Source organism: Talpa occidentalis, unplaced genomic scaffold (assembly GCF_014898055.3).
Source record: "Talpa occidentalis isolate TD23 unplaced genomic scaffold, MPIMG_talOcc4v2.1 talOcc4.10, whole genome shotgun sequence".
Classification (NCBI taxonomy): domain Eukaryota; kingdom Metazoa; phylum Chordata; class Mammalia; order Eulipotyphla; family Talpidae; genus Talpa; species Talpa occidentalis.
In genome coordinates, this window is record NW_023600993.1 from 63,828,449 (window position 1) to 63,900,537 (window position 72,089).

The following is a 72,089-nucleotide window of genomic DNA, read 5'->3' on the forward strand; positions in this document are numbered from 1 at the left end:
TATTTACTGAATTTCATTACAGTTTTGGAATCCAGTCATTTTATGAAGACATGTTGTTTACTTGTACAGAAAGATGATTCACTCATGATTATTACCTTTGATTTTGTGACATGTGGAATATTCTGTAAAGCCAGCACTACCAAGACATTAGCTTATATAATTTAGTGGAAAACAAGTTTCAAAAGCTTATTTTTATTTGATATGAGTGTCTTTATTTTGGATTCCTATTTTCTTCAGTTGAAATAGAGTTTTTCTGTTGATATTTTATTTTGATTCTATATTTAGAGGCTCTATAATATTTTTCTTTATTTCCCCAATTGCAAAAAATAATAATCCACACATGAAGTTACAGGTGAAAATTTTACTCAAACCCTATGCAGTTTTGAGTTTCTCAACAGAATGTGTCCAAAACCACATTAGGATGCTCCTCTAGTTGCAAATGCTGGAAAAGCTTGAGCAGTCAACTGCCCAGTAAGATTCCTGTGAAATGAAGAAGTGAAGTTTCTACCTCTGGAGCCAAAAGAATGCTCTCCCAATTTTCCTTAAATGGTTTTCTTTTAAAGGATATTTATAAATCAATTATCTAATTTTATGTGTTCTAATTATAAGGGGGGGGAAACTAAGGCCCAATTCAGGAAAGATTGATTATGAAAGTATAAGATGGAAAGTCATTCTGTCATGAGCCTGTAAGAGAGGAAGATGCACACATGCCCGAGTCCCCTGAGGGGAATTGGAAGATGAAGTCTATCATCACAGAACTGGTGCCTCTTCCTTTCCAGTTGAGCTCTTAGATGGATCAGTGGTTTTGAAAGCTTATGTAAAAGCTTGCAGACATCACAAGGGCATTGACATAAGCTAATTTTTAAAAAACAAAAAATGACCAAAATGTGACTCAAAGGACCAAAAATAATCAAAAAATGAGATCATGAGATTTTATTTTTTAAGCAATGGTTCATAAATAGGTATTTTTAAAAGATATTTACATTCATTGTTTTAGGATGAGGCACTAGTAATCATATTGGGGAGGGAGATATGTGCAAGAAATTCTCTCCTGTATTTGGATGCAGATTAGTTGTATTTGCTGATCAATGAATGCCCTCTAATCTTGTAGGACAATACAAGGTCTTACAAGACTTAGACAGTGTCTTATAAGACTTATTAAAAATAATGGAACTTGGTGTCAGAACTGTGTGATGCTCCAGATGTATTTACTTTTAATTAATTTTTCTTTTTATTTCTATTAATATAGAAATATTTTCTTTTTAATATGACACATATTCTAAAGGAGATAATGCAAATATGTTTACCAACACTATTTGCTATCCTTACATGATATATCAGATGTACAATATAATTATTTTAGTCTACACTGGCAAAACTGAAAATAACTTATCTATCAGGCACTTTTCATAAGAAAATGAATATTGTCTTTTTGCATCTTACCTTTCTTTTTCATTTCTGCTTTCCTATTTTCTTCTCCCTCTCTTCCTTTCCTTCCTTCAGACCCCCCTCCTTTCATTGTCCTTCCCTTCCTTTCCTTTTCTTTTGTTTCTTAAATACTTGTAACTATTTACTTTGATGGCTATCTGTCCTATACAAGCTTTCCTCACACTTTATATTTTCACAATTTTAAACTTATTTTACTTTTGTATTTATGTACTTCTGCAGTTACAGTAATCAAGTTTCCCATAAAAATAGCTAAAGTGCTTTGTTAAATTCATTCAGGAAGGATTCCCTTGTTTAAAGTGGATGCCCCTTTTCTTTATATTGGAAACTGTTCTACAGAAGATAATGTAGAAATCAGGTCATGTTCATGTTTATGTTAAATGTTTAAATAACTGAAATTTTGTGATAAATACTGAATATACCCTGCTAGGAACACAATTTAAAGGTGGAGTTGGCAACCTCTGAGGTTCTAACACCTCCAAAGTTTTGTTTTGTTTTGTTTTCCCAAATAATGTTGAGTATGGTGTAGGTGTATTAACTTGGATATGCTTGTGTATTCTGAATACAATCTGATGAGAGAATGTTTGGGCATAAAGACACGTATTTTCTTGAAATGACATACTTGGGAATCCTTTACTCAGTCCAAGAAAGATACAGTCCTGTTGTCCTAGACTTGAACAGATATAAATTATCCCTCATGATGTTCTCTGAATCTTATATTCTGTGTCTACCCAGAGTAAAAAATAAAAATATATTCAGAAAGTAAGTAATGTCGTGAATTTGTTGTATCTTATTTTTCTTTTTTTTAATGGTTCAAGTTACAGCTGCATTCAGCAGTAGAAATATAAATGCTTTAAAAATCCAACAACTATGTTAAGGTTTTTTTCTTTCTGGTCAGTGCAGTGAAGGAATTCGCCAACTACAAATTCTTATCAGTGAAGTGAAAATATACACTGCATTGGTTTCCTGACAGCACTGTTAAGACTGAGTCATATTTCCAAATAATTCTAAAGATTTGTGGTGTCATTGTACAGAAATAATAATGAGAATAAAATATCTGGTTCCCTACTCAGATGGATACTGATTTAATTTTGTCAAAAAGATTTTAATTTATTGACTAATAGTTGGGTTTTATAAGGACAGATTCTTTAATGTGATATATACTGTTTGTAGATTCTTAGTAAGAAATAGAATATACATCTCAAATTTTCTCCAGAGCAGATAACTATATTTGTTCCCAACTCAAAAACTTACTGGGCTTTTAGTTCATGAAACATTTTTTTCTTATACACATAATCCTAGAGAACATAAAATAATCACTGTTATGCAAAACAAAGGCAAATAAAACAAAACCCCATGAAATGTAGCCCTTAATGGTATTTGAAATCCCTCCCTCACTACAAAATAAAAGGGAGATGGAGGCAGGGACAGCAGAGAGTATGTGAATCTTAGAAACAAGTAAATGTAAACCTAGTCTGCTGTGCTGTTCTTCTGGAAAATTCTCTCAATATGTGACTTTTTGTACTTTTGTCTCTTCTGTTTGCCAGCTAAAGCGGTGTGTCGCCTGCATGAGCTGCTTCTCTCCTACTGGAGGCTGTTCAGCAATAAATTCGTGTGAAATAATAGCCTGTGCTCATTCTAGTTAGAGCAGTTAATAACTGGTTAAGCGACATTTCCTTCAAATGGCTGTTTTCTTCGCCCGAAAGCAGCCTCTCTCACCCATCCCCCTACCCCTTCTCCATCCAGGCCCCAACTTCCTCCTCCAATCTCCAGCCCGGAGCCCGGAGGACAGCGCCATCCTAGAGCAGTAGGGCCCTCTCAGCAACAGAGCTATCCCATCCGCTGAAAGAGAGAGATTCAGTCCATGGGGAGATAAAGCAAAATTGGGGGTGGGTTGGGGAGGGGGAAATAGACGTTCCATCTCTCTGGAGGGAGGACACAGTCGCCCAGTCCCGTGCCCTGGTGCTCACAGGGTTAAAGCGCCCTCGCTGCGGTCGGAGCAAAGTTGCGGCGGCGAGAGGGCTGAGCCCCCGGGCCCTCTGCCCACCCCACTGCCACCCCCATCCCCACGCGAGGCCGACTTGGCATGGGGGAGGCGAGCACGCAGCCGAGCGGCTGACGTGGACCAGCTGCAGGTACCGCGAGCGCGGCCGCGGAGACACTCCCCTCGCCGCAGCCGGGTCTGGACTCGACTAGCCGACTCGGAGCAGCTGTTCACCCTCCGCGTTCGCACCCACCCCGCCCCCACCTGCCCCCAGCTTGTCCGAGCTGAGAGCAGCTGGGTGAGTGCAGCGACGCGCCCTGGGCTCTGGACCGGCCTCTGATAGATAGATGTGCATCCCTTTCTTTTAGGATTTTTGGCTCTTGGCTACACTGATGTGACCCCCTCCCCACCCTTTTGGAATGATGGGGATCTTTTTGGCGTATGTTGGATTTGTTTTCTTTTCGATTTTATATGTACAGCAAGGGCTTTCTTCTCAAGGTAAGTCTTACTGGTTGCCAAATATACATTTGCTTGTGGTGTGTGTGTGTGTGTGTGTGTGTGTGTGTGTATGCGTGTTCTCTACAAAGAATGGCCAGACAGATGTCATGAGGCTCCTAGCAAGTAGCAGTGGTTTAGGTTGTGCAAATAGTGTTCTGTTTGGCTTTTTCTTCAAAGTTTATTAAACAGCAGGCAAGCTAAATTTGAGAGCAAATTTAGTTGGTACCTTATAATGAGGTAGCTTCCTTGGTGAACACAAACACAGTGTGTGCGTGTGTGTTTGTGTGTGCGTGTATGTGTGCGCACACGCACGCTCGCCTTCTCTGTGTGTGTGTGTGTGTGTGTGTGTGTGTGTGTGTGTGCGCGCGCGCGCGCGCGCACAGGGTAACCACTCATGCATACATAATCATCACACACACAAAAAAAACAAGAGCTGTGGATGGGGTCTCTCCATTACCAGTCCTCTCTGTGTAACAGAATGAGTTTAGAATTTCCCTTTTTGGGTCCTTGTGATTTCGTTTGCATTGTGTGTTTATCAAAGAACAGACTCCTCTGAGACCCATAAACAGACAGGACTTGCATACAAAAGGCAGCAGCCTGCCGAATCCAGTTGTTCCGGACCTCGCAGGCTGCAGCAATCATTTCAGCACCACGAACAGATCACATCGCTAATGCCGAACTGCAACATTTCTGCAAGAAATGCGTCCTCTTCCTTCCAGCAGGAAAAGTCCTTTTCGAAAGTCTTAACAGCTACCATCTTCTTGAAGTATAAAAGCAGAACCATTTCAATAGAGATCATTTGGGATTTCATAATATGTTGAAAAGAGACGCTGATGGTGTTTCTCTAAAAACTGTCTGGGGTGGGGGGGCAGTGTGTGGGGGGGGGCGGTGCGTGTTTGCATGCACCTTAAATCAGCCTTGCAGCCCCTTCGGTTGGTCTCCACACGTGTGCTTTGTAGCTGTGCACTTCCACCAGCCACTAATCTCTCCAAGGCTTGAGTGAATCATCGTTTACTTACAAAGTGTTCCTTAGTCAAGATAAGAACAACTATCCAAAGCATTCCATGTTAAAGAAATGCCTTTGGGAGAAAGGGAACACCTTGTTTTTGTAAGCTTCACCGTGATTCCATGATCCTGCAAACTAGCAGTGTCAAGATTTGTCATGAAAAAGCTGGGAAAAAAATCTCTCTGGTGACTTCAAAATATTGTTTATCTGAACTATATCAATTGGATTCTTAAATCCAATTGATATATGGTAACTTACAACACAGTAGTTTGATGGGAACAAATATGAATGTTAATTTGAAGAGAGAGAAATATTCCCAGCATTGGAGAGTATGCAACTTGTGCTATTGCCTTAGTCTCCAAATAGCAATTGCTAATAATAGCTTTGATATAATCAGGAATGTGCATTTGATAGGTAATCATGGCCCATTCTCTTTTACATGCAACAGTCATAGATTGTTTAGCAACTTGGAGGAAAAGGGTCCTCTCATATGTCAACTCTGCGACTTTGCTTAAATTTTACATCACTGAATCCCTTAAGTTTTGGGAAATACTGCAATCTGAAAAGGTGTTTGTATCTAACTGTGGACAGCGTGGCTAGCAGGAGAGTTATCAGCAAACTTACTGGTCTCTCCATTTTCTGGATTTATCAACAACAAAGTGATGTAGACATTATACCAAAAATAAGACAAGAAGGGGGTTTGGGGAGTCAGGTGAAGCCAGAAATATGATAAAGAGATTTTTGTTCCTGTTTCCTTATGTCCAAGAATAATGTAGCAAGATGTTCAAGGAAAGATGCTGACAAAAGTGGCGTGGATATTCCAAATGGATTCATTTCTGTTTTGCAGCAAAATTTACTGAGTTTCCGCGGAATGTGACTGCAACCGAAGGGCAGAACGTGGAGATGTCCTGTGCTTTCCAGAGCGGCTCTTCCTCGGTGTACTTGGAAATCCAGTGGTGGTTTCTGAGGGGGGCAGATGACTTGGAGCCTGGGGCTGAGGTGGCTGGCTCTCAGGTAGCTGAGATTCTTGGCTAACAATTCCCTGGGTCTGTGGGATCTAGCCCTAGTCCTCCAAAGTCTGTTGGGGGTGGGGAAAATGTGCTTGTGTGCCCTTGGGGATATGTCAACACTCTTGGCCAGAGAATTGCCCAGGGATGCTAGGGAGTGAACAGGACTTTGCAGTTGTGGTTACACTAGGTTAAAATCCTGGTTAAAATTGGGAACTTCTCATCCATTTAATCCTGGTTTCTACCAAAGCAATCCTTGATAGTGCTCCTGCAGTGATGCATCAGGGAAGGTGGGGTGAGGGAACATAATTCTTTCAGTACCCCTATACCTGCTACTCACCCTCTGTAGCTATTTCTTTTCATGTCTGCATTCGGCTGGGAAGAGATTGCTGTGGCGGTTGTGGGGGGTGGAGAGGGGGCTGGGAGAGAGGGCTGGCAGGGGAGGAGGAAAGCAGAAGGGGTAGAGAGAGGGAGGAGGGGAAGAGGTTGGGATGAAAGAGCTGGAGGGGAGGAGGAAAGAAGTGAAAAGGAAGAAAAAAGAGGGGAAGGGGGGAGTTAGGCAGAGTGGGAGCAGTGGGAAGGGTGACGGGAATAGGGAGTGAAGGGAGAGACCGGAGGCAACTTGAAAATAGATGAGAGAGGATGGAGAGGGGAGTAAAGCTGAGAGTGCTGGAGGGAGAGCAGAAGGGAGCACTGGAGAGGCTGGGAAAGGAGGGTTAGAAAAAAAGGGGGAGACCTAAGGGAGAGGATGTCAAGGGAAGACTGAAAAAAAGTTCAGCATGTCCTATTGAGAAAAGGAAAATCTGTTGCAGCAATCTAGGGCAAAGAGGCAGATTCTGGTACTCAGCGGACTTGCACCCACCTGGTACCTCGCCCTCCTTCACTTAGCCCTGGTGATGCACACCGAGCATCCCTGGGAAGCCCTCTTGGGCAGTCCCCAGCCCCCACTGAAATTTCACTCAGGCCTCTGAGTGCTGGGCTATGCAAGCAGCCGCACCCACCCTCTCTTAGTCTGCACCTTACCTAAGTCCCCATCCTTCAATCAGCCTCTACTTTCTCTGAGCCTCTAGCCTCTCTTGAGCCCCATCTGGGAACCGCGCATGCGGCCATCTCTGAGTTTTGGACAAACCTACCCTCACACCTTCGTACTCAGCCAGATGGAAGGCTGGGAAGAAGGTGGCCTCCTTCTGGCCTGAAAACCCCTAGCCAGTGTGGCCTCGACCCTCCCCTCCCACATCCACCACCCTCTGTTTCTGGTTTCTGAGTCACCCAACTGAACTATATAGAGGCTGGGGACACGAGGTGGGCTCAGTTAGTGTCGAACTCTAGCTGCTGCCCAGCGTGTGTCTACTTGTCACGCAGGTGGAGTTGGTGCCAGATCGCGACCCGGACAGCGAAGGGACTAAGATCAGCGTGAGTATCTCTGCAACAGCCACAGGGGTGGTGGCTCCTGCTAAGGCCAGGCAGGACCTGGGTGCAGAATGGTTCATTAATTTTGGTTTATAAAATATTTTAATTTACTGTTGCTGAAAGAGGCGATTTTACAAACGCAAGACTACTCCTGCCTAACTCATGGGGCACATAAAATTTGAAGCTGATTTAGAGCTGGTACAATGAAATTGTTTATTTTGATCATGCAATATTTAAACAATTACTTGAGCATCATTCTGCCATCCAAAGAGATGTGTGGCAATTTTTCCTTGCAATTTTTAACAGTTACGTAATTTTAAGTATTAAGGGCTGCAGTGTTATATATCCATTTGAAGTTACAGAAATTACATCTTTTAGTAGTATGTAAAATATTAGCATGCAGAAATCTTCGTAGGCAGAAAAATTTAAAACATCTGACAATACCTTGAAATTGTAATGAAAACAACTCAATTTTCAATATAATGCATACAATATATTTCTAATGCCGGTGCTCAAAATCATAAATATAAATATAGACATAAACATAAAGTCAAAATATATCTTTTTTGGCAAAATATTGATTTCAGGGAGTAGTTCTAGAGGTTGGATGGAGACTCCCTCCCAATAATGTTTATTGATGTAAAGTAGGTTTACATCTTTATATATGCTCCAAAGTTTATAGGTTCAAACCTCTATAAATGTACACTTGTATACCCTGCCCACCACCAGCGCTCTAATAATCTTCAACCATGTTTGAGAGGTTGCTTTAAATATTTCTGTCTAAACTTCTTTCTGTAAGGGTCTCTCTCAGGCAGCTCTAAGGCTGCATATCTCTTTTCAATGAAGGAAGCAAAGTGAACTTTATTTTCCCCTGGTAAACACCCTTTCTTCTCTCAACCTCCCTTGTCCTCATGCGCAATCTACTCAGTTACATTGTGTCTCCTCCACTTATATGAGAAGTATACATGTTATTATTAAACTTCTATACCCTGGTGCTTGTTTGATTGTCAGCCTAGATGAACCCAGAGGGGTTTTAGATTATTTCCTTTGCACCTTAACCATTGTTAATAAATTTCCATTACTAGAAATGAAATAGTTTCATAATAAAAAATAAATTTGTTAAATATGTGTTTGTATATATATATGTATATATATATGGAATCTAAAAAATGCCCAGCATTGTTTTTATGTTATGTTATTTATGCTTAAATTGCTTAAAAAATAAATTTATTATGAGGCCTTTACAATAGGCTGGTAAAAATTTGAGATACATCATTTCCATAGTCAAAAATATATTTTACTAATAGAATAAAATATGGTCAAAATGTATAATCTCAATTGGAAGAAAAAATCAAACAAAAATAAGATATAAGTAAAGAAACTCCAATATATATTTATAGTCACTGATCTTTTCAGAATGTTTTAATTAAATTATTATATTGCAGAAACTGTTGTTTTCCTATATTGGTAGAGAAACTATTGGTAAGATAAATTGTTTATTAATATTTTTTGTGAAACATTTTATTTTTCATACACATATAAATGGCTAAATGTTTTAACTTTATTTAACTATTTGTCTTTCACTCAAGTACATGTCCTACAAAGTATTAGTAATAAAAGTAGTCCCACACATCCTGACCTAGGTTAGTGTCCAATCAGGTGCATAATCACACTGTTACTCGTGCCAATAGTTCATAAAATCAATAGTTCATAAAGTTTTTAGAAAGTGAATTAGAAAGTTTTCTAAATACCAAATGAAGTAGAAAGTAGTTTGCCCTAGTCTACCCACTGTGTGAATTTGATCATATGTCCTATGTCAGCAGTTTTTATAATTCCTTTGATAACATACTGATACTAGTAAAGGTGTGCTCTTAGCCCTCTAAATCATGTGTAGTATTGTAAATCAATGTTACCTCCATAAAATATTGAAAATAGATATCAAAGCTCCTTAGGGGATAAAATAAACTGTTATGAGCTTTGTCACCTACAGATGCAGTTACTAGTTCTTCATTAATCAAACTGAAAGTGTTAAAGGGCAGGAAGAGGGGCAGCCCAAACCCCGCAAACCTGCCTGTTCTAAATGGGTTCTGCCATCCGCCGCATCAACACAAAACATATGAGACTTTAATGGGAAGGAACTTTAATACAATTAGGAAACAATACAGGAAAGGCAAATAATACAGTTTCTAAATCAAGTACCCAAAGTTACCCGTCCCCTCGTGGGTAAAACTCCATCCAAATGGGATTGGCCCAGAGCAAGGCCCCAAAGCCTGCCACAAATCTGAAGTACCTTTCAGTGGGGACCCACAGAAAAGGGTCAGAAACAACCAGACAGGTCAGAAAGGAAAAGAGCAAAATTAAAATCAAGATAAAAGCTGCCATTATTACCTCCCCACAGGTCTCACCCACATCTGTGTCACCCAGTCCACGACCAAAAGACAAGCGCAGTTTCTTCATGTGTCTCTAGGCTTCATCTTGCTTCCTTCCTCAGTCTCCTCTGCAGCTTCTCCTCTCCCTGCTCAGCTCCACCCTCCCTTGGGTGGGGCAGGGAAACTCCCCCCTTTCCTGGGGACCACCCTGTTACAAAAGTATTTTCTAAGAGCATCCTAGACGATTCTATTGAGCACTTATTAAGACTCACTCATTCAGGGCTTCCCTGGTGGTGCAAGGGATTAAGCAAAGCACTGTGAAGCTATCTGCAGCCTCTGCAGCATGAGTTCTATACCAGGCTGGCCAGGGAGTTACCCACATGGCTCAGCAGACCTCTCCCGTCTTGCCTGCTGCTCCCCTCAGCAGTGTATTTCAGTAGATCTGCCTGTTCTGCTCCCCATTCTGTTTCTGGTGAATTCTCTTATTCCTAGCACCTCTGGCCTGAACCCCAGTTCTTATATGCATAAATGAATACATCTTTAAAAAAAATCAGTCACCCAAACCTCTAAGCTTCAGTTTACTCTACTGTAAAATGGGATAATAAAATATATAAGTACTCTGAATACCTCAAACTTTATTAGGAAATAGCATAATATATTTTAATCTGTTAATATAAATTATATTTGTAGTATTAGTATATTTATTTTTTAAAGATTTATTTATTTATGCATACAAGAACTGAGGTACAGAACAGAGGTATGGGTGGTAAGGGGATTCAGCAGAGACAGAGTGGGGAGCAGAACAGGCAGATCTACTGAAATACACTGCTGAGGGGAGCAGCAGGCAAGACAGGAGAGGTCTGCTGCACAATGTGGGTCACCTCCTGCTGGGGAGGGGGGGCGGTCAACACTCTTGCTGCAGTAGCTGCTGCAGAGAGCTTCATAGTGCTGCGAAATAACCCCTTGCACCACCAGGGAAGCCCAGTAATATAATTTTGTATGTACATAAATATGTTCAAATATGTCAAATAGTTCAAATGTGATACTGTTTGTATAAACAGCTCTACATGTAAACACAAGTGAACAAGGACTTTGGGTGCTGTGGTTGTAGAAGAGCTACAGTGACCACACCTGAGGGGAGAAATCTTACATCATCAAAATACTTACAAACATTTAAAACAATGGTGTTTCGTCAGTAAAAAAAATAAATAAATAAATTTAAAAAGCAGATGTACACTTCCTAAAAGTTCTTAATTAGTTATGGTCATTTCAAAGTATAATGGCCAGTGGCAGTATATGTGCCTTCTTTACTTTTTTTGTCTCATTCAAAATAGCCAAGTCATTAAAGTCTAATCACCTTATGAAATCCATTATTCTTTTAGTCACTGATAATATACAACATATATTAAATCAAACTATTCTGATAAAAATGCTTATGGATATATATAATATTGTATATTATATAGAATTTTACTAATTACAAATACTCATAACTATATATAAAATTATATCAATATAATCTTACTATTAACCTAGCTTAAATTTATTAAGAGAAATAAGAGAGTTAATTTCAGTTTTTAAAATCATTCAAATGTATAATTAATGACATCTCAAGGTCCAGTCATTATAATGAGATGCTATAATGGCAAGGTGTATGTATTTAATGAGCCATAAGATTTCAGGTCATATTATTCTGCACCTTGATCCACGCTAACCCATGACTATGGGTTAGACTGCACCAAATATTTGAGAAGAAAATTCTTTAATAACCAAATCTACTTTATATCTTTAGTAGCCATCCCAGTGTGAGGATGACCTCACATTTTCACTTAAACTCATTATTGATCACATTGACCCACAAAATATTTTTGTCATCTTTCAGAGTTATAGCCTGCAGAGAAGAAAAGAAACATACAGACTAACTTGCCCTAACTAGGTTTGTGCCTAATTGAGCTTAGAATTAACAGTCAATCCATGATTAGAAAATGGCAAAGCAGCTACTGAAACCTGGGAAATAGTGACCACATGGCTAATGGAATTTGGCACTGGCTAGATTGAACTAATTATTCCATGAATTTGTGAAGCCAGTTGTTAGTGGATTAGGATAAATAAGACCTTCAGATTTGACTGCTGAGAAAATAAAAAGCTTTATGTCTATGGCCAGAAAGACCCTTTAATTTCCAACATTAGCAATCTCAGGACAAAGTATAAAAATGAAATCATTTGATGTAGCACTTCATTTTTTTCTTTTTACCTGCAATTTTTCAGACAGTGAAAGTCCAAGGCAATGACATCTCTCATAAGCTTCAAATTTCCAAAGTGAGGAAAAAGGATGAAGGTTTATATGAGTGCAGGGTGACGGATGCCAATTATGGAGAGCTGCAGGAACACAAGGCCCAGGCCTATTTGAAAGTCAACGCCAACAGTCATGCTCGCAGGATGCAGGCCTTCGAAGCCTCACCCATGTGGCTGCAAGACATGAAGCCCAGGAAGAATGTCTCTGCAGTAGCTCCCAGCAGCATCCACAGCTCTACCAACCAGCGAATTCACTCCACCTCCAGCCCGCAAGGGGTAGCCAAATTCCCCAAACAAAGTCCACAATCAGGTATGGAAACCCATTTTGAGCTGTCATTTACCACTCACCAGCCTTCCACAGGAAGATCGGTAAAGTATAGTAGACAGACTTACATATGATGGCTTTTAAGTTGGAGCCTAGTTCAGTTGAAGTAATGATACAATGGCAAGGGGAGCTCCAGGCTGGCCTTCACAGAGGATGCAAGTGGTCCCATTGGTCACTGGCAGTGTGTCATGTCCAAGGGCCCTAAGAGCTGGACTTTTGTTCTTCCTGTATTTACAGTTTATAAGAGCAATAAATCATGTCATGTTGGTTGCATTATAAATGCATGTTCATTTTCTCCACAGATTTATGTATCAATAATAACCCAAATTAAGAGACTTTCACTTAATCAAAATGTAAATGAAAGAGACACACCACATTTTCAGTGACCCATAGCTTTAAGCAGGACTATTCTCCAAGGGCTTTTGATAGTGAAGGAGAAACTGCCTGTGATGAAAGTGATGATGATAATAAGAGGAAGTGAAAGGCATTAAGTGGTGCAGAGATAAGGCAAGTCCTGTAAATGTGCCTTCCATGCCAATTTAGAAGCTTAGTCACACATTTCCTAAGTCAGCTGTGCAAGTTAAAGCTGTTCTGAATAGCATTAATTTATGCAATCATTCAGCCAATGGAAATATACTGATATTTTAACCTTGATGTGGGATAAAGACTTCTTGGAATGCACAGTACCCTACATGAACCTTTGGTATTTCTCTATTTTCCTCAAATACTTTAATATCCTATTACAGGCTGTAGAAATCATAACAATATTTATCATTTTGTAAGTTTTTATTTTTCATCATTAAATGAATATTAATAATACTATCAATAATAGAAAATCATATTGCTAACATTGAATTGGGACTCTCTCTCTATATATATATATTTAACATATATATTTAAATCATTGCTTATGAACAACTCTTAAAATAATGACTTCCAACTTAGGTTTCCTCCTTGTATTTCACAAGTTAATGGATATGGTTTGTAGGGAGCTTGACTTAGAGTCTCTGTGAGTTTTCACTGCCTTTCAGTGTAGTTTGAGTATTACCCCAGCATGCCTTGGTCATGGTCATTTATGTCAGTCTGATGAACAGGTGGCTTAGCTTCTCTGAAGTCAATTTGTGTGGCTTTGTCTTATTTGCCTCTTTATCATCTCTTTTGTTTCCCAAGTTATGTAACATTTATATATGTAACTATATCTACTAGGTGGTTCTAATTTTTGTGACCATTATTTGATAATATGATTGACAGGTTCTTGGAAACTGACTTTAGGGCCTCCCTGGTGGTGCAGGGGTTAAAGCCTCAGTGCTATAAAGCTATCTCTAGCCACTGCAGCATGAGTTCGATCCCCGCCTAGGGAGCTAACCCACATGGTCCAGCAAAATGCTCCTGTCTTACCCTCAGCAGTGTATTTCTGTAGATCTGCCTGTTCTGCTCCCCACTCTATTTCTGGTGAATCCTCTCACCACCACCACCCCCCACACCTCTGGCCTACACCCCAGTTTTTGTATGCATAAATAAAAATAAATCTTAATAAAAAACTGTGACTATGACTATAACCTATAAGGAAACTAGTTCCTCAAATAAAATCATTTTTTTAGTGTCAATCGGGATAGATTTTTTTCTCATTAATGTTATAATCAAATGACATTGAAAAAAATGATGTTATTCAAAAATCTGCTATATAAAATACAGTATCTGAGATGAATATCACATTTAATAATAATAATCAATGCTGATTTATTATTTTGCTTTATAGTTTCCCAGGTTATAGTCAAATAAAGCTGATTTCATACATATGCTTCAATTATTCACTCATGTGCTCATTCTCCATTCTTTCAAGAATGTATATGCCATGCACAATGGCATAAAAATGGAAGACATATTTGGTGTCTTGCAAGAGCTTATGTTTCACTTTGCTAGAAAACAAAATATTTGTAAATTCTATTTATCATGCACTTTTATTTTCTCATTATGTTTAAAGGCAATACATGATAAAGTCAACAACATTAAAATTTTGTTTTTTCAGGCCAAGAGCTTTATGTGCCTTATTTATTTCACTAGACACAAAGAGGTTGCTTCGCCCAGGGCGCAGATGACATTGGATGTCAGCCTATGTTACAAAGTACTGCTCTAGTTAACCTTTATTTTTATCACAGTTTATGGCTCAGTTGACTAGCTTATTTAGACTGAAATACTCAAATCTCAATCCATAGGTGTTCTATTGAATAAGTTTGTCTCCATAAAGGAAAAGTATTAGCTGGAAATAACATTCTACATATGTATATGCAATTCTTAAATTGTCATACAATTAATCAGTTTTTGTCTACAGCAGAGTTTACATGAAAAGAGGAGGTAGAAAAAGATAGTCTATTACTACCTACATACCTCAGAATAAAAGAATTAACTATCATTTCATGTAGTTTGTTCCATATTTTCTCAATTATTTTTCCGAAACATAATAAACACGTGACTGTTTTTTATCTTTGTGATATCTGCTTAAATTCTCTTAATTATACTTCTGTTTGATGATCAATAATTAGAACTGAAATGAAGAAATTGGTAAAGTAAACAAAACCTGACTTTTGTTTATTTTTTAAAAGATTTATCTATTTAGGCATACAAGAACTGGAATACAGGCCAGAGGTGTGGGGGGTTAGAGGATTCACCAGAGACAGTGGGGAGCAGAACAGGCAGACTGACTGAAATACACTGCTGAGGGGAGCAATGGGCAAGGCAGGAGAGGTCTGCTGCACCATGTGGGTAGCTCCCTGGCTGGGGATCGACCTTGTGCTGCAGTGGCTGCAGATGACTTCTTAGGTTGAGACTTAATCCCTTGTGCCATCAGGGAGGCCCCAAAACCTGACTTTTGTAATCACTTTCTCCTCTCCAATTCTTTTGCACCTTGTCCATTTTTGTATGCCCATAATGTTCACATCAAATCTCATCTTCCTCCAAATTTTTCTTTTCTTTTCTTTTCTTTTCTTTGCTCTATTATAAGAAACATAGAAAATGCTGGAAAATACTAATGAATTCTACATTTGCAGAAAATACATGGAGTTTGAAGTTGAGGGAATATCATAAAGATGTTCTGAGGATGAATTCCTGATTTTGACTGGTTGCATCAGAGAGGGTACCCTGGAAAAGGAACTTGAATATTGGAGAGTTTTAGAAACAAGCAAAACACAGAGAGTTTTCAGAGAAATGGAAGGTCATAAGTAGAGCTGCATGTGGGAAACCTCAGGCTCCTCAGAATGGTGTCCTATCTTCACAAAGCGCAGAGACAGACATCAGTTTTCCCCTCTTCCACCCCTTTATGCCACATCATTCTCTACTGGTTTCTTCCTGTCTCAAGTATTTTCACTGTTGTCAGCACATCTCCTTTCTACACCAATATCTCCATCCTTCCTTTGGTCCTCTGTCTTCATGCCTTTCAACTTGTCTCTTCCTTGTGCCCTTACAAACAAGCACACAAAACATTACACGCAAATAACTTCTCCTGTCTCTCCCAGTCTGGCAGCCAAGTCCCTGCAATGAGTGCACCTATTCTTAGCTTCTCACAGAGGGGATGCTCCACTTTCCCCTCTAATAATGCAGCCCCTGCCAGGATCTCTCCTTCTTTATCAGTCTTATTGGAAATCTCTCATACAGTATTCTAATTAAGAGCTTTCATGTCTGTCCTTGACCTCCTCAAGATAGCATGTGTACGTGGCTCCCCTGTTTGTTGACTTTTAACATCCCCCTTTCTCTTTGGTTGACTTCTCCCAAATTCCTCTTAAATGCAAAGCTTTTCTCATTCTCAACCTCTTGATCCTCATCCATTGTTTGACAGTTCATTTTTCAGTATAAAACTCACATTCACATTTCCAAAATCTGATTTTTTTTGAAGACCCACACAAAGGTTCACCAAGAATCTCCTAAACATTTCCACACTTCTGTCCCACAAGGACTGAGGTAGATCAAAGATGGTTGTACACTGTGCACTCCACCCATTAGAATGCAGGTCTCTTATCCCTCCCCTGGACCCTGGACTATCCTGTGACCATTGCTTTGACAATAGGTTCAAAGAAGTAATGGCATGCAATTAATGCTGTACCAATTGCAGACCTAGTCAGTAAGAGGACTGGCAGCTCTACAGGAACAGCCACCACATAGCAAGGAGAAGGCATAGTATTAAGTGTCATCTAAACCAGCCAGTCTTTAACTCCAGTTCCAACTGCTGTCACAGGCTTAGTGAGGGATTCCAGCATGTGTGCCCAGCTGAGCTCAGTCAGGGCACAGTCACAAAAAAGAACAGAAAAACGTATTTTCAAGAACTAGGTTGTAGGGTGATCTGCTTCACAGTAACAGATATCCAGTCCAAGCACCCAAACTCAAATATTTAAGACTAAATCTACTATCATTAGATTTCTCAACAAAAGGAATTGTTACTTCTTTGTTAACAAACTTTTTTAATATTGTTGTCACAATCACATGTCTTGTAGAAATCTTGCAACTGTTATCTCCTCCTCCTCTGTAAGTTGTCACCTATACTAATTCAGTCTTATGAATTGTTTCTTCAAAATATTCTTGAAAAACTGCATCTTTTCTGTACCACCAATTCTATCTTGGTTCTCAGCATCAGCCTCTCCACATCCCTCCATTATTCCAATGGCTCCTCTTAGTTTCTCTGTTTCAGTTCTAATATCAAGAGCAGATCACAGTAGAGCAAATATTAACTGATTATTATTTCCAAAGCAACATCAGGGTCTGATTTCTAGCCACATTTCTCCGGAGTTCCTAACTGTCACATGAATTTCCCTGAGTACTTTCAGATTCTTCCTTACTTCTGTGACTTCATAAATGCTGTTTTCTTTGCATGAGTCTTTGTTGAGTTCCTACTAGAATATGAGTTCCTTCATGAAGTTTTCTCCTCTTGTCTCAGTGAGTTGGTATTTCCTCACTCAGTTTTGTTTACTCCTGCCTGTGAGCTGTCATTGTGCCATGTTGTCTGGGCTTTTCCTCCCTTTAATGTGAAGTTCCATATTCTGGGAAACCTTTCATTTCAGGTAAAAACACGTGACTGGTCACCCCAATGACAATTATTGGCTGCAAAGATTACACTTGGATCTTCACTCCTCAAAGTGCACAGCACTAATGGAGCTCATGTTTGGGGAGAAAAAGAAAAGACAGAGAAACACTGTGTCTTTGTTTTTATCTTCTTTTTCTTAGGACTATATTTTCATAAATAGATACTCTCACCATGCCCCAAACTGAGCAAAATTCTTAAACTTTGTCAAAGTGTAGTTCAAACAACTTGCACCAGGTTCACAGGGAAACTTGTTAAAAAATCATAGTCTAGGACTTTACACAGAGCCTACTGAGTCGTAACCTTTGAGTCTAGAACTATGAATAGACATTTTTATGTGCAGCAAATTATGAGAAACAAGTGTTGTTCTGTGCAAAGGAAAACCTTTATCATTGCTATGAGATGTATGCATATGAGAGATACTACCCATTTCAAATCTGTTATTTTGCTGCTATTTTTTTCTTGTATTGGAATGGACTTTTGTGAAAGTGTTCTCTTCTTTCCTGTGATGAACAGCTGGTACTTCCTAGAAAACTGGCTGCATTTTTAAGGTGTATTTATGTTTCCACATGTGGAGTCTGTGGTCACTCAGCAGGAATGCTGGTTCTCTGGACTCCAAAATATGATTATTGTGGTTTTCCATGAAGTGAACCTGAGATTTCAGAGGCAGCTGCTGTGACAGCTGCTGGAAGCCAGGAGCTCACGGAAGTCCCTCTGCTGCTGATTAATGTGGCAATTTTCCAACATGGCCAGATGTAGCAGGAATGATATTAACAAAGAATTCAAAGCTGGGTGAAGTGCGATGCCGGCTTGAGGTCTTGCAAGAGGTGGTTTCCTGATTTGATATCTGAATAAATGGTGTTCTGTATCTGGGTAGATAGCCAATCATATAACTCAGCCCTTAATATTGATTTTGGTTTAAATGATCCAACTTGGCTGCTTATACAGGTTCAATTAATCTGAACATTGTAATTTTATCAGTTAAATAGCTTCTATGTAAATCAAGTGTGTATGAGTAAGATGAAAAATAGATTTAAGGCAATGCTTTGGCTAATGGGAGCCAAAAAATCTGCTGCAGCTATGCTTCACATGGAATTATGTGGATGAAGTCTTTACTGACTAAATTCTCCTATAAACCATGGTTAACTTATTTCACTGAAAATTTTTCACTAGTTAGATCTATCAGCAAAGGACTAGGTGTGCCTTGGAAGGTCTTTTTAAGGTATGACTGGTCATACTGGATTCACTTATAATTGCCAGGAGTCCCAAAACTAAGGAAACATGAAATAGAATGTGCCAGTGTCTAAGTTCTTATCTTTAATGATTTTACGATTCTTGAAAGATCTGGAAGCTACCATAGGAACAGCTTTCTGGATAAATGACCAAAGGAATAGAAGTTGCTAGAAGGATCTCACTCTGGTGGTCAAAGTAACATGTGTCCTAAAAGAGAAAAGAAGGACAAAGCCTCCTTCTCAGAAGGACAGCTTGCCTTCTGCAGCCTGATCCTGCCTTCATCTCAGCTGCAAAGGCCAGAAGTGAGCAAGATGATACCTGGAGTCACCAGTAGAACAGTAAGCACAGCAGTGAAAAAGCCAGACTGTAATATTTCCCCTCCATCACTCATTTTTTTGCATATCACAGGCTTCCCATTTACTAAAAGGAGATTATAGTATAGTCTTCACAGAGTGTTAAGGATTAGGTGAAATTATATACATATAGGGTTTAGCAATGACAAGCCTTCAGAAGTAGCTAGTTGTATTTTTTTATATTACTATTACTGCATGTGTTTAAATATCGTTATCATTAGCAGTAATTAAATGATGATAATAAATGGTCTCTACCAGCTCATACCCTTAAGGGAAATAACTTCCTCGCTGGGTTTGTGTATGTGATAAGTTAAAGTAGGAAGATTGGGTCTTCATTCCTCCTTTATGTTCTGTAATTTATAATTTCAGAGTTTTCTTTTTTTGTTGGTCACAATGCCATTAATTAATGATAAAAATTCCTCTCTATACCCATACCATATTAGTCATCAACTGTCTTGCTGAAGGTTATAACTAGATCCGTTTTGTAAAATATAATAAAATTCCAAAGGATTTTTAAAAATTTGAACTGTGTGACCTGAATAAAGAGCATGTATTTGGAAACTGCAATTATTCAAACTGGTTGCCCTCTTAATTAAGTTCAAACTTAAAAAAAAGGTGGAAATTTAAATATTAGGAAGTAATTATAGATATGTTGAAAACATAAACAAGTGAGAATATTATTAAAAGAGAAAAATAAAATCAGTTTAGAAGTGTTTAACAGAAGGGCATATTTTGTGGCAATAGAGAGATCCAGATTTGATTCCTTCTTCTACCAGTTTATTTGTTGAATGGGACTTGCATAGTCTCTAAACCTCTGAGTGCATATTTATAAAACTGAGGCAGTAACGCTAGACTGTACGGGTTATTTTTAGGATTAGAACACATAATTTATTTTAAATACTTACTAGAGTAAATCTGCACATAAATGAGCTCAGCAATTGTTAGTTCTCTTCCTCTTTACCTATAAAATATTAAAATATTTTATTAAATAACCATGACTTAAGAGTATAATAAAGAAACATAGATAAAAAACTAAGAAGATGCCTTAACAGCTCTAAAATTATGTAAAAATTATATCTGATGAACTAAAATATAATTAAGGAAAGAAATGACAAAAGGAAGCATCACAATTTATGATATATATCCAGATTATTCTAATTAATTAAAGAGGTAAGCAGAAGAGAAAATAAGATATAGGACGATTACCAAAAAGTCAGAGACCTGAGGCTTTTGAACTTTAAAATTATGAAATAGGGCCTCCCCGATGGCGCAGCGGTTGAGTGCTGGGTTGCGAAGCTGCCCGCGACCTCTGCGGCGCCGGTTCGATCCCCGGCTGCTCCCCGGCCACCGGAGGAGGGTCCTGCATGGCGCGCAGACCTCTCCTGCCGCCCGCTGCTCCCCTCAGCAGTGTACTTCAGTCCTTCTGCCTGCTCTGCTCCCGCTCTGGCTCTGGTGATGTACCCAGTGCATGTATAAACAAAACAAACAAACAAACAAATAAATAAATAAAACATGCCTCTATTAAAAAAAATAAAAATAAAATAAAAAAAAATAAAATTATGAAATATACAAAAACAAAAATAACATTTTACTATAAAAAATTTACAATGTTTGTTTAATTAAATCAAAGGTAACTAAAAAGTAAAATTACAAGGAAATGTGTATATCTAAAACTTAGTAGAATAATGAAAAAAAGTCAATTTTTAGATGCTATGATTACGTACTCTACTCCATGTGACTTAGAGATTTAAAAAATAAATTTGTAATGTGGATAAAGGCAAAATAGAGATATAAACAGATAAATTCTTACACTACAGCGATATCCAAAAAGAAAACATTTGGTGGGCCTCCCCTGTGGTGCAGCAGTTGAGCCCTGGGTTGGGAAGCTGCCCGCAGACTGTGTAGCACCGGTTCAATCCCCTGCTGCTCCCCAGCCACCTGAGGAGGGTACCACATGGTGTGCAGACCTCTCCTGCTGCCTGCTGCTCCCCTCAGCAGTGTACTTCGGTCCTTCTGCCTGTTCTGCTCCCCACTCTGGCTCTGGTGAGTTCTCTCACCCTCCTGCGCTTCTGACTGTACCCAGTGCTTGTATAAATAAATAAATAAATAAATAAATCTTTAAAAAATAAGAAAAAAAAAAGAAAAAGAAAACATTTGGTGCATAATATATAATCGCCAGTTGTAACAACAAGAAAAGGTGTAAAATATTTAAGCTTTTTAAAAAGACAATAACAAATAAATAGTATAAATATGAAGATCAGTAGAATGCTTTTTGAAAAGTGTTTCTGGCTGAATAAATGAATAAACATGCTCTACCTTTGGATGGACAATCTCAGTATTGTAAAAATGTCAGGTTTCTAAAAATATTTATAGACTTGATGCAGTCCTGATGTAAACCCTAATCATTTTATTAAATTTAATATGTAGAGTCTGAGTGAAGAGTTTTAAAATCAGACAAGTCAAGGTGACACTAATCAGACACTGCTGTATGATACTTAAGCTGTGAATTAGCACTTCTCTTCAGGAGGACAAGTCGGCAGAAACTTGAGTCACAGATTATGTGGCCCATTTGTCCCTGTAGTGATACTTATGAGAGGAAACTTTAAGGAAACTAGTAGTGAGGCAGACCCAGACCCATGAAAGAGATGCTTATCACAGTCTCCCTGTAATTGAAAAAAACTCAGTGACCAAGAATAGGGAAGTCATAAAATAAATGTGTCACAACTGGGCAATGAATATCAAGCAGCTTCTAGAATCATATTTTCAAAGAATGTTAAGTGACAGTAGAAAAGACTCACCACATATTATAAGGTGAAAAAAATAACAAGTTCAGAACTTTAAGGAAATCTGATATATGTGCATAGTAAAAATATCAAAAAGAAAATTTATTAAAAATATACATAAAAGTTAGGGCTTTCCTGGTGGTTCAAGGAGTTGAGTCTCAGCACTAACAAGATATTGCCAGCCACTGCAGCATGAGTTCAATCCCCAGCCAGGAAGCTGACCCACATGGTGCAGCAGACCTTTCCTGTCTTGCCTGCTGCTCCCCTCAGCAGTATATTTCAGTCAATCTGCTTGTTCTGCTCCCCACTCTGTCTCTGATGAATCCTCTCACCTCTGGCCTATAACCGAGCTCTTATATGCATAAATAAATAAAAATAAATCTTAAATATATATAAACCAAGAAAAGCCATAATTTTTAATTATTTGATTATTTTGCTATATCACTAATATTTCTATAAGGATTCTTTATTATTTTGGTTATATTAAAAAAAGTCATAATTTAAAAAGAGAGCAAACACTGGTTATGAAGTAGAAAATACATTAGCAAACATATAAAACATATTCAATAAATGAAACCAAAGTAAAATAATGGCGTTATATGATTGTGAAACTCATGATAAATTTCAAAATAGCTACACATTTCCATTCATGTGTGCACACACTTAAGTGCGTGCATGTTCACATGGCTGCATATGTAGAAAGTACTGTGTAAAGGTGGTATTCTTAAAATTGAATTTTGGAATGTTACATCTTATTTCCTAGAAGCTATGTGGACAATTTGGCTATCAAATCATTCCTTTGACTTTCCTAAATATGCTGGGTATGGTCTTGGTGAATTCATGTTGATTAAACAAATCAAGCACAATAATAAAATCCATTAAAAAAAAAGTCATGTAATCCCATTCCCCTTCATCAGTATAACTCAAATGGCCTCTGGTTCAGAGAAATATCAAAGTGATGAGTAAAATGAGTATAGTGTCAAGGAAATCCAATGTTTTGAAAGATTTATAGATGATACTTTTCTTTAATTTATTATGATTGCTTTTAAAAAGTCTGAGAGAATATTTCTGAATTCAGAATTCCATATGTGTAAATGAGACCAAATATAGGCTAAACATTTAGAAGTTGAATTAAACAAATTATAAAAGCTAGGAGTTGTTATTCCACATTCTATGAAGATTATATTTTATAAACTATTTTATAAATGATAGGGTCTATTATGGGACAGTTTATTAATCTTATATTTTAGAAACATGTCTTCTATTTTTAAATTATCTTAACAAATGTATTATCTATGAAAGAAAGTTTTTCTCTTCTCTTAGCATTGCAAATAGTAATTTGAAATATACTACATTTAGAGAGCAAAATAATATAACCACTAAATAGAAAAAAATCAAATTAAAAAAATTAAAAACTCATTCTATCCTGAATGTTATAAAAATATCACTTTAAGGATATGAACTCTGCATTGATAGTTTTGGTTTTATTGGAGCAACTATCTCTGTGCTTAACATGTAATTAGAAATAAATGTCAGGGGATTTAATATTATGTTTTAGTTTATGTATGCTACAAAACACTAACCAGGATAATACCACTGCTAAGAAGCCAGAGTGGGGAGCAGAACAGGCAGAAGGACCGAAGTACACTGCTGAGGGGAGCAGCAGGCGGCAGGAGAGGTCTGCGCACCATGTGGGACCCTCCTCAGGTGGCTGGGGAGCAGCCTGGGATAGAACCGGCGCTGCAGAGGCTTGGGGCAGCTTCGCAACCCAGCGCTCATCCTCTGCGCCACTGGGGAGGCCCTAAATAAATAAATCTTAAAAAAAAAAATAGAACTTGGGCCCATGGTAACAATAAGCATTTATATTGAATAAACAATTATGTCTGGGATGTCTGATGAACAGTCCCCAGTATCTACTTACTTGCATCATTTAATTTGCATGTCTTGATAACTAAAATATGGATAAACAACCTTGCTTCAGATAGCTTTGTTAATAACTTGATTGTGATAGTTACGAAGGTAATTTCAGTTATTGAGATAATTTATAAAACATTCTAATTCAGATAATTTTTAAAAAGCTGGATTAAAGAAAAGGGAAAACTATTGGCTCAAACTTGGAAAGTGTATGGGTAGGAGTGTAAGACACTTCTATTGAAACAAATGTTTTCTAAAGCTATATAACTGATGTTTTTATATATCTTGCTGGCACTGGGTCCCCTGATATTTTTTTTCTGAAAAGCAGACATTGCTGAACAATTAAAACAAATTTTTCAATTTAGGTGAATTACTGTATACAATACAGTGATATCTTTAATTTGTCATGCAGAAAGAGTGAGGGCAGGATAGATAGTCTTTATTTCACTGATCAGTGAGTGATTACTCAACTATGAAGCTGCATCTTTTTTATCTCTTCACTTTGTAGTCAACATGGTATCTGTGGTGCACTTTTCTCAGCTTCTTTTCCTAGGACAAGTTCTTGGAGCCTGTTCTGGGCTAGCACACTGGGAACCCAGTCTGCCACAACACTGTCCCACATTGATACAAAAGTCTTCATTTTCTTTTCTCTACTCTCCAACTGGACCATTTAAGCCCTGAGTTAAATCAGGCATTTTTTGACAGTGTTGTCAGTGCAAAAAACTACACATGTAAGCAATCCCTAATACGGAATTTGTGATCATTCCAACAAGGTATGAATATAAAATATACCTTTACAACATGAATAAAGAGTTTGGTAATTAAAAATGAAAACGAACACGCAGGAGGCATAGTTAAACACCACTAGTGAATAGTTTCAAACAATGTTAGCAGCAATTACTTATATACTGGTAAATGTAGTGCTAATTATAAATCATCTTTATGCATTATAGCCATTATTAAATATGTGTGGTATTAAAATTTTATTCTTTGATCATTTTATTTGTTTTCCTTTCATTTATATTGCTCTCTTCCAGTATTCAAAAACCACTGCTATTTCTATATTTTCAAATAAGCCAAATTGAGAAAGTTCTATATTTTCAAATAAGCCAAATTGAGAAAGTGTAGTGTTTTCAGGTATGAAGAATCACCAGGTGACATTATGAGGGAAATTAGGTTGTAGAGTCCAAAAGAACAGGTTTTGAGTTTCAGATATCCCACCTATTACCTGAGTAAACTTAAATATGCTGGCTAAATAACTTCCTCACTACATAATTTTGGAAAAAATGATTATGGTAACCTCATTAGATTATGGTCAGAGGTAAAAGGAATAATAAACGAATATGTTTTCAAAAGTATTAACTGCTGCTCTTGTAACCATCATCTCTAAACCAGTTCTTCCCTAGATGAGTGAATTACCAAGAAATGTACTTTTTCAGGAGCACGTTGGGCTTAATATGTAGGAGGACACTTTTATGTGTTCATGCTTTAGTCACCATAAAAGGAAAAGACTCTGAAGGCTGGTGGTGACTAGTTGAGAGACCAAGAATCTGGAACATGCCATTAGAATGAGGCATCATCTGAATGCCCTATTGCTCACATGTTGTTTGTTTGGGTAAGCCAGACTTTTACCCTCAGTTGCAATAAGAGCTCTCATGACTAGAATAGAGGTGTAGATTTGCTGACTATTGGAGAACTGAAAAAGAAGTTTAAGCAGCTGCTGCCAACATGTCTGGGCACAGTAAAACAGGCATTTTATGTATTAGGTCAAATGAAGCACATTTCTTTTTTAAAAAGGATTTCTGGTAGAAATTGGCACTATGCATAAGAATTCTAATAAAAAGACATTCTTTTAAAAAATATAGGATAAAATTGTCCTATTATTTGACCTCTCTCCTCAAATAGTGATTTAGAATTTGCAAGCCTGAATAAAAATGGCATTAAAAGATAGCCCGAATTTTCTCACACAGCTCTTTTCGTTTCAGAAGGCTGGTATCAACAATAAAAGAGAAGCATGTCAAAGGGAGCTCCATTCTGGAGCTGAAATGGACACTCCATTCTTTATAAGACTGATTTCTTCACGGATAAAAAAAGTTGTTTTACTGTTGCTTCTTTTATTATTGGAGAATTTCCATTTTTAGGTTTGTTCATATGATAAACATCATATGATATTTTCATTCACAAATTAAAAATTTTGGAATCAGACCATGGAGACACAACAAGAAAGAAATTGTTTGTTCTCTATTTTGTTTCTGTCTTTATTCTACTAGCTATTCAAACAAGGAAGGAAAGGAAAACTTATGTAGGATCACACCTGTATGCCCTGAATTGTGACTACTCCCCTTATCTGAACCAACTAAAAGTATCAGTCATCTAAGAAGTTACTCCAACAGAAAATACTCAAAGCCAAGAGAAAGTGGCTATTTGAAGCTGGTAAAGTTTATATGCATAGTTGCCTTAATGCGCCACTTAATCTTGAAATGAAATACCCAGATCTTCTTATCATCTTTCCAAGTAGTCAAGTGCTCTGTGCACTACTTTTCTTCAGAGAAAATACACTGATGTAATATGACTTAGAGAAAAATAAATATTTGATATAAAGCTTCCATTCTCAACTCTGAACTGATAAATATTGGATATGAAGACATCAGCCTCTCAGGTTTCCTAAACATTAATAAGTAACATTTCTCATGCACCACATAGTGTACCAAATACATTATGATATAACAACAAGCAACTATAAACCAGAGGCACACTGAAGGGTGGGCAGGAAGGGGGAGTAGGATCAAAACAAGGGGGGGTGGGAATTGTATGGGGGCTATAACCAAGATGAAAATGCATACATTGTGCAAAAATAAAAAATGATGTAAAAATATATAAAATAAAAAAGGAAAAGTAGTATACATTTGAACATCCTGATTTAATAAAAGTGGGGATGGGATATTTTGGAAGGCTTGCTGGATAAATAAGAGCATTGTTGTCCTAATGGTCTCACTGCATTGCCCTTCCTCATTTCTGTGCCTTCCATTTACCACCTGTCACTCATGTAACATGGGCCAGTTATTCCATGTCACTGGGATGCATTCTCCTGATCTGTATATCGACTGAGCAGGGTTATTGAAAGGATGACCTGGCAATGCATGCAATGTGTCTACTGAATACTCCTAGCACACCATAGACACTCAACACATTCCAGTCATTTTGGAGATTGACATGGACAAGGAGAGCCAGGTGGCATTGTGAAACTTGTCTTCCAGTCTCCCAATTGCAAGCACAGAGACAAAAGGACAATTAAAAATGGTTTTGAGAGGAGCCTAACTTCTTCTGTCAAGCATGCAGATTTGGGGCTGGGCTGACTATTCAATGGGAAGTTGTGCTCAGTTCAATAAGGCCAGGTGATGGGGACCCAGCTCTCTGTGGCTATGACTCTAATGATGTAGTGGTATACTAACACACCTCACCACCCGATCGCTGAACAAGCCAGGTCTTGGGCATGGTGATTTAATTTTTTTTTTTTTTTAGTTAAGATTTATTTTTAAAGATTGATTTATTTATACAAGAACCAGGGTACAGGCCAGATACGCGGGAAGGTGAGAGGATTCACCAGAGACAGAGTGGGGAACAGAACAGGCAGACAGAAGAAATACACTGCTGAGGGGAGCAGCAGGTGAGACAGGAGAGGTCTGCCGCGCCATATGGGTTTCTCTCCTGCTGGCCGGGATTGAATCTGCGCTGCAGAGGCTGCGGACAGCTTCACAGTGCAGCTCTCAACGGCCTGTGCCACCAGGGAGGCCCTGTTTTGTTTTTTTTATAGAAAAAAATGAATGTTTATGTTATTCTCTGAAATGATAACTATGGTGAAGAGAAAATATTTTAAGCATTTTTTTTTTATATTTCTCTTAGGTCAAACTCATTTAGAAATGTTTGCTTGTCCACATCTCAGTGAAAGTGAGATGACACTGACTATTACATGAGGTGTAAAAGGGCTGATCAATGGTAGCACAGTTTCTGCACTTAGACTTCTATGAAGATTTCTTAGACTTTTCCATTTGCAAAATGGAGAAAATACTGCCTCTGCCTTGCAAAGACATAGGCAATTACATCTGAGAGAGTACTATGGAATCCTTGAGGCATAAAAACAAATGAAAGCATCATTATTAAATGGAAGGAAAAGCCCATCACAAAATGGCTTTCTGAGTAAGAGAAATATCTATTAGGCTATTTTTCAACTAGGCCTGCTGCCTGTACTTTCTTTGAACTATTTAGATATAACATCTCTTTTCTTATTTACAGGATATTTCACTTTAGGGGCAAAGGAATTGTTAAGATACTGAGAGCAACTAAAAAATGCTGAAATTTTACATTTTTAATAAACTTTAGAATATAATCAGTGAGATATGAATGTAATGAATTACAAGTAAACATAGATCATATTGAGACCATAAGAGAAGCAACACCAAAATACTGCTGAAGGTTAGCGAAGAGAGCAATTACAACTAGCTGGTGTGATTGGACAAAGTGGGCAGCAGTTTATTCGAAGACAATGATTTTTCAATGAGTAGTTGTAAGAGGAGGATAACAGTTATCCTACTTGGGCTGAACATGGAGTAAAAGAAGCCAAATCAAACAAAACAGGTGATCTGATCCCAACACAAAGTTTTATACAATAATATGGGGAAAAAGAAGATAATACACCGACAGTCTGTATGCTTATTTGAGAAAACATAGGAGAAATGTGTCTTATTTGAGATCTCAGACATGCCTAGCTGAAAAGGAACTTAGAACTTAGGACTCTTGAATGCAATTCTGGATCTCACTGTCACAAATATAAAATTCTTTTATCTATAAAAATGACAATGAAACATGATTAGCCAAAGTTTGCTTTTTTGCAAAAAAAAAAACTGCTTTAACTTTCTAAAAATAAACCATAACAGATATTGTGAAAATGTAATGCTATAGTAGCAATAGACTACATCTGAAAATTATTATGATAGTTACATGGAAAATTATTGCAGCACAAATTACAGCATTTTAGATTCTCAGATTTCACTAAATCTTCAGGACAGCAAATGTAATGGCAAACATCTTTTTATTTATGATATAAATAAAACATAGAAAAAGGAAAAAATCAATGATTTGATGATGAAACAAGTTTACTTTAGAACTTACTGTACAGAAAAAATAAAATTGACTTAACAGAAATGAATTTTACTTACATAAAAATACAGAAGGGAATTCGCAAACCTAGAGTGGATGAATGACTATAATCTGAGAAAAAAAGTTCTGTATTTCAATGTTATATTGTATATTAAACAGTAGTTCAATATTGGTAACTTTAAAATATTCTTTATAACATAAAATTGGTTTTATTTCCAATTATTATGCTCATGTAAATTCTGTTTTAACTTGCACATGCTGGACATTGCACAATAGGAAATGTTGGGTCAAAGTGAAGCAGCTGTTCCCTAAGGAATGATGGGGTCAGGCACTGCCTATGAAGGATTGATTATTTGAGCAAGGGTCAGTTTCAGTAAGTTTGAGCCAATCTGCAGTGCACATGCTATAAAAGAGACAATTATTTCTTAAAAAATCTTTTTTGAAGAGGGAATCATTTTACTCAGTTTCATTGTCTTCGGCAATTTTTAAACTTGCATTCACAATCAGATATTTTATGTCAATTGCCATTGGCTATTTAAAGACCCATGTGATCACTTTTTTTTTTTTCATTAAATGAAACCCAAAGGATCTCTCTTCAAAAGATAACAAGAGCATGAATTCAATTTTGGGAAGCTCTGATGCTAGTGATTCTAAGAGAGTGCATACATTTTCTTTGCATGAACTTTTTGCTTAAAGCTGCATGTGCACTATCTATCACTGTTACATTTTGAGCTTTGCCATGCATCTTGATGAAGAACATCCTCCAGAGACCCAACACTACCTGCTGGGTCTTCAGTCATAGGTGAAGGAACATTGATTTTGTTAGCTATAGGTCTCTCTTACCAATAAGGCAAATCCATGACAACACTGAAGTAACTATACTGAATAACCACTTCAAAGCCCCAAAATTTATATTATAGTGACACTCTGAATGATTATATTTTTACTTCAATTTTTATCGCTGCCAGTACTGACCTGAGTGTAATTATTTGATATATTTAAAAGGCTGAATTCCCCTACCTTTTTTCTATTCAAACCTTTTTTTTTTTAATTTTTCTCCAATTAAAAAAAAAGCAAGAAATGCTTTGAGCCTTATCATACTTTTGTTTTTTCATTAATAAAGGTGTTTAATATGCATTTGTAGCTAGAAGCTTATTGGATAACATAGGAGGAAAATGTGAAAATATAATTTAATTTAGAGATCTCCTAAAACTGCCAATTCTTTTTTCTTTTAAGATTTTATTTATTCATGCTTACAAGAACTGGCGTACAGGCCAGATGTGCGGGATGGTGAGAGGATTCACCAGAGACAGAGTGGGGAACACAACAGGCAGACTGACGAAATACACTGCTGAGGGTAGCAGCAAGCAAAGCAGGAGAGGTCTGCTGGGCCATGTGGCCCAGCCAATCTCCCTGGCCGGCCGGGAATCGAACCGCGCTGCAGAGGCCGCGGACAGCTTCACAGCCTTGCACTCAACTGCCTGCACATCAGGGGTCCCTAAAACTATCAATTCTTGGCATCACTAACTTTTCCTATGATTTCAATGATAGAATGTTAAGAATGACGTACTCTAAAAGAAAATGCCCCAAAGCACTCATCCTACAAGTTGTCCTATCTTGGGGAAGCCTGCATTCTCAAAATTGGTTCTGCTTCCTATAAGTTAGTTCTTATGAGGGAGTGAAACAGGGGCTGTGTTATTAGCTACCAATATAGGAACAACCAATGACTTTAGGGACTGTCCTAAAAAACTTAGTTGAGGTGAAGTATCTAGATTTGTTCCTCTCAGTGGTCCAGACGGTAGGCTGGCATTGTTTAAAAACAGACAAATCAAACAAGACCGACTTCCTGGGACTGAAACACTCTGTATGTTGTTATTTGCAGTGCATGCCAAGACATTCATGAGCACCAGAGCCAAGCTGGCGAGCTAATTAAATATATATGTGTATGTGTTTAAAACAGCCTAATAAGGAGCATTGGAAATCTTCAAGATGAGCGAATATCTTATAACTTCTTCCGCAGGTGCGAGGATAGCTACAAGCCATGGACTTTCTGTCCTGCTTCTTGTTTGTGGCTTTGTGAAGGGTGCTTTGCTTTAATCTAAAGTGCTGACTTTTTTCCAATATCACTTTCTCTTCTTAAAGCAAAGAGCAAATCGCCTGTAAAATCTACGGAGCGGACAGCAAAGTTGACCCTAAACTCCAAGCACCATTCTTCACCCACTGTACTCTAGTTACCTACCCAAGGAGCACCTGCTTTCGGAAGCATAAATGAAGAGGCTATCACACGCTTTGTTCATATTACGTTCTTTAAATCACTGATCTTTCATTTCAAGACAATTAGTGTGAAAATGATAGGACATTTTCTAATAGCAAGATCTATTTCCCCCCTTCTTTTTGCTACTTAAAGCATCATCTCGCTGACCGTCAGGGGTTGGGCTGAAAGTCATCAGGATAGTAAACATTTACCATGGATACTACTGGTTTCCTACTAAAAGACCATTTTCTGCAGGAAACCAAGATCTAAAAGCTATGAAACACAAACTATCATCAAAAAGAAGCCCTGTTTTGGGATGAGAACAAAATTACCAACACTACAAGTCAACAAGGAGAACATTATTTTAAATAAGAAATAACAAAACAATTTCTTTATTTTCCCTTTTTTTCTTGATTTTTTTCTCCTTTTTATTGATTATAGTTCCTGCTCAATGATGGCAAGTGTTGATTATAGCCAATCCCTGTCAATCCTAGGAAGTCATATAAACACATTATAAGTGTTCTATATTTCAATGTATTTTAATTCCTTTTGCAATTCCTGTATATGCAAACTTGACACATTCTGTAAATTGCTTATAGTATGTGTGATATAACTTCAAAGTAGATGGACTATGACCCTCATGCAAGCTGATTTTTATTATTATATATAAAATATACATATAAATATCTATATGTTGGGTCATTGACCAACTTTTTTGAGAAGGCATTTGTTTTTCACTTATACTTCATATATTATGTGAATTTCATAATTCATTGTTTCATTTCCACAGGTTAAATAGCAACAGATAGTTTCTGTTGCCCTCTGCTTCCTTCTGGAAAATGCATATTATGCATTTTCAAAATTGTATCAGTCTCTGATAAATGAATTAATTTTATGTGTGTGTGCTGTATTGGAATTTACTGTTTTCATATATATATATATATATATATATACACATATGTGTGTGTGCATATATATATATATCACTTTATTGAGGGTCTCTTGGTTCTGAAGAATGTTGCAGTCTGGTTTTGATAGTTATGCCTGTATTATTATTGTTGTTGTTATTATTATTATTGTCTAAAAGCAATGTCAATGCTAGAAAATTTGCCTAGGAGATGAATGTGGGGAAGGTAAAGAGGACCATGATTCCCTAAATTCATGGACTAACACTTCTTGCTATGGCTAAAAAGGCTGCTTCCTTTGCCCTTTATAAGTTTTTGTAGCTTTGTCATTTTCTTATTTGCTGCTAATTATACTTAAATCTTAATTAAAAATTAAAGTGTGGTTGGAAAAATATAATATACAAGAGATGGCTTCAAATCCCTGACTAAAGAGGAGAATGACCTCTGTTTTCACTACTAGTGAGTTACAATTTCAAATATTCCATTCTTACTTTTGGTTTTATGACATTTTCAGAATTTTTTAAAACTGATTCTCTACTCTTGTTAAGACTGGCAGGCAGAATTATTAATGTGTCTAATGGATAGACACTGTGGAATAGATACATGTTGAGATAGAAATGACCTAAGTTTTCCTTCTAGAAAGACTCTTCATTTTCTTTCTTAACAAAATCAGTGGATCACCTCTGTAGGATCATCAGGTCCCACTCCTAACTGAAGCTTGAAGGCAATGAGTATCTCTGCTTTTCAAAGGTAAATGCATTGATTTTCTGCAATTCAAGTACATACAATGTGCATATAATCACAATATTCTTGACATTACCTTCTGAGAAAAAAATGTTTCATGCTGAATCATTCATTGACATTTTTCTTGTTCATTTGATTTATTATTTCAGTATAATGAAAAGAAATAAATAAAGGATTTAATTGTGTTATTTTATCAATCTAGAAATTTATTTTATTTCAAAGTTAAATACTTAAAATGCATAAAAACAACATGAATATAATTTATTAAATCTTTATGGACTTTAAAGTTTCCATACACTCAAGCATAAACATATTTGAATAATATACTTATTCAAATTCAGTCAGGCTGGAAAAATTCAACATGTGTATTACTTTCACCCAAAGTTCAGAACATGAGATTGGTCAGTTCTACAGCAAGACAGACTTGTGCCTATTTCAACAATATTTACCACACTCCTCACTGATGTCACATGCTAACATTAAAAGAACTATCAGTGGACTCTTTGTGCCAACATCCAAAATGAAGAAGATGTTGTCAGTATGGTACCAAAAGTCCAATACATTGGTATCTTTAAGAAAGAGAATGGCATATTCCTCCAAACTCAAAAAGTTAATGTTGAACCTAAAATATTGGAACAGGAGTATAACAAATTAAGGAGAGCTTCTTGTGGTTTCCACCTTTTATCTATCCTTCTGGGACTATTACTTTGTATGTAACCATATCTATTGAAACAAAGATTGAACTATTAGTTACCCAACTTCTTCCAAAGTTACATATACTTTTTATGAGGGAATCATAAAAAATTTAAATTGCTTACCTGAATCCAAGTCAAATTCATTAGTTCTTTCTTAAAAGTTTACTACAAATGAAAACTCTTGAGGAAAAAGTAACAAAACCCATTGAGTTAGTAGGCAAACTTGGTGGAGTCCATGAACACACTGAAATTACATGCATAGTTTTTCATATTCATATTGATTTTATGGAGATGGACCTTCACATTCATTGATTCTGATAATGACTTGATTATGATTTGTTGGCCCAAAAGAAAGAATGTTTTCATGTTTGTGAACACCTAAGAAGACCTGATTAGTATAATTTTGAATTAGTTAAGTTAAAGTTCTTGGAAGCAAAATATATTCAAGTAAATATATTAATTACACATATATATTTATCAGATACAATTTGGAATAATGGATATGGGATGATGTTTAGGAAATTTTTTAGAACTATTGCTAATAGCATAGAAATACTTTTATAAAATATACAGATGTTATTCAAGTAAGTGGTCCTGGTATTGATTTTATATCAAAGAGAAAATGTTAAATGTAACTTAATTGTTGTTTCTGTATGAAAAAAATAATTGCAAAAGGCAAATGTAATTTGTCTGAAATAATGCATAAACTTTGATGAATGTATCTTGAAATTAAGACAGCTACTGAATTAAGCTTCAGCTATAAAATATGTGTGCATGCAATTTTAAATATTAAGCCTAAATAATTTTCATTTTAGTACTGCTCATTAATTAGAGAAAACAGCCAATTGTTCTAAAGTATTATAGACTTTAGAGTTTCAAAGATGAATTAAATAAGGTCCTTTCCTGTATCTAGGGAGAGACAGACAGTAAACTTTCAAAAACAAGAAAATTGAGACATAAGGTTCTAAGAAGAAAATCCAGTAGAACAATATAAAGAGATATGATTAGCAGTGGTCAGAGGTGTAACTAGGAGTGATCAGGGGTGTTGCACTGAGGAAATGATATTTCAGCAAAACTAGAACCATGAGAAACAAGCCAAGAGAGTATCTGGGAGCAGAGTCTTCCAGGGAAGGGAAACAATGTGCAAAATTCCTAATGCATTAGGCTTCTTTATGAACTAGAAGAGGACAGGGGTTTAGTAAGTGAGGAAGAGAATAGCATAAAAGAACATGATGCAAGGGATAACCAGACAACACTAAGCCAATAACAGAGAAACAAACAGATGGAGTTTATGAAAATTGCAAGATTAGCAACTATTCCTGTACAAAAGAAACAGAGTCTTTTTTTAACTCTAATTTCTTTTTTAATTAAAAAAAAAGTCTGATACTTTTATCTGAAATCATGGTTAATTTTTGAACAAAATACAATTTCTCGCATCAAGTGTGATCACTGTAGTTTTCCCACCACCAAGCACCCATAGTCTATGACCATATTTCCTTGTGCTCTTTCCCCCTCGCTGTCCAAGACCTACCTCATCCCTCCTGGATGCCTCATATCTATGGGCAGCTTTCAAGATTTGGCATTGTCTGACTGTTGTCTATATTCCATATACAAGTGATACTGTCCGAATATTTATCTTTTTCCTTTTGACTTATTTTGCTTAGCATCAACACTTCCAGCTCCATCCAGACTTTGGCAAATGGCATGAATTTAACTTATTTGATTGTTGACTAGTATTCCATTGAGAACACAGAATATCTTTGGATCCTGGCTTCTTATGTTTATGGATTACTTCCTATTAAAGATCCCCTCATTAAAAGCACTGAATCTTTCTTTGTTTTTTTTTTTTTTGCAGCTTTTTTTTTTTTTTTAAGTAACATCAGTTTACAACACGGTATATGGTTTAAAGGAATAAGCTCACATGTCTTCAGATGTATCTTACCAGACCAATCAACCACCATGGCACCTATAATCCACAATGGAGCATCTTCCCTTATTAGTTTCCACCCTACTCCTCTAGTAATCTCAATTCTACAGTCAGATTTCTACAGATTATTTTGGTTTACTTTTGCAATTAGTCAAATTGTAATTTTGAACAGGAGCTTCAGGTATACATAAACATGAGAGAATGTAACTCATCACTTTAATATTAAGTAACTAATTTAACAATTATTATTACTAAATAATAATTTGGGGAGCAAAAGGAAAACTTGAAAGATCATCAGTGCTGTTTTTAGGGTACCACTGAACTAATTGTAAAATTACAAATATGGGCACAGCTACACCACGGACTTTTGTGGTGGACTATGGGTGATTTGGTAATGAGAGTATTACAGAAACCATACCTGAAGGATGATGCTGTATTTCCAAAATACCAACAATAATGTAAACCAATGTCACCCCAATTGAAAAATAAATATAAACAAAGAAATTGCAAATATACTTTGAAATAAAAGCATGATTATATAAATTGAAAGGGCAGGCAGATTAAAAAGAAGAGACTCCTAGACACCCCTGGAAAAACCTTGCAATTTAAAAAGGTAAAGGGAGGGAGAAATATCTACATGACCACAGAAGTATTGGATAAGATCTTGGAGTTTTACACAATACTACACTCAGAAAACAATACCTTAAAGAGAACAGTGGGAAAGACTATGAAAAAATAATTTTATACTAAGTTATATTTTCATTGTTAAGAAGTAAATAAAATCACTTTGAGGTAGACAAAGATCATTTTAAAAATAGCACATAGCTACTATTCTTGAAAGTTATGCTTGCCTATATACCCCAACTGAGATAAGAATCCTATGGTGTTAAAAATAATTAAGCATAATATAAACTATCTACCATATGAGCTTTGCATTTGGGTTAAAAATCTAAAGAATCACTGAATATTGTACTTTACTGTATATGAAAAGAAGCAAAGTTTTCACAAAACAGTATTTCCCTTATTTTGTACATGCAATGCACTGATATTTTCTATTTTGTTCTCTTTCATTTTTGGTAATGCCTGTCACACACTATTAAATTGATTTTACAACCCAAAATTTGAAAAATATTATGGGTGTATTTTATTCCAAAATATAATGCATATAGCAAATATGATTAAATAACTATATTCTATGAAACAATACCAAGTTTTATACTTCTGTTGTGTTTTTGAAAACCAGGACGGCAGAGATTACACAAGGAAGAAAAAGATTTCTTTGCCTTCTACTAAAGATTTCTTTTGCCTTCTTCTATGTTGTGGTGGGAAAATAGGGACATTAAACATGTTTGTGGTTTTTGTGTTTGCATTAGGTTACCCCTTTCCATGTCTAATATATACTTGAACCTTCTTAAAACCAATGAGATCCTCCTGAACATTTAAGAAATGTGGGAGAGATGAGCATGCCAGCATATCTGAAGTCACTTACATGGCTGTCTCCAGATACAGAGAAGTGATAGGAGCCTTTGAATTAGTGACATTTAATCACTAAAGGGAATGCATGGTAACTGTAATAAGAAACAACCTCCAGAAAGTCATCACAATTATCTAACTTAGTCTTTGATGGTTGATTGATGAAGAAGAATGGCTGATTTCTCCAAAAAGTAAATAGAAGGACAAACTTTGTGAAGTCATACTTCATCTGTGTGATAAGAAATATCCTCATTTTCTGAAAAAAGTTTGAACTACCTTGTTAAAATCTCACCCTTCATTCAAATTATCATTATAGTCATTCCACAGACCTAGTACCCTTTCACTGAAGGAATCCCTGATCCCAATTATAATTTTTCCAGTACTGTTATTCCGTCTCCCCCAATGGAAACTGAGACCATTTGAAGAGTAACTGTGTATCAAAGAAACAGAAATACCTAAATGTTGCTATGATATCAGCCAATGACTTGGAATTTATTAGTCCTTAGGCTAATACTGAGGGGATAGGTAATTTATGAATAGTTAAAGAATAGTTTTCATAATCCACTGTCCACCCATGAAACTTCTATGTTTATTTGTAATTAATTCCTCAGCTCCTGAAGACACAGTGGAAATGTATACCTATAGCAGTGGATGAAACTCTATATTGGCCTTCTGGTCTATAAGGTAATATCTATAAATATAAATAAAGCCCTGGAGATCTTCTCTTTACCAAAATAGTCAATGAGAAACAATGAATGACAGAAAAAGTGACACTATTAAAGTCGTGGAAAAAAATTGATCTTTTTCTTTGCTACTATAGAAGACAACTAAGTCTTGAGTCTGGGTTATTATTAGAACAATTAGTTGCTAAGTGCAATTGTAGCTACTGGTTCAAATATAGGTCACTTACTGGAGTAAATTAATAGTTTCAAGTACCCATTATGGCATTACCAACTTGGTAATTTTCTAATTTATTACAATGACAGTAAATAAGGAGATTTTTTTTAATTGGTAAGAGTGAAATATCCCTTTACCAAATTGTCTCAGATTCACATTGACTCTCCAGGTCTGAGTCATAATTTATTTTTCCTTTCCACACCTGAGACATCTTATTGATTTATTACATTGATGACATCATGCGGACAAGAATAAGAGAAAAGAAGAAACAGTGTTCTACAGGCCTTATAATATACACTCCACAGGATAAAATATAAACTGTAAGAACGTCAGACCATGGATGACTTCAAGTATATCTTTAAAAGTCTATGGAAATAAGAACACTAAACCCCAAAAAAACGGAGTACACATTTTTCTCAAGCGCACACGGATCATTCTCCAGGATCGATCACATACTGGGGCACAAGACAAACATCAACAGATACACCAAGATTGAAATCATACCAACCATCTTTTCTGACCACGAAGGCATCAAACTAGAAATAAATCATAAAAAGAAGGCAAGGAACTATCCTACCTCATGGAGATTAAAAGCCACACTACTGGAAGACCACTGGACTAACGAGGAGATCAAAGAAGAAATTAAAAAATTCTTTGAATTGAATGACAAGGAGGACACCAATATCCTAAATGTATGGGATGCAGCAAAAGCAGTAATAAGAGGAAAATATATAGCAATAGAAGCTCACATCAAAAAACAAGAAAGAACTCAAAGAAACAACCTAATCTCGAAGCTCAAAGATCTAGAAAAAGAACAACAAAAAACCCCAGAACCAGTAGAAAGAAAAGAAATAATAAAACCAAAGCAGAAATAAATGAAATTGAAACTAAAAAAACAATCCAAAAGATCAATGAAACCAAGAGCTGATTCTTTGAAAAAATCAATAAAATAGACAAACCCCTAGCCAGGCTCACAAAGGAAAAAAGGGAGAAAGCACAAATACACAGAATCATCAATGAAAGAGGAGAAATCACAACGGACACAGCAGAAATCAAAAGAATAATCAGTAACTACTATGAACAGTTATATGGAAACAAGTTCAACAATCTAGAGGAGATGGACAAATTCCTACAACTCTACAATCACCCAAAGCTAGATAAAGAAGAAATAGAACACCTAAACAGACCAATTACAAGCAGCGAAATTGAAATGGTAATTAAAAACCTCCCCAAAAACAAAAGCCCAGGACCTGATGGATTTACAAATGAATTCTACCAAACATTCAGAGACGAATTAGTGCCTATCCTTCACAAACTCTTCCAAAAAATTGAGAAGGAAGGGACAATACCAAACACGTTCTATGAAGCCAATATTACACTAATACCAAACCGAATAAGGACACACAAAAAAAGAAAACTATAGGCCAATCTCCCTAATGAACACTGATGCAAAAATCCTCAATAAAATTTTAGCTATCAGAATCCATCAATGTATCCATAAGATAATTCACCACGACCAAGTTGGATTCATTCCAGGGGCACAAGGATGGTTTAACATCCGAAAATCAATCAACGTTATCCAACACATCAACAAAAGAAATATAAAAACCATATGATAATATCAATAGATGCTGAGAAAGCTTTCGACAAAGTGCAACACCCATTCATGATAAAAGCCCTTGAAATTCTTGGGATACAAGGAACATACCTCAAACATCATAAAGGCCATCTATGACAAGCCAACAGCCAGTGTCATTCTCAATGGTGAAAAGCTGAAAGCAATTCCATTAAGATCTGGAACAAGACAAGGATGTCCACTCTCACCACTGCTTTTCAATATAATACTGGAAGTCCTAGCCAGAGCAATAAGACAAGAGAAAGACATCCAAGGAATCCAAATAGGAAAAGAAGAATTCAAACTATCACTATTTGCAGATGATATGATAATATACATAGAGACCCCAAAATCTCCACAGAAAAACTAATTCAACTCATCAATCAATTCAGTAAAGTGGCAGGATACAAAATCAACACGCAAAAGTCAGTAGCCTTCCTATACACAAACAATAATCTGAAGAAGAAGAAATCAAAAAAACCACCCTTTTATTATCGAAACAAAAAAAATCAAATATTGGGAATAAATCTAAAAAAGAGGTGAAGGACCTATACAAAGAAACTATAAACACTGTTAAAGAAATAGAAGAAGACACAAAGAAATGAAAGACATCCCCTGCTCATGGATTGGAAGAATAAACATTATTAAAATGGCCATCCTACCAAAAGCAATATACAGATTCAATGCTATTCCAATCAAAATCTCAATGGCATTCTTCAAAGAAATAGAACAATTATTGATGAAATTCATATGGAATCACAAAAACCCCGAATAGCCAAAGCTCTACTGAAAAAAAAAAGAAGGAAATGGAGGCATCACACTCCCAGACTTCAAACTATACTACAAAGCCATAATCATCAAAACTGCATGGTATTGGAACAAGAACAGACATACAGACCAATGGAATCGAATAGAAAATCCAGAAATAAACCCACAGACTTATGGTCAACTAATCTTTGACAAAGGAGCAAAGACTATGCATTGGAGCAAAGAAAGTTTGTTCAATAAATGGTGCTGGGAAAACTGGGTCGCTACATGCAAAAGAATGAAGCTTGACCACTACCTCACACCATACACAAAAATCAACTCAAAATGGATTAAAGAACTAGACATAAGACCTGAAACCATAAAATACATAGAAGGAAATATAGGCGAAACACTACGGATTTGCACATCAAAGACATCTTTACAGACACATCACCCAAAGCAGTGATAGTGAAGAGAAAGATAAACAGCTGGGACTACATCAAATTAAAGAGCTTCTGTACAGCAAAAGAGACAATAACAAAAACAAAGATAAACCCCACCAACTGGAGAACATTTTTGCACCCAACACTAATGATAAAGGACTGATCACAAAAATCTGCAAAGAGCTGATGAGACTCAGCAACAACAAAGAAAATAATCCAGTCAAAAAATGGGCAGAAGAGCTAAAAAGAAACTTCTCTGAAGAGGAAATGCAAATGGCCAACAGACATATGAAAAAATGTTCAACATCATTGTCATCAGGGAATGCAAATCAAAACTACCATGAGATACCATCTCACACCAGTGAGAATGGCACATATTAAAAAAACTAGCAACAACAAATGTTGGCGAGGATGTGGAGAAAAAGGAACTCTCCTGCACTGCTGGTGGGAGTGCAAACTGGTCCAACCACTATGGAGAGCTGTGTGGAGATTTCTGGACCTACTAAACATAGAGCTTCCATATGATCCAGCAATTCCACTCCTAGGTATTTACCCAAAGGACACAGAAACATCAATTCCAAAGAACACCTGCACCCCTATGTTTATAGCAGCACTGTTTACAATAGCTAAGCTTTGAAGCAACCCAAATGCCCAAAAATAGATGACTGGATCAAGAAGATGTGGTACATATATACCATGGAATATTACTCAGCATTCAAAAAAGATAAACACATGCAATTTGCAGCAACATGGATGGCACTGGAAGGGATCATGCTCAGCGAAATAAGCCAAAAAGAAAAAGAAAAATACCGGATGGTCTCACTCATAGCAGGAATCTAGAAAACTTAAATAAGGGACCAGGAAAATGAATATAAGAAAGTGAAAATCAAAATCAACAAAAAACTATGAACCAGAGACACTTTTTGGGGGTGGGGGGCGGGAGGGAAGATTGGGGTCAGAATGGGCGTTTGCAATTGTATGGGGGAATATAAAAATAAAATTTAATATTTAAAAAAAAAAAAAGTCTATGGAAATAATTCCAATCTTTTACAAATTATTCTAATCAATAGAAATATATGGGATGTTCTCTAATTAAATTCATAAGATTATTATTATTTTGCTAGAAAACCTGACAAAATCCCTGAAAGAAAGAGTAATCACAGGCTAATCTAATTCATGAACATAAGTGGAAAAATAATTCACAGCATAGGAACAAAATAAATCCAAAAATATGTAGCACATCACATGGAATAAATATGGTTTGTTCTAAGAATACAAAGTTGAAAAAAGCACTAAGATTCCCAAACTCTTAGATTGTAGTACTTCAGAAGCAGAGTTGAGAACAGAATTTTAGCCTAATAGATATAGTTGAGAGGTTTAAGAACCTTAAATTGAGAAGGAGGAATTAAAACAAAGAAAAGAAGACAGGGTATGATATCAAGCCAGCTATCACCGTGAACACCTTGAGTCTAATCATGCAGGGTTGGGGTGAGGGGGTGTGGGGAAGCTAAACAAACGGTGCGAAACAAATGCCTCGGAGTTATTCACACCCAAAGAAGAAGTTGGAATATTTAAAAAACAAATCCTACCATTCATGGTTGAGGGTGGCTGCCATGTGGTGAGGAAGTGGGAAAGATGAATTTCCAAGTATGTTTAGACTTCCTTGTGTAGGAGCAGAACAGTCTTCTGCAGTTTTCAAGACAATCATCAAAGAACTGCATATATTGACAGCTAGAAATTTGTTTAAACACACTAAAATGCTGAGCACCATTGTATATGTACACAACAGCTCCTGTTACAACAATCATTAACAGAATAAAGGATAAAAGCATGCACACATATCAGAGGATGAAACAATGGCATTGTGATGACATTAAACATTCATTCATGATTTAACACTAAGAAAACTAGGAATAAAAGAGTATCTTCTTACCTGGGTAAAGTGTCTTTTCAAAAACATAGCAAACACCAAACTCAATTATAATACATTGAATATTTACCCTTTATAGTCAATGGACAATCAATGGATGATCCCACGTATATCTACCAAGTAAGAATGTTCTTAGAAGTTTGTGAATAATCTATGATTATGCAAAACTCATACAACCATTAATAGTAGAATATATAACTAACTGGTCTATTCATAAAAAAATACAATGGATGGCAAATTAACCAAGAATATTCAAAAATAAGGAAAGTTGAGACAAGTTCTGAATGAAATATACTAAAAATTTCCTTCCAAAATAGAAAAAAATGTTAAAATTTATACTTCCTAACACCAAGAAAGAGATTCATACACATTTTATAGTCAGGTGTGCTCTGATTCATTGATTGTTTTAGGTATAATTGACATGCAACATTGTATTATTTTCAGGTATATAGCATAATGATTCTTTATTTGTATACATTATGAAATAATCACCACAAATGTCTAGTTATGATCCATCCCAATAACTTCTCTTTTCTTAAAGTTTTATTTATTTTTTTAAGATTTATTTATTTATTTATACAAGAGGTGGAGTGCAGGTCAAAAGTGCGAGAGGGTGAGAGGATTCACCAGAGACAGAGAGGGGAACAGAACAGGCAGATTGACAAAATACACTGCTGAAGGGAGCTGCAAGTGAGACAGGAGAGGTCCGAGCCATGTGGGACCCTTGCCAGCCAGGCAGGATCGATCGAACCAGCGCTGCAGAGACAGCAGACAGCTTCACAGTGCTGCACTCAATCACCTGCACCACCAGGGAGGTCCCCATCTCAACAACTTCTAAAAACTACTCTCATAGCAATGTCGATGTTCAAATATGCAGTACAGTATCATTAACTATAGTCATGCTATACATTACATCCCAGACTGGAATGTAATGTACTGCCACTTCATGCAACCACCAGTCTTTATCTATGAATTGATGAGTTTATGTTTTGGTGTTTTTTTTTTTTTTTTTTTTTTTTTTTAGATTCTGCATATAAGCAAGATTTTTTGATACTTTCCTTTCCCCAAGTTATTTCTTATTTTAATTCACAAAATGCCATCAAATTCCATCCATGTTATCACAAATGACAGAACTCCATACTCTATAATTCATTAATGAATGGCCTGAAATCTGCCATATTTGAGTGCAAACCAGAGGAAAAAACTTTTATCAGTCTACATTATGATGGAAAGAGCTCTATCCCCTGTTATAAACCTACAGGTCCAATGGTGTTGGAAGTATCCTCTTAATTTCAGGATTGTTTATAATGCCACTGAAAATCTTGCTAGGAGAATCATTGTGAAGATCACTGGATTTTTGTAGGATATCTGTGCCTTCTATGGTAAGTTATTCATTTACTTTTAGGGAGCCATTATACATTGTTTCCCAGTAGAGATTATGTAAAAAAAAGGACAGCAAGCATTATGCAAACTATTGGCCCTTTGTGTTATGTAAATATTCTAGTACACCACAAGGTCCACCACCATCAAGTAGATGAAAAGGAGTTTCTGATTAGATCCTGAAGGTAAAAGCAATTGCATAAAAATGTCAAACTTTCAGTTTCCCCTGCTTATAATCAATCCTCAATCCTTGCACAAAAGTAATATGAGAAATTAGTGAAAGAGAAAGCTTAAATTTCACTTGTGGATGATTTTGCAACAGAAATTGTGTTTAAGTTATCTAGAGGAAATAAAATCTTGACTTGAAATATCCAACAATGGGTCACTGCCTATCAAAATTGTGTGTGTGTGTGCATGTGTATATCAGTTAGCAAAAAATTAAAAACACTTCAAGTCACTAGGGAAAGAATTGTTCTATAACCCATCTTAAAATAATAATGTAAATAGTCAACATACATGAAATATTCAGTCTCACTTAAAAGAATTCAGTAACAAGTCCAATGCTTTATAAACATAAATTTAATTTTGAGAAAAAATGTTATTTAAATATTTTATTGTAAAACAAATCATAAATTGTATAAATTAACTAAATTATCATTTAGATTAACTAGTGCATAATAAGAAATAATAAACATAAATAATGGACTATATTATAGAAAAATCTTAAAAATCAGATATAGCATATGGTTATTTGAACAAGAAACAAAATAGGAAAATGTATGAGTGATAGACTCAAGAATAAGTGAGAAAAAATAAAGAAAATATTAAATAGTAACAGGAGACAATAAAATTTACTCAAGACTATAATGTTCATGTTAATATAATCTATAGTAGATTTAGATCATGAAAATTCAAAAATAGCCATGTATTAATCTCAAATTCCAAGTCAGTGAAAACACTGTATGTCACCTGCTGGAGGTGCCTTACCCTTATAAATTAATACATCCAAAAAAAAATTTGAAGGGATGAGAAGGAAATTTTCAATGAAGAGTAATTATGTGCAAGAGTATGAGGAGCCACTCCCACATCTATCCTTGGATCTGGTACCTATGTGTACCAAATTTGGAAGAATCAACAGATTCCAATTAAGAGCATTAGGGCATAACTGAGTATTCTGTAGCCATGTCTTTGTTTTCTCAATCCACCCCATCTGTACTTAATCACCACAGTGCACACCATGAGCATATATTCTTTGTCACCCTTCTGCTATGGAATGATTCCTTGGCCATTGTTGAAATGGTAATGCTGGCAAAAACAGCATTTTGGTAAGAAAAAATGATATGTCCACTATTTATATGTTACAGACAGAAAAATTGGTCATCCCCTTCATGATAAAAAGTATCCAGTGGAATTCAACCTTCAATCCATAGGCCATGTGTGTGCCAACCCCTCGGTTCTGCTGTAGGCAGTTGGCTACTCAGCAGCAGAGCCAGAACAGTCTTTGCATGGGGAAGTGTAGTCATTGAGCCCAATGATATGCAGTAAAATAGATGGAATAAAATAGCATAAGATTGTAATATGGCTAAGAAAATAATAACCACCTCTACAGACAACAAATTGCATTTAATAAACATTTTTAAAAATAAAACTTTTTTGTAAACCTGAATTTGATAGATGTTTTCTCTGCAGAATGAATAAAATCCATCTTTACAACAAACTATGTTATTAGCATTTAAACATTATAAACACATTAATTAAGCTTAGAAACACAACCAGGATCCCTGTTAATATTATTTGATATTAAACATTAATCTGATAATCTAGCTAGTGCAAAATACAAAAATGACAACCAAATACTGGAAAGAAGAATATAATTACCTTATAATATAAGAATATAATATAATATAATATAATATAATATAATATAATATAATTACCTTATAATATAAGAATATAATATAATATAATATATTCTTATAATATAAGAATATAATTTAGAGCTAAGTAATGATCAGTTCCAGTTCAAGACAGGAGGGCTACTAATTGACTCTGATGTAATAAAAGAAATATTAACATGCAAAAACATCTTTTCCTCTATGCCAGTTAGAAAAACGTAAGAAAGAAATGCATTCACATTGAGAATAAATTAAATAAAAATAATAATATTAAGAAAAATGCCATCCTCTAAATGAAGGAAATTAAAAATGTATATTGAAGATGCAGAAGAAAATTAATCATTGAAGCCATAGAACGTTCTAGAATAAGTCATTATAAAGATGACAGTCTTTATCAATTCGTGCATTTTCAAACATATTACAGTTAGGTTTTGTTTGGTTTTTTTTTTTTTTTTTTGCAATTTTGCCAAATCACTTTAAACTTGATCTTGGATATATAATAAGGGAAGATGGCCAAGGGAAATTTAGAAGAGTAATGAAAGGAGAGTTAACCTCCCAGATAATGAAAGTACAATAATTAAAATAACGTTGTTTAGGTCCAAACATTGACAGGGAGATAAATGTAACAAAATGAATGTTTCTAAACAATTGTATACATGATACATGTGATATTGTAAACAGATCCCTGTGGGTGCAGTGGGGCAAGATGGCTTTGCTGGCATGGAGGCTTGCTGGCCTCAGCCCACAGTCTGTGGATGTTCCCTTTCCCTGGGCCCCAGCAAGACCAACTCTAGCCATTACTCCCCGGAGTCCACAGGCCAATAAGACTGACATGACCTGAGTGCAAGATGGTCTGGGCAATTTTATCTTCCTTTTATATATAGTTCTAAATAAATCAGGTGCAAGATAAATGGACCAATCATGTGTGAGCTAAGTGGACCAGTCAGGTTCAAGCTCAGTTCATTAGTTAATTATTTGGATTGAAAAATGGAAATGAGTGATGAGTGCTAAACAGTCCAATCAGATGCTTAGAATTGAAAATGGTCCAATCAAGTTTGCATAATGGGGAGGTAAGGTAAAAGAAGAATCAGTTTTATTCGTTCTGCTCCCAGGCTCAGAAGAAAAATAGATCCTGGTCCTGACTTCTGAAGAAAGAAGGATTCAGCAGACAGACACTGAAGAATTCAGCCAGTACCCAGCTTTCAAAGAGAAAGCATTCGTCAGACCACCTTCAAAGCAAAAGGATTCTGCACCCAGCTGCTGAAGAAAGAAGCATCGAGCTCCATGGGATTCAGTGGATCTCCAAAGATTTCTAGATGACTCCCACACCTGCAGACCTCCACATCTACATAGACTCTTTTTTTTTTTTAAAGATTCATTTATGTACACATGCAAGACCTGAGGCACAGGCCAGAGGTGTGGGAGGGAGTGGGAGGAGAGGATTCACCAGAGACAGAGTGAGGAACAGAACAGGCAGATTGACTGAAATGCACTGCTGAGGGGAGCATCGGCAAGACAGGAAAAGGCTGCTGCGCCATGTGGGTCACCTCCCTGGTCAGGGAAGAACTCGTGCTGCAGTGGCTGCAGATAGTGCTGTGTCTTAACCCCTTGTACCATCAGAGAGGCTCCTCCATAGACTTCTTACAGAGATTTGGCCACTAAACCTGCCTCAGCCCTGCCACTGACATGGTCTTCAAGGAGCACTGTCAGGCTTGGTCCAGTGTCTCAAAGAGCTGACTATGGCCTCTGGTTCTCTGGCACTGGCTCCTGGAGCTGTTGAGACCATCGCTGTCTGGTCCAGTGTACAGCCCAGCCTTCAGATTGTGCTGTGGACTGCTGCAGTGCCACCTCATCTCCCACAAGTGGCCTTTATTTGGCATTTCTGGACGCAGTGTGACACTATCTGGGGTTATATAGTCATCTACTTGTGGCCTTAACCTCTCTTTTTTATTCCCCAATCTCCATGTGTTAAATAAACGCTGTTGTTGCACCCAGAGCCTGAGTGGTCTTGCAGTTGTGCGCATGGATGAGACCCCAATGACAATGATCTGTCTCCACACCTTGAGCACTGACATTTGACCCTTCTTTAGCACTGTTTTGTGCTGTATTTTAAGTGTCTGCACTGTTTCAGTATGAATGAACAAATGATAAACTAGAATTATACAGTCAATAATGATGCATTGATCAAAAGATGGTTGCATAGTCATTGTTCACCATAAATCCATGAATACTCTATGAGAATTAGATAGTTAATGGAAAAAGGCAGATAAAAATTGGTTTAAAAACTAAGCATAAAACATTAGAAATGTACAACTATAAGGAAAGTAATCAACACATAAAATACATAGAAATATAAAATCTGTTAGTAAAATAATTTTTGAATGGCAATAACTCAAAAAGAATAAAATGCAAAACAAACTCAGATAAGTGAATTATAACTTAAAATTTAAGGAGAACCTAAAATATAAAAATAAGGCATTGATACCCCAGATTAAAAACTGGCTAAGAATATAAAAACTATTTGTCAAAGTGGAAAAATGTAGATAATACATCATCTTTTCATTTACTCAATAAATACCCTGTAGATAAATATTTTCCAAGAGATTTTTGGCATTTAATATCGTGGAGTAAAGAGCTGACTAAATTTGCTCTCTGGCTTTGTCAACTGTTTTATCCCCAGAAACTTTTAGAGCCATTTTTTTTAAACTTTAAAGTTAAGTTTTTTGCATAAAGATGTTTCTTTTCCACCTGAATTACTTGTTTGTTCAGCTTTTGTTCAATTGTCACTACTCTGTCATTTTTTATTTCCAGAAAATTTAATAGACATTTTGAAACCCTTCTGTGGCAAAAACTGCTTTTAGTTACGAGTTACCAAGTTTTTAAGAACTTACATGACTAAGCCATATTGCCAAAGGGTTCAGCGCCTGGCAACAAACAGTTCATAGACTAGACCCTTTAACCTGCTTCCATACAAGCTTCCAATAATAACATACCCAGGTGCTAGAATATATTAAATGAAAAATAAATGTTTCTTCCTATTGCTACTCTGGATAGAAAAGTCATTTCATAGAAAGGCCCAGATTTCCATTTCTGTTTCATCAGCATGAGGTTTATCTTTTGATAGTGATTAATCTACATTAACAAACAAGTGATAAACAAGTGATAAAACAAACAAACAAACAAGTGATAAAAAGGAGGACTCAAGTCAATATTGTACTGAAGAACAAAATTGGAAGACTAGCAATCCCTCAAGACTCAGTATAAAACTAAAATCAAAGAGTGTTATTGGAAAATTAAAAGACAAATGGATAGATGGAACAAAATTAAGAGCCCAGGAGTGGACCCACAGAGATATATTAATGATATTTGACCAATGAGCATTGGTAATTCTATGGAAAAAAGATATTCTTTTCAATAAATAGTCTGGAACATGAGAACATCCACCTACAAAACATCAAATCAAGGCACTGATTTTTTACCTTTCACAAAAAATCACTCAAAAGGATTTAAATTTAGGACCTATATATAAAACCCAAATTTATAAAGTTCCTAGAAGAAAGCATAGGAGAAAATCTAGATGACTAGAGAAAATCCATATACAATAAATTTTTAGATAAAACATCAAAAGCATACTCCATGAAAGGAAAAAAAAAATCAATAAATTGAATTTTATCAAAATTAAAAACTTATTTATATGAAAGGCACAGTTAAAAGAATATAAAGAGAAGGCATAGGCAAGGAGAAAATATTTGTAAAGCACATCTGGCAAATCACTTGTAACCAAATACACAAAGAAGTTTTAACACATAATAAAAGTAAAACAAACAGCCAATTTTAAAAATGGATAAAAGATCTAACAGACACTTCACCAAATAAAATAAAGCATTAAGCATATGAAAAGAAGTTCAACACCATATGTCACTGGAGAATTTCAATTAAAATGATGATTCACCACTACATAGCTACTTGAATAACTAAAATCCAAAACACTGACAACACCAAATGTTGATGAGGATATGGAACAACAGAAACTCTCATTAATTACTCATAGAAAAGCAAAATGGTACTGCCACTTTGAAAATTTGGCAGTTTCTTACAAAGCTAAATACAGTCTTATATGATCCATCAATTACATTCCTGAGTACCCAAATAAAATGAAAATTTATGGCCACACAAAACCCAGTACATAAATATTTATACCAGCATTATCTGTGGTTGCCCAAAAGAGGATGTAACCAAGATGTACTTTAAAAAGTGAATGGAGGGCCTCCCGGTGGCGCAGCGGTTGAGCGCTGGGTTGCGAAGCTGCCCGCAGCCTCTGCAGCGCGGGTTCGATCCCCGGCTGCAACCTGGCCACCTGAGGAGGGTCTCACATGGCGCACAGACCTCTCCTGCCCCGTACTGCTGCTCAGCAGTGTACTTCGTCCTTCTGCCTGTTCTGCTCCCCGCTCTGGCTCTGGTGAATTCTCTCACCGTCCTGCGCTTCTGACTGTACCCAGTGCTTGTATGTATAAATAAATAAATAAATCTTTAAAAAAAAAAGTGAATGGACCTTCCCTCCCACGCCTCTGGCCTGTACCCCAGTTCTTGTATTAAAAAAAAAGTGAATGGACCTTATGCCATGGAGTGTTTTGCCTTTGTCTTCTTTTATGTACTTTATAGTTCAGGTTACATTCAAGTTTTTTTTAATCCATTTTGAGTTGATTTTTTTGTGTACATGGTGTGGGATAGTGATCTAATTTCATTCTTTTGGTTGCAGCGGTCCAAATTTCCCCATACCATTTTTTTTAAAGACACTTTCCATGTAAGAACGTACATTCTTCTCTCCTTTGTCATAGATCAACTCTCCATGTATTCACGGGTATATTTCTGTACTATCAATTCTATTTCATTGATTTGTGTGACTGTTTTTGTTCCAGTACCATGTTGTTTTGATTATTATGGATCTGTAGTATAGATTGAAGTCTGTACATGTAACACCACCATTTCCCACCCTTTTTTGTAAGGATTGCTTTGGCTATTTGGGTTGTTTTACATCTTCATGTGAATTTCAGTTATGTTTGTTCACAAAACATTAACAAGAATGTAAAATAATGATTCTTCAATTAAAAAAAAAAAAGACAAGAGAAAAAATACAAACAAATAAACCAAAATGGGTAAACAACTGTGGTACATTCATTCATTCAATGGAATATAATTCAGTGTGGTACATATACACAATGGGCTATTAGTCAGCAATCAAAAAAAGATAAATTCATGCAATTTGTAGCAACATGGATGGAACTAGAAGGGATCATGCTCAGTGAAATAAGCCAGAAAGAAAAAGAAAAATACCAGATGGTCTCACTCATAGCAGGAATTTAGAAAACCTAAATAAGAAACCAGGAAAAAGACTAATTATAATAAAGTAAAAATCAAACTCAATAAGCAACTATAAACCAGAGACACACTATTGGGGGTGAGAGGATAGGAGGGAGTAGGATCAAAACAAGGCGGGGTGGGAATTGTATGGGGACTATAACCAAGATGAAAATGCATACATTGTGCAAAAATGAAAAATGATGTAAAAAATATGTAAAATTAAAAAAATTAAAAATAAAAATAAATATATCTCATGCTAAAATTATGAATTAAATTATGAGGTCACTACATTGAACAGAAATCCAAGCCAAACAATAACTAAATCTTTACATGACAAGATGCAAAATATACTTTGAAATCTTATACTTCTTTAAATTTTATGATGATAACCATGCAAAGGAAACTATAATACAAAGAACCCTTGACACACAACACCATATTATTTTCAACATAATGTGTAGTTAAGAACTCCTTTATTATAAGATTTCATTCTGCATGCATCTCAAATTTGAAAGTGTGAAAATGTGAATTACAGATCTTTAGGAAGAAGCTAGTGGGACTCTTCATAAACTTCTGTGAGTTGTGCCTCCATAACCCAAAGCATTGCAGGCTTTAACCTAAAGTAGAAATGTAATATGCATATATTAAAATAGGGAAAAGAAAGAAATGAGCAACATAAGGTAATGAAAATATGACAATTCATTAATTAGTTTGTTTATGCAAATGCCTAGATCCATTGTCCAAGCTTGACAGGACCTGAGTTTATAACTCTATGCATGCTTCACATCCTTTGGCTACACATGAACTCTGGGAAATCATACAGATAAAAAAACTCTTCTGAATTTGACTTAAAGTTCAAATCTTCCAAGATTAGGAAGAAAAAAAACATTGGTTTCCTTGAAATGGCATACTTCTTTACTTTGCAGATTTTTCTTAATCATCTACTTGGTGTATACATTACTTCAATGACAGTTATGGATAAGACTGGCTTATCTAAAATATTTTGGTATATTAAGACAAGAATGCCTTAACTTTTAATAAGAACTTCATTTTTAAATTTGCAGCAATTTTGCACGTATTTTCTTATTCCTTAGCATAAAACAGACCTGTTCCCAGCATGATTGGAATGGTCAGCACTAGAATATCACTTAAATATTTGTTTTGATGTAGCTATGCATTTCATTACTTGTGCATCAGGGTCATACATGAAAGTAATTTGTGTAAGCTTCTAAAATTATCCAACTGTAGAGACATTATGTATTCCATTACATATTAATTTAATCTAATCTTCCTTCTTATAATTTTGAGGAGAATGAATGTTTGGTTATTGGGAGATAAATTTGCAGATATAAAATTACAAAGATACAGCTATGCTCTTGATATTGAACAACAATAAAGATAGCCCTGAGAGACCACTCTTAAATCATTATTGGAAGAAATTCAATCAAAATTTCTAAATATAAAATATCAATGCCCTAGATAGTAGGAGAATTAAGAGAGATAACAGTGCTGATGCCGAAGCAAAACTCTCAATGAAATTAGATTCTGAAGCAAAATTGGACTTTGAAGTAAGTACTAATGTCACTAGACCTTTTCCCTACAGTATACAGTAGAGATGCAAATTTTGCATATATACACATTAGCCTTTATAGTTTCATGGTAGCTATGCATTTATTTTAAACATCTAATAAAGTAAGGGATATATACATTTTAAATTATATGCAAATCATGTATTATAAATCATTTGGAATTTTAATGTTACTTGATTTATTGAAGCCTGTTGGAAACCAGCAAATACACCCAAAGAATGGTATGGCTTTTCTCAAAACTTTTCAGTAACTCTCATTTGATGAAACCATCCATACTCTGAGGCCCACACCTCATCAATTCTTCCCAGATACCGTCTGGTCATGCCAAAGCCTTATTCACCACATGCTCATACACTAAAATCCACAAGAAATCACTCCATGTTTTGAGGTTATATCTCAAGTTCTTTCTAAAATGTCACTCCCTAAAAAACACCTACCCATCCTATTCTTTCCAAAAGTGGCAAGTGCAATGTCCAGGACAATGATGTCTGCAAGTTCCTCACCACTAAATGTGATCAACTATCACTCAAAGGAGTAGTGAACAAAGAAAATAAATACAAATAATAGAAGTTCCCTTTCTACATCATTTTAATCACTTTTGCACCCTACTTGTGCTATCACTCTTTCCTCTGCATTGCCCTGCTCCAACCCTTGCTTGTTTTACCCACTCCTTCACATTCATTATCTAAAGCTTCAGATTGTCCTTCCAGGTTTGGAGATAAGGTGCTATTGCTACTTGATGTTTTTCATTTCAAATGTCTCATTTGCAGAGATAGGCCTCAGAAAATTTAAGGACATTCCCAAAATAGTACTGATGGTGGAAAAGACAACGTTGTATGGCACACTATTTCCTATGCTGCTTTCTTTTCTCCAATACCGTGTTCCTCTCTACAAAATAATGCTTTCACAGAGAACTAGCCTGCAACGAGCCACTTAACCTTCCTGATCCCCAATTTCCTTATCTGTCAGAGGGAATTATGAGTCCTGTCTTACCTAACTCACTTGACTGCTGCAAAGAAGCAAATGAGATAATGTATGTGAGGGAGTTTCTGAGGAGCTAATAAAAAATTAAAAGTGTCATTTAATTTTTTTCACATGGAAGACAGCTGAAGAACACTGTGTTTAAAAATACCAAACTCAACCTCTTACTGGCATAGACTGAAAGCTTTTTGCGCCTAATATTTTCCCCAACTACGAAACAAAATTAATGAACTTGATGTTCATGTATGTCCCTGCTAGGGACTGATTTAAAGTTTTGATTAAAGAGATGTCTTATTCACACCTTCCAAATTTCAGATTAAAATTGCCTTTAATAGTGGGGGAGGAACTATACAATTAAAACTATAAGACACTTTTAGAAGTAAAAAGAAGACTCGAAAAAATGGAAAGAGAAACAAACCAAAGAATCAGACTAAACCCAATCAATAACAAGCCCTTCACATATGACTGCAAACCTGAGGCAGCCACAATGGGAAGTTGATGGGGCTGGGTTGGAGATGGAGGGAGCGCCATGGAGCATGGTGGATAATTATCAGGCCATTTATGGAGTGAAAACATGTATCTGTGAAAGTCTGACCATATCGCCTCTTCAACAAATAAATTACTACCTCAATAAACATAATTGGAAAAATGTAATAAATGTAATATCTAACTTTTTAAATCTACCCATAGTGATTAAATAGTCTTTATCCTCCTTCGGTTTTATTTCACTTAGCATAATCCCCTACAGTTTGTTTTGTTTCTCTATATTCCACATATAAGTGGTACCATCCAGTACATATCTTTCTCCTTTGACATTTTTTGGTTAAGCATGATCCTCTCTGGTTCCACCCATGTTGTTACAAATGACAAGACTTTATCTTTTTTATAGATGAGTAATATTCCATTGTGTGTATGTTCCATATTTTTCTAATCCATTTCTCCATCTTTAGGCTCTTAGGTTGGTTGTATAATTTGGCTATTGTAAATAGGGCTGCAGTGAACACAGGTGAGCATATATCCCTTCAAATTAGTGTTTTTACACTCTGGATAAATACCAAGGAGTTAAATTACTGGATCTTATATCTATTTTTAATACTTTGAAGAATGTGGAAAGTAGAGAAACATAACAAAGAAACTGACATGTCTAAACCAATATAAGCCCCAGAAACATGACTCCAGAATTGAGATTACTATTGTGTAAGTAAAACATCCTTAGGTGTTTGTAACATCTTGGAAAAATAATAAAAATACAGAATTTTATGAAAATGTGATAATGATGGCTAATATTGTCTTCAAAGTGTTAAGCACATTGCTAATATATTTACATATATTAATTTATTTCATTCCCATGAAAATATGAAGTATTTTCCACTTTTTTGGATGAGGAAACAAATTCAATGAGACTATATAACATTTGTAAGCTACTCAGTGTCAGAGAGAATTTATGATACAATCATATTTTGAAATGTCATTCTATTTCAGACTTTTCCTTATAACACATATGCTATATTTACAACAATAATAATATATGTTTTAAACCAAAATATTATCTGTCATGTGTTGAGTTATTTAATTAAAGGATATTAAAAGGCATTTTTCAACTTAAAATATTTAATTAAAAAACAAAAGCCAACAATCTGCTACTTCAGTAATGTAAAAGATCATTCTCTTATTAACAAAAATAAAAGTTACACACATCTACACAGATGTGGACAATAGAATGAATATGTATAATCTGAATGATACCATCCATATGATAGTGTAGTCAAATCAAAATAAATTTTATTTACCTAAAACGTGTGTGTTGCTTCAGTAATGAGATGTTATGAAGTTGACTTAAATACCATTCAGTATTTGTTGTTCTCCTTCTGACTTCTTTACTATGCTTAGCATAATGTGACCAGTTCCATTCCTGTTGTCGAAAATGGTAAGAGTTCACATATTTTTTATGGCTGAGTAGTATACCATTGTGTGTGTGTGTATATATATATATATATATACACACACACACATATATCTTCCTAATCTACTCATCTGTCCTTGGACACTGGGCTGTATTCATAACTTTTGTAAGTAGTGCTGCAATGAACATAAGAGAGTGTGTGTGTATATATACATATATGTGTGTGTATGTGTGTGTATCTTCAAGTTAGTGTTTTTCTATTCATTGGGTAGATGCCCATTACTGAAATATCTGGGTAATATGGTATATCTACTTTTGATATTTAGAGAAACCTCCATCCTGTTTTCCATGAGGATTTGACCAGTCTATATTCCCATGTACAGTGTATAAAGGTTCATTTTCCTTCACATCCTAGCCAACACTTGTTTCTGGTCTTTTTGATATGTGTCTTTCTCAGTTTCCATTTGTATTTCCCTGATTATGTGTGATGATGAGCATTTTTCATGTGCTGATTGGCCATCTATGTATCTTCTTTAAGAACTATTTAGCTCTTCTGACCTTTTTTTTTTTTTTTTTTTTTAGGAAGAAAAAGCTATGCATTTTATTATCAAGAATGGGCTAACATTGAAATGTATATTCTTTAAAAAATGAGCTGTGCCCATTTTTATTTTTTTAAATAATAAATTTTATTTTTATATTATTCCCCCATACAACTGCACATGCCCCATTCTGACCCCAATCCCTCCCCTCCCGGCCCCCACCCCCAAAAAGTGTCTCTGGTTCATAGTTTTTTGTTGATTTTGATTTTCACTTTCTTATAGTTATTCATTTTCCTGATCCCTTATTTAAGTTTTCTAGATTCCTGCTATGAGTGAGACCATCCGGTATTTTTCTTTTTCTTTTTGGCTTATTTCGCTGAGCATGATCCCTTCCAGCGCCATCCATGTTGCTGCAAATTGCATGTGTTTATCTTTTTTGAATGCTGAGTAATATTCCATGGTATATATGTACCACATCTTCTTGATCCAGTCATCTATTTCCTGCATACAAGAACTGGGGTACAGGCCAAGGGTGTGGGGGGGTGAGAGGTTTCACCAGAGACAGAGTGGGGAATAGAATAGGCAGACTGACTGAAATACACTGCTGAGGGGAGCAGCGGGCACAACAGGAGAGGTCTGCTGAGACATGTGGGACCCTTGCTGGCTGGCTGGGATCGAACCAGTGCTGCAGAGGCTGCAGACAGCTTCACAACACTGCACTCAACTGCCTGTGCCAACAGGGGAGGCCCCCCTTATTTTTTTGGATTGGATTTTTTTTCTCAATTTGTTGAGTTGTAAGAGTACATTATAGATGTCAAAATAGCAGCCCCTTGTCAAATATATGATGTGCAAATATTTTCTGCCATTCAACAGTCTTTTTAATGATAGTTTCTTTCACTGTGAAATTTTTTTTTTTGAAGATTTATTTATTTATACATATGTCTTTGGTTTGATGTAAATTCAGTCCAGTTACATTTGGGGTGATTTCTGATAAATAAGGATTTGTTGCTCTATTTTGTTTTCAGTCCTTTAGTTCTATTTCCTTTTTCTGTTTTTTGTGAATTTTCTCCTTTTCAAAATCAATAATAGAGCTCTTTTCTACATGTCTGGTAGGAGAGGTTTAGTGTCAGAAAATTCTTTCATGTTCTATTTGTCAGGGGAGGCCTTTATTTCACTTTTGTATTTGAGACTAGCAGAACATAGTATTCTTGACTGGTGATTTATATCTTTAAGTATTTTGAATACATCATCCATTATCACTGTGCCTTCAGGGTTTCCTTGGAAACATCAAATGTAAGCCTATTGGGTATACCTTAATATGTTACCTGTTTCCCCCCCCAGACACTTTTAATATTCTTTCTTTGTTTTGAACTCTTTGTAGTTTTACACCTATGTGCCTTCTTGTAAGTCTCATTAGATCTTGATAACCAAGTGTTCTTTTAGTTTATTTCCTTCCACAGGTTTGGGAAGTTTTCATCTACTGTTACTTTAGACAAGTTCTCTCTTCCCTTCTCTCTCTCTTCACCACCTGATATACCTATTTTTCTTGTGTTGCTTTCCCTAAGGAAAGCACACAGATTTCAAAGTATTTCTTCATTTTTCCTCTTTATATTTCACTATTCTTTTCCACCACTTCTTCTTTGTAAATCGTGATCTTCAGGGTCACTGATTCACTAATCCATTTGGTCTAATTGGCTTCTATAGCTTTCTGCAGAACTTCTTATCTCCCCTATTGGTCATTTTTTATTCTGCAATTTCATTATATTCCTATCATACCCTCAATTTATGTTTTCTGTTCATTCATGATATTTCTTATGACATTCAGTTGTTTTCCTGAATTTTGTTATACTTCTTTGATTAATTTTTAGAGTTGTTTTGTATCACTCTGAATTATTTTTCTGCATTTTCTTCTATTTTTTTGTAGTTCTCTATCATGGCAATTTTGAACTTTCTATTTAATAAAAAGATAAAATCCTCCAAGCCTTTGTGGTTGGATTCTGGAAAGTTTATTTTTATATGTTGTTTCATATTTCTCGAGGTCTCAAGCTGCCATATGTTGTGGATTTTGTCTGTCCATTTTGTTGCTTTAGATTGTAGAGATTTAAACTACTCTATCTTTTCCAGGAAGGTGGTACTGTGGAATATTTGAATTTGGATAGTTGACCTTTCTGGGTTTCTGTACATATGCTATGTAATCTTGCAGCTGCTGGGTCAAAGAGAGGCATTGTCTTGGAGGGGTCTATATACTGGTCTAACCTTGAAGAAGGATGTGAACCCACAATGGGGAAACAGTAAGTTTCAACAAATGGTGTTGGAAACTTGGTTATATATATGCAAAAAGATGAAGTTGTACACATACTTTGTTATACACAAAGTCTACTCAAGATAGATTAAGGACTTGAATATGAGTCCTGAAACCATAAAACTGTTAGGGAAAAAAAAAAAAAAAAACAAAAAAATTTTCTTGTCATTGGTCTTAGCAATGATTTTGTGGGTATGACATGAAAATCCCAAGCAACAAAATGGGACATCAAATTTAAAAGCTTCTCTACAGCTAAGGAAGCAGACATAAAATGAAAAGGCAAACTACAAAATAGGACACAATTTTTACATGACACATATTTAATAAAGGGCTAAAACCCAAAATATGTATGGAAATCACACAATTCAATGGTAAATAAAAAACCAAATTAAAAAGTAGGCAATGAACTTTAATAGAAATCTCTCCACACAAGACATGTAAATGGCCACTAGTTTTAGGAACAATGCTCGCCATCATTAATTATGAGGAAAATTGCAAGTCAAAACCAATTACATATCACCGCACACCTGTTTGGACAATTATTTCAAAAAAGTAAAAGTGTGTTGATTGGATTGTGGAGAGTTTGGAAACTACTCTTAATATAAATGTGAAAAGGTGTAGTAATTATGGAAAACATTATGGTAGTTTATTTAAAAATTAAAAACACAACTACCATGTGATCCAGCAAGTCTACTTTTTATATATATACAAAGATAATGAAATAAGTATCTTGTAAAAATATTTGGCTCCTTAGGTTCATGATTGCATTTTTCACAATAGATAAGATATGGAAATAATTAGTATCTATTGACAATAGAATGTATAACCATATTATATAAATGTAACACATATAAATATGTCATTCATAGAAGCAGAGAACACAACATTGTTTTCCAGAGGTTGGTGGGTGAGGTGAATAAGGAGTTCAATGGGTAGACATTAAAATTGTAAAAGATGTATGAGTTCTGGAGATCTGCTTTACAACACATTGATTATAGTTAACAACTCATAATATTCAATTCAACATTTGTTAAGAGAGTAGAGCTTATGTTAAGCATTCTTAACAAACACACAAACAACAACAACAACAAAAAGGAATATAAGAAAACTGGATATGTCTATTACCTTGATTATGATAATGGTATCATGTTTGGATAGGTCTAAACATTAAATTGTAGACATTAGGGCCTCCCTGGTGGTGCAAGGGGTTAAGACGCAACCTATGAAGCTCTCCGCAGCTGCTGCAGCACGAGTTCGATCCCTGGCCAGGGAGCTACCCACATGGCGCAGATCTCTCTTGACTCACCTGCTGCTCCCCTCAGCACTGTATTTCAATCCATCTGCCTGTTCTTTTCTCTACTCTGTCTCTGGTGAATCCTCTCACCCTGCACACCTCTGGCCTGTAAACCCAGTTCTTGTATGCATAAATAAATAAATCTTTAAAAAAGTGAATAAATTGTAGACATTAAATATGTGCATTTCTTTATATCAGTTTTATCTCATAAAGCTGTCTTAAAAGACAAATATCTGAAAACAAGATGACATATGAAACTTAGTATTTTGTTCTACTGCCAAATGTTTCTATCAGAACTTGACTAAAATCCTGTTCTTTCTGAAAATCAGTAACTGCTATAAGGTTATGGAATGCCTTAATAAATTATGTTGTCAACTGGAAATAGCAATTGACCTGTGGATCCCTTTTTAATAAGACCATCCCTGCTGCTATTGATTTATGAGGAGCATTGCTTCCTGTTGCAATATGAGTGGTAATAATTCTTCCTCAGAGGCACCTCATGGTTTTAAGAGATCCTATAACAAATGAGATTTTAACAAGGCAGGAGTGATATTATGTGATTGGAGGCTGTTTGTTATGCACTAGTGACTTGTTTAATTGAACAGAATCTATAAGACTTCAGTATTGCAAATACACATCAGCAATGATGGTATAACACTTGTCTGCAAACAGAAATAGAAGCTGAGATGATGAAAACATGAAATGAAAATCTGATTATGCTGGATATTTTAAAACTCATGAACAGAAAAACAGTCAATTTTAATTTGGAGCCATCTAGAACTCACCTAAACATCTTCAATTTCAAAAATAATCATTACAGAGACAATAAGGAAAAATTATATTTTTTACTGTAATACATGTTGAACAAACATTGGCTCATATGACATTCATTTATGATTAAAAAGTAATCACTTAGAAAACTAGGAATCAAAGTGAATTTTTAACCTGATAATGTATACAACAACCGCTTTCCCCAGCAATTAACCCACCTAATATTAGAACTTGCCAGTAACCAATAAATTTAGGAAGTCAAAATTCAATTAACAAAAATTCAATAGCTTGTCTATGTGTGAGAAATAACCAATTATATAATGTACTTTAATCAGATACATTCCCAATAGAAAAAATAAATAACTAAGAATATCAAATACCTAAAAATATCTCTAAAAGAAATATAAAGCTGTTCAAGAGGAAGCTATTAAACAATCTATTTCAAAATATAAAATAAGACCCTAAAAATGGGGAGATACTTATTCTGTGTTCATGAAAAAAGCTTAAATATTGTAAAGATGTCAATACATCACAAATTAAATTTAAATTTAATTGTCATAAAAATCTCAACAATTTTGCACAGAGCTTGAACAGATTGAAAAATCAACAAAAATTAACTTTTATGAAGAATCATAATTATGGAATTTTAGAACATCAGGATAAAGAGCAAATCTTAAAAGATTTTTTTTAATAATAGGTGTTATGTTTTTAATTTCTAATCAGTTGCTAATTTACCCATTCTCTAATATTTTGAAAGAATAAATAATGCTGCAATAAATGACATGATAGATATATTCTGCAGTTCTGTGTAATGGTTGCAAGCACAAACTCTATATTTTGCCCACACCTATGTAATTATAGCTATTTAGTTAAAATATAATTATTTGTTTATTGATTTATTGATTTATTTTCTACTAGGTTATTCTACTTCTGCAAAGCCCCAAACTCATAGATATGTGCACAATACAACATGTATAAGAATGTTCACAGGAACATTCTTTATAATAGCAGATAAACTAGAAATTACCCAAGTGTCCATCAACTGGACAACTGATAATCTGTGATAATTTCATATAATCTGTGATACTTTCATATAATGAGATATCATTCTGGAGTAAAAAGAACAAATTATAACTAAACATAATAACATTGATGACTATTAGAAGCTGAATAATATATATTAAAATTCATTAAAAATGAAAATGTATTATATACTATTAAAAATAATTTATGATAAGGAAAAGTGAAGCTTCAATAATACCAGTAGTAATATCATGACTAATAATCATACTTCTATCATTAGAAATGGAAATTCTTAAAATCAAACATATTGGATCACCACATGGATTGGTAACTATTCCATGTCACTGTGGTTTGGCTCTGGGGTTTTATTTTCCCTCTGTTTTCTCATCTAAACAATGTTTTAGTGATTCATTAATTAATCATTAAATTATGAGAGGCCAACCCATGATTTCCCATCAGCACCGTATACCACCATGACCATTCAGTATGCAAAAGAAAACACATTGCTTTAATTAGATTTTCCTATGCTAAAAGCATTGAATATTTTAGTGTATCATAATTCTACTTCTCAGCATTAAATATGTCAAATACTTTGGTTGCATTTTTGTTGAACAGCCCAAGCTATGCAGATTCTAGCTCTACATAATGGGTCTGTAGCCACAACCAGGAAGTTCATCCCATTCAGCACTTATCAACCAGTGCCTCTGGAGCAGGTCTACACCAGAGCCTGGGGCACACAGGGCCTTATTCTACATCAGGGATCTTCAATAACCCCACAATATGCACCCCTGACTCCAAGCCCAGACATTTCCCAGACCAGGAAATGCATGTTCTAGTCATCCCCATGGTCCCCCAGTCAAACCCGGAAGTGCATCCCACAGAGTGGTTAGCCAGGAGCAGATCATGTCCCAGTTCAGACCACATAGGTCCTCACTCAATACCAGGGATATTTAGAAGCCCTCTGCCATTATGGCCACCAGATAAAGGCCCAGAGTCACTGCTCTTGGGCTTGGTCAGAGTCCACTGACTCAGCCTCAACCCAGTACCTCAACCCCAGCATTCCCAGACACCAGGACAAAGCCTAGAAGTGTTCTGGGGGAGACACTAGCAACAGCCCCAGATCCTACAGGATACCAGTAGTAGTGCTAACCATCAAGTTAATACCCAGAACAGTGGAAGAGTAAGAATCTCACTCAACAAAAGCCCCAACTGCAGTAGAACAAGCCCAAAGAAAACAATGGGGAGGAAGAAAAATACAAATGACCAAAAAGCCCTCAGGGGAACAATATACCACTGAAAGAAAATAAAACCCCAGAACCAAACCACAAAAACATGGAATAGTTTTTATACCTATCAGATATAGAATTAAAGAAGGCCATGGTAAACAAAACAAAGAAAGGGAACAATAGAAGGAAAACTCAGAAAAAGAAATGAATACTAAGAGAACTGCAATCAACATACAGAAGATTGAAATTGAAACCTTAAACAAGATATAACAGAATTGCGAAGAGGAAGGAAAAAATTCAAGACAAAATCATGGAAGTAGAATAAATGAAATGGGGGCCTCCCCGGTGGCGCAGCGGTTGATTGCTGGGTTGCAAAGCTGCCCGCAGCCTCTGCTGCACCGGTTCGATCCCCGGCTGCTCCCCGGCCACTGGAGGAGGGTCCCACATGGTGCGCGGTCCTCTCCTGCCGCGCCCACTGCTCCCCTCAGCAGTGTACTTCAGTCCTTCTGCCTGCTCTGCTCCCTGCTCTGACTTGGTGAAATCTCTCACCCTCCCGTGCTTCTGACTGTACCCAGTGCTTGTATAAATAATAAATAAATAAATAAATAAATAAATAAATAAATAAATAAATCTTAAAAAAAAAATTAAATGAAATGGAAGAATGAATCAGCGATCTGGAATATGAAAAAGAGACAGGAAAGAGAAGAGAAAAAAAGTAAAAAGAATGAAGAAATACTTTGAGAGTTATCTGACATGAGGAAAAGTAATATAAAAAACATATGACTTCCAGAAAGAGAAGAGAGAAAGAAGGGAACTTAATCTATTTAGGGAAGTAGTGGAGGAGTACTTCCCAAACATGAAAAAAGGTATGAATATAGAAAAAAAGAACAAAAAGTATATCAAGCTACTTAGATAAAAAGAAAATTACAGCAAGACACATAAGAGAAAATTTCCCCAGAGTCCAAGACAAAAATAAATAAGTAACCTATAAATGAACACCTACTAGACTAACACCTATTAGACTAGTGTGTCTGAAGAAACACTAAGGATGCGAATGGAAAGACATATTTAAAATACTCCAACAACAACAAATATGTCAGCCAGGAGTACTGGATCCTGCACAGCTCTCCTTTCTATATGAGAGAAAAGAGCCTTCTCAGAAAAATTTAGGAAGTTTGCATACACTAAACTCCCTCTCCAACAAATATCAAAAGAAGCATTAGGATCTAAAGCAGCAAGAGAAAAGCACATAAAAAGCGAAAAAGAAATTACTATACCCACAATGCTAGGAATAAAATGGCATTGATGGACATTTACATGTCAATCATCACTTTAAATGTTGATGGTTTGAGCAAAAGAAGAAAGGAAGGAAAGGCAGGTGGGAGGAAGGGAGGGAGGAAGGGAGAGAAGAATGAAAAGACAACTAATCTATGACAAAGGAACAAGGAGTGTGCACTGGAACAAGGAAAGACTCTTCAATAAATGGTGCTGGGAGACCTCCCTGGGGGCGCAGGGGTTAAAGACTGTGCTATCAAGCTATGGTCAGCCACTGCAGCATGAGTTAGATGCCCAGGGGCCAGGGAGCAACAAACATGGCAAAGCAGACCTCTCCTGTCTCGCCCACTGCTCCCCTCAGCAGTGTATTTCACTGGATCTTCCTATTCTGCTCCCCTCTCTCTCTGGTGGATCCTCTCATCCCCTCCACCTCTGGCTTACACCCCAGTTCTTATATGCATTAACAAATAAATCTTTGAAAAAAAAATAAATGAATGGTGCTGGGAAAACTGGACCACTACATGCAAAAGGATGAAACTAAATTACTACCTCACAGCATACACAAAAATCAACTCCAAACAGGTTAAAGACTTGAATACAAGCCCTGAAATCATAAAGTACATGAAAAAAAATAGGCACAACATCCCATAAAATAAAACTCAGAAACATCTTTGAGGACTCATCCCCAGAAGCAAAGAAAATTAAGGAAAAGATAAACAGCTGGGGCTACATCAAATGAACAAATTTCTGTACAAGAGATAATAACCAAAATGAAGAGACAACCCACATATTGGGAGAAAATATTTGCACTCCATACAACCAATAAGGAGCTGATATCAAAGATCTACCAAGAGCTAACATAACTCAACAAAAACAAAGCAAACAATACAGTAAAAAAAAAAAAAAAGGGCAAACTAAAAAAAGTTTTCCAAAGAGGGAATGCAAATTTATATGAAAAAATACTCAGCATCACTTATAATCAGGGAAATGCAAATCAAAACCACAGTGAGTGAGACCATCTGGTATTTTTATTTTTCTTTCTGGCTTATTTCGCTGAGCATGATCCCTTCCAGCTCCATCCATATTGCTGCAAATTGCATGACTTTATCTTTTTTGATTGCTGAGTAATATTCCATTGTGTATATGTACCACATCTTCTTGATCCAGTCATCTATTTTTGGGCATTTGGGTGATTTTCATAGCTTAGCTATTGTAAATAGTGCTGCTGTAAACATGGATAGCAGGAAATTAGAAAACCTAAATAAGAGACCAGGAAAAAGACTAATTATAATAAAGTAAAAATCAAAATCAACAAGCAAGTATAAACCAGAGACACACTAAGATGGGGGAGGAGGGCCTCCCTGATGGCGAAGCAGTTGAGCGCTAGGCTGCGAAGCTGCCTGCAACCTCTGCAGCACCAATTCGATCCCTGGCCACCAGCGAGGGTCCCATATGGCGCACAGACCTCTCCTGACATGCCCTCTGCTCCCCTCAGCAGTGTACTTCGTCAGTCTGCCTGTTCTGCTCCCCTCTCTGGCTCTGGTGAATTATCTCACCCTCCCACACTTCTGACTGTACCCAGTGATTGTATAAATAAATAAATAAATATTAAAAAAAAAAGAGGGGGGAGAAAGGAGTAGGATCAAAACAAGGGCTGGGGGGCAGAATTGTATGGGGATTGTAACCAAGATGAAAATGCATACATTGTGGGCCTCCCCTAGTGGTGCAGTGGTTGAGCGCTGGGCTGCAAAGCTGCCCACAGCTTCTGCAGCGCCGGTTCAATCCCCGGCTGCCAGCAAGGATCTCACATGGCGCTCAGACCTCTCCTGCCATGCCCACTGCTCCCCTCAGCAGTGTATTTCGTCAGTCTGCCTGTTTTGTTCCCTGCTATGGCTCTGGTGAATTCTCTCACCCTCCCATGCTCCTGACTGTATGCAATGCTTGTATAAATAAATAAATATTTTTAAAAAACCTGTTTAAAAAAAAATAGAAAATGCATGCATTGTGCAAAAATGAAAAAAATGATGTAAAATATATAAAATTTTAAAAATAATAAAAAACACAGTGAGATACCACCTCACACATGTGAGAATGGTCTATATATATATAAAAAAAACACAAACAAGAAGTGCTGAGAAGTGTGTGGGCAAAAAGGGCCACCTATTACACCATTGGTGGGAAGACTCTTTCAGCCCTTATGGAAAGAAGTGTGGAGAGTCCTCAAAAGACTAAAAATGGGTTTACCTGATCCTGCGTCTTCACTCCTAAGTATCTACCCAAAGAGTACAAAAAATCTCTAATTTGAGAGGAAACCTGCACTCAGATGTTTATAGCAGGACTAAGTACAACAGTGAAGATATGGAAACAACTTAATGCCCCAGAAGACATGAGTGGTTCAAGAAGATGTGGTACATATACACAATGAAATTCTATTCGGCAATCAAAAACAGATAAACTCAAGTCATTTCGGCAACATGGGTGGAACTGAAAGGGATTATTCTAAATGAAGTGAAGGTAAAAGAAGGTAAAAGGAAATGAAAGAAGGTAAAAGAAAAATACCAGATGATTTCACTTATATGAGGAACTACAGAAAGCAAGCAAAAGATCAGTCAAACTCTAAAACTGCCACTTGAAGCTGATTGTAGATCTGAGACACTCAGGAGGAAAGAGGGAGAAGTAGGGAGGGAGGGAGAGTAGAGAACAGGGGTAGATGAGAGCAGAGTAGAATGTGGTAGAGGACTGTGGGCACTTTGGTGGTTTGAAACTATGGTGACCACATCTGAATGGAGAAATCCTATGCTGTGAAATACTTAACAAAAATGGGTTAAAAAGTTTTTGTTCAAAGTTGATAATTTTGGGCCTCCCCGGTGGCGCAGCGGTTGAGCGCTGGGTTGCGAAGCTGCCCGCGGCCTCTGTGGCGCCGGTTCGATCCCCGGCTGCTCCCTGGCCACCGGAGGAGGGTCCCACATGGCGCGCAGACCTCTCCTGCCGCCCGCTGCTCCCCTCAGCAGTGTACTTCGGTCCTTCTGCCTGTTCTGCTCCCCGCTCTGGCTCTGGTGAATTCTCTCGCCCTCCCGCGCTTCTGACTGTACCCAGTGCATGTATAAACAAAACAAACAAATAAAATAAATAAATAAAAACATGCCTCTATTAAAAAAAAATCTTTAAAAAAAAAAAAATAAAATAAACAAAGTTGATAATTTTATTGACCTGTGAAAGTAAATTATATTTTTTCCCTAGGAAGCATGTAGGGAAGTTTGAAACTGGTGGGGGGCAGGGAGGGGGACATGGGAGGGGAGACTCATTCTAGGTAGAATAAGTAACATGTACAAGTATTCAGGTGTTAAATGATGAGGATTCAGAAAATGGTGCTTTGCTTAATATAACCCTAAGGATAAGTTTTTAGAATTATAGGAGATAAGAATGGCCAAAAAATATTGAGACAGACTCTTTTTAAGCTATTGCAAGTGCTATAAACTTTATTTAGAGATAATGGAGAATGTTGAAAAATATTTAACCAATTAAATTGTTCTATCAGGTTTGTTTTAGAATGAAAACTGACATTAATGAAGAGGACAATTAAAATAAGGAAAACCTACACATAAAGTATGACATCTTGAAATCATCTAGAAGAAAGAAGTCCTTGACAGCAAAGTCATGCCTTTGAAGTGACGGATTCTAGGTCCACTTCACTGGTGAATCCTTACAGATTTTGTTGCTACATAACATTTATTACCAAATTTCTTATCTTGATCAAATAACATGGGAATTTGCCCCAGAGATTTAGACAAAGAAAGAAAGGGGGAGCAAAACACACATGTATGTACTTTTAAAAAATATTTTACTTGGGGTTTTTTGCTGCCATTTTCCAAGTTGTGTTATTACTCCACATACTTTCTTACAATCATTACTGCATTTATCAGATAGTACTCTAAGATTTTCATCACTCACCCAAATTGCGTTTCTTATTTCCAATGCTTGAAACCCAAGTCCATGCTTTATGTCTTGTTTTTGCTCCTCTACATGATTTTTGTCTTTCCCTAGAGTGTTATTTGTGCACATTTATCACTGTGATATGATCAAGATCATGGTTATCAAGGGGCTTCAACCAGGCCTTCCCGGTTGGTAGAGGGTACCATCAGGGAACATCAAGAGAAAGGGAAGGAGCAGAGAGAATGGGGACTGGGGTTCAATTGTCCAATCTCCCTCACCACAGGAGAGCTGCTGGAAGAAACCCCATCCACTGTATTAGATTGCTCCCACTATTTTCCAGCTCCTAATCCCTCTCCTGCTCCCTCTCCTTCCCTCTGAAGTTTGGTTGATATTCTGGTTATTTCTTTCTCCCTTTCTCCCCTCATTTACCCAGCATAGAGGTGGGAAAGGAGCCCCAAAACCCATTACAAATTCAGCATACGGTACTCTCCCCATTGGTTTCCCTACATTCTGCCCATATCTATGTAAATAGTGCCTTGATTAAACTGTTGTGAAATTGCTCAAACTGAGTATAACATCTGTTTCCTGCTGGGATGTTAACTGATACAGAAATTGGTACTGAAAATAGTTCTAGCAAACAGATCCTTCCACGTGGGATTCTGTTATTGGGTTACTCTCCTTGACATAGGGAGAGGGGACATGAGTGTCTGGGGAGATCATGATAATAAAATTAATGTAGAATAAAATGAACAGCAGGTTATTGGAAATTCAGTACTCTAACAATTAGTCTTTATAGTGATAATATGAATGAAAAAATTTGGGCACTCGGTGGCTATTTTCTGATCATTCAATTGGTAGCAATTATGTTCCCTTGGGAATCTTTGATGATATCTGGTAAACTTTGATTGTTACAACTTGGGGGTGGAGTTAGTACTGAATTCCAGAAAACAGAGGTCAGGTTAAACACCCTACAGGGCAGAAGACAGCCACCAAAACAAATAATTATTTGACCCCAAAAGTCAAGAGTTGAGAAAACCTGTCCTAGAAAGAAATGGGGAGAAATGAATGTTAAACTGAGAATATGAGTTGAAATCAGAACGTCTCAGTGACAAATTAAAATAGATCCTCATCTTCTGGCATTTGGAGAAGGTAGGGCTGAGAACCAAGCCAGAGGTCTGATTGAAAACTACAGGTGTATCTTCAACCCTGCTAGGTCACTTTCACACCAGGGCAAGGGTTCAACTGAGGAATGTGTGGTCCTTAGTTTTGGGACAGGAATATTGGGTCAAAAGAGACAAGATAAGGAGATTGAGCTCCCCAGTTCTTCTGAAATTCTTGCAAGTGGAGAGACCACTATGGTATTAAAACTCATTCATGTCTTCACTTAATGCCAGCATCCCCACAAACTAATGCCAGTACTTCTCAGAACACAACCTCTACCCCATGCCTACAGCTCATAATTACAGTTAGAGTCTGTAGGGTAAGATAAAAAGTATCAGGCTTTTGGGCCTCCCCTGGTGGCGCAGGCGGTTGAGCGCAGCGCTGTGAAGCTTTCCACAGCCTCTGCAGTGTCAGTTCGATGCCAGCCAGCCGGTGAGGGTCCCACATGGCGAGCAGACCTCTCCACATGGCAAGCAGACCTCTCCTGTCTTGCCCGCTGTTCCCGTGTAAAGGGCAGGACTGGGGCCACTGAGCAGGTTTTCTGATCCCATGCGGACCGGGTAAAAGAGGAGTCAGAGTCCTCAGTGGTTTTTTGCAGGTCTTTTATTGGGGTTCACCAGGCATATGGCAGGCAGGGGTGCTGGCTGGGGGGCTGGAAGGCTGGTAGGCCTCCCAGCCCCCAGCAAGTCTTCACTCTACCTGGGCTCTCTGGCATTCGTTCTGCTGCTTCTCGGCTTCTCATTCAGCTTCTGCTTTGGCTTCTGCTGCTGGCGTCCCAGTGACAACGCCCTTAAAAGCACAGTCTTAGCCCAGGTGAATCCCATCTACCTATGCCCACACCCTATTCCAGGTGCTGCCATCAGGCATGCATTCAGGACAAGGATCCATCATCTATCCTGATGGTGGGAGGGCAGAAAAGCCTGACATTTTTCCTTACCCTACAGTCCACCCCATCAGGGTTTTCTGCCATATAGTCTTCATATGTACAATTTTGTCTCTTAGCAAACACAAACAATGCATCCATGGCCCACAAAAGCAAATACATCGCAATATAACAAAATACAACAGAACACAAATAAGTCCAGGCAGGGCACCAACCTAGTGCAAAAGACAATTATTGGTACCAGCAGATGAGCCACCAAATCTGCTGCCGAAGGCACTGCTCATACGAGGGAGGGGAATCACTCACGGCATCTACTATATCACACCAGGAGCCGTCAGGCTTCCTGGCCTTCTCTGGCTGTAGTCTCAGCTACAAGCCACACACTGCATCCACCCGCAGGATGCACTAGCTCTGGGACTGGAAATTCTATTCTGTTTGGGGTAATCTCCAACCCTCAGGGTTTCTGTCTGCAGTCGCTCCAACACACGGCCTTCATAGCCACCAATGCAACTCACAGACCCCTGCATTCAGGCCAACCCACTGCACAAGCACATGGGTCGGGGATCCAAACTCTACATGCGGCTTGGGCTCCACCCCAAGCCACATTCCCCACCCGTCCCCCAAGGACAGGTTCCTCAGCTCCTCACCCTCACTCAAGAATGAGCAGGGCATCACCCACAGGTGATTTTACGAGACTCACAGGTCTTCAGCACACTCAGGCTGTTTAACAGCCACTCAAGGATTCTCAGTTTAGCATCAGTACCAGCTTTTGCCTTCTTAGTTGGCTTTTCTCCTTCACCTAGCTGCTGGGCATGCACAGGCTGCTTTTGGCCATCAAGGCCCACTGGTCACCCCCAGATTCCCATCTCCTGGGGTTTACAAACAAAACTGTTCCACCCCCAGGGTCCCAAAACATATCAACCTGCAAGGTCCTCCGTCTTCTGGCGGGATTGTCAGTCCAAGTTCGATTGTCAGTCCATCAGTCCAAGTCTCTTGGCCTCTCCCTGAATCAGCATTGGCGAGCTCCAAATCTTGGTCCTCTCTTTGCCAATGATTCTTGCTGACTCAGGGGTCTTTGGCTGGTCCTTTCAGGTGTTGTTGGCTGATCCTCTTGGGTGTCTCCTCCTCCAGGTGTGGTCTTGTCCTGTAGATTCTGGACCTTGTCCATCTCTTGGGTCGCCATGATGCCTCCAGCGTCGTCACAGGCAGTCTTTTACTCCTTAGTCCCTCCAGGTCTTCGGAAGGCTCCATACCCATCTGCATGGATCATCTTGCCGACTTACGCCAATTGTAAAGGGCAGGACTGGGGCCACTGAGCAGGTTTTCTGATCCCATGCAGACCGGGTAAAGGAGGAGTCAGAGTCCTCAGTGGTTTTTTGCAGGTCTTTTATTGGGGTTCACCAGCATATGGCAGGCAGGGGTGCTGGCTGGGGGCCTGGAAGGCTGGTAGGCCTCCCAGCCCCCAGCAAGTCTTCACTCTATCTGGGCTCTCTGGCGTTCGTTCTGTGGCTTCTCGGCTTCTCTTTCGGCTTCTGCTTCGGCTTCTGCTGCTCGTGTCCCCGTGACGCCGCCCTTAAAAGCACAGTCTTAGCCCAGGTGAATCCCATCTACCTATGCCCACACCCAATTCCAGGTGCCCGCCATCAGGCATTCATTCAGAACCTCAAGGATCCATCATCTATCCTGATGGTGGGAGGGCAGAAAAGCCTGACATTTTTCCTTACCCTACATCCTGTCAGCAGTGTATTTCGTCAGTCTGTCTGTTCTGCTCCCCACTCTGTCTCTGGTGAATCCTCTTACCCTCCCGCGCATCTGGCCTCTAACCCGCTTCTTGTATAAATAAATAAATAAATGCATACATACATACATACATACATCTTTAAAACAAAAAAGTATCAGGCTTTTCTGCCTTTCCACCATTAGGATAGATGACGGAACCATGTGGTCCCGAATGCACGCCTGATGGCAGCCACCTGGAGTAGGGTGTGGGCCTAGATAGATGGGATTCAGCTGGGTTAAGATTGAGTTTATAAGGGCGGCACCACGGAGACGCCAGCAGAACCAAGAGAAAAACCATCAGGAGAAGAACCACAAG

At 36.8% G+C, this 72,089-nt stretch overlaps 1 protein-coding gene across 2 annotated transcripts; it reads left to right on the top strand.

Annotated features, from left to right (window-relative positions):
* Positions 1-3,703: 3,703 nt before the first annotated feature.
* VSTM2A (V-set and transmembrane domain containing 2A) lies at positions 3,704-32,040 on the top strand. 2 transcript variants are annotated; one of them, XM_037520857.2, is made up of 5 exons: positions 3,704-3,928; positions 5,782-5,948; positions 7,304-7,354; positions 11,989-12,325; positions 30,869-32,040. In XM_037520857.2, the coding sequence occupies exons 1-5, from the start codon at positions 3,850-3,852 to the stop codon at positions 30,943-30,945; spliced, it is 711 nt and encodes a 236-aa protein (XP_037376754.1). In that variant the 5' UTR covers positions 3,704-3,849; the 3' UTR covers positions 30,946-32,040. The 2 variants fall into 2 exon arrangements, with proteins under 2 accessions (XP_037376754.1, XP_037376750.1); XM_037520853.2 differs by having other exon boundaries at positions 30,991-31,167.
* Positions 32,041-72,089: the final 40,049 nt, after the last annotated feature.

What these genes read in the sequence shown, in the direction of transcription:
- VSTM2A (XM_037520853.2), top strand. Translation starts at nt 3,850, where the DNA reads ATGATGGGGATCTTTTTGGCGTATGTTGGATTTGTTTTCTTTTCGATT. An exon ending in GCAAGGGCTTTCTTCTCAAG is followed by an intron (nt 3,929 to 5,781) that starts GTAAGTCTTACT and finishes TCTGTTTTGCAG; the next exon opens with CAAAATTTACTGAGTTTCCG. An exon ending in CAAACAAAGTCCACAATCAG is followed by an intron (nt 12,326 to 30,990) that starts GTATGGAAACCC and finishes CTCTTCTTAAAG; the next exon opens with CAAAGAGCAAATCGCCTGTA.